General features: G+C 36.5%; 1 protein-coding gene across 2 annotated transcripts; it reads left to right on the top strand.

The window, feature by feature from the left end:
- Positions 1–3,576: 3,576 nt before the first annotated feature.
- SMC2 (structural maintenance of chromosomes 2) lies at positions 3,577–55,353 on the top strand. 2 transcript variants are annotated; one of them, XM_022600128.2, is made up of 25 exons: positions 3,579–3,773; positions 4,640–4,868; positions 5,481–5,630; positions 7,870–7,992; positions 8,610–8,648; positions 11,246–11,356; positions 11,563–11,607; positions 12,878–13,111; positions 13,349–13,498; positions 16,478–16,711; positions 18,172–18,331; positions 18,842–18,959; positions 19,707–19,845; positions 20,228–20,347; positions 27,635–27,839; positions 29,784–29,919; positions 33,134–33,258; positions 37,485–37,678; positions 38,714–38,857; positions 42,064–42,258; positions 44,157–44,357; positions 46,692–46,808; positions 49,938–50,098; positions 53,181–53,328; positions 54,222–55,353. In XM_022600128.2, the coding sequence occupies exons 2-25, from the start codon at positions 4,701–4,703 to the stop codon at positions 54,378–54,380; spliced, it is 3,576 nt and encodes a 1,191-aa protein (XP_022455836.1). In that variant the 5' UTR covers positions 3,579–3,773; positions 4,640–4,700; the 3' UTR covers positions 54,381–55,353. The 2 variants fall into 2 exon arrangements, with proteins under 2 accessions (XP_089769602.1, XP_022455836.1); XM_089913476.1 differs by lacking the exon at positions 20,228–20,347 and having other exon boundaries at positions 3,577–3,773.
- Positions 55,354–72,089: the final 16,736 nt, after the last annotated feature.

Raw genomic sequence — 72,089 nt, forward strand, 5'->3', positions numbered from 1 at the left:
ATGAAAATATTTTCTTAAGCGCTAGTACCAGACATCTTTCTCTGTGTTTTAGGAAAAGCTAATTTGAATGTGGAATGTGAGAATCTGAAAGCAAGGTTCAGCAGGAGCAAAACAAAGATCCCTGATGTGCTTCATAAAAGGTTAATGGGAAGACCTCCTCTAGCCTGGCTGACTAAAATTCCCTTTATAAACTCATAGGAATACTGGGTAAAACATAACAATTGGCATGTAAACCATATATCAAGCACGGTAACAAAAAACAAAAAACACTTAGAAAATCCTAAGTGCCAGAGACAATTTGAAGAGCAGGCACTGACAGGCAGCCCTCCAACATTTATTTTACACTTCGCTATAGGGCTCAGAAGCCAGTGGCTGGGCTCTAATGCACAAGCACTGGCCCTTGAGCTTCACTGAGTCAGAGGAGCTGGAACTAGGCCCTTAGGTAAAACCTGGAGCCTTAAAGATCTGCCAGTCATTGGGATTGGAAAAACTCCACCTACTAGCTTGGGTAAGAGGCAAGGAAATTTGTTCTTTGCCTGGAGCTTTGGATAGGGGAATAAAACAAAAGATGACTCCTGAGCAATCAAAACCCCAGACCTGCAACAGATATAAATTTACAATATCTGCATTATTCAGGAACCACAAACTGAGAAACAATCATTTACAAATGTACCCAGATCTTTAAGAGTCAAAGAACCCTGGCAGAAACAAATGTGTAACTGGTCTGAAAGGACGCTTTCACAACTCAGGGCATAAGAGACTCCCATAAACAAAACAACCCCATCCCAGAACAGCACCACAGGAGGAAATAAATCACTATGAGTAAGAGCCACTGCTGTAAACAGTAAGAGTTAGGAACTCAAAAGCTGGAAATAGTAGAAGTACCTGAAAGAGAAGATAAAGATATTTAACTTGACTAAGGAAGCAAAATAATAGAAATCATAATGAAAGTACAGGCAGATTTCACAAGGCACCAAACAGAACATGGAGTATTGAAAAGAATATTGTCATTGAAATGAAAATGAATGTGTCCAAGCAGATCCCACAAGTGAATGAATATAATCACCTCCTTTTCTAGTCCTCATTTTAAATTATGCTCAGCTGTATTTCTTTCCAAGTTTGTCAGACAGGTTATACTTGGTGTATTCAAAATGTGCTGCTACTCAATACAATTTTGCAATGTGAACTTCAGTTCATCCCCTTGAACCAAAAATTAATCTCTCAACAAAATGAATCAACCTTTCCTTATTTCTGCAATGAAGGTAAAGTTCTTTCAGTTTTTTCCTTCTGTCCTAAATTCCAGGGAAAGAGGATTCACCCAGGTCCACAGAAGAACTACTGTAGGACTCCAAAATTAGAAAAGTGCACCCAGGGAAAGACGGTCCCTGCCAATGCCCTGGAAGAGTAGAAGACCAAGTCTTTTTCCTAGGTCTTGTTTTATGGCTTTTATCAGTGTCCTTGTTGGGCTGCTGCCTTCTACGTAAGGACGAAGACTACACTAGCCAGCCAGTGTTAAAGCTTTCAAAAGCTTTTGATACACGGTGATGAAACAAGAACAGTGCTCTATTTATACTATATCCACCCTACAGTCTATCTTTACTTCCAGCCCTAACCTCTCCACATTAGAGTGGTTTTAGCGGCTTTGTGCCTTGGTGTTCTCCACTTCTCTGTGGTGATCTCAGGGGCCAGTTGTAAGTCAGCCATTAGTGATTTCCTCAAGTCCACCTGTACTAACGGAAATTCCTTCGTGCTTCTGACGTGTTCTAAGACTAAAATTGCTCTAGATCTCTCCTTTTATAAGGAATTTTCATTTTAACAATTACTTTTAGTAGTAGTTAGATGTGTTTATTTTTATAACTACCCAGAAGTTCTTATCCAGCAAGTGTATTTGCATATATTTTTTATCCATTTGACTTAAATAATATCAGCTAGTTATTAACTAATTAAAATAGTGCAAAGGCTAATAATGTCTGTCTTAACACTTACACTTTCACCCCAAAGAACTGCTTATCTCACAACTTGGTAAAATCCGCATTAGGGTTTGTTGGCAAATTAAAATTCTTTATTCACAGTGATGAAGACGACAGAGTTGAAAAGAAATGTATATTAAGACTGAATAGAATCAGTACAAGTGAAGAGCTGTGGAGTGTAGATGAAGGAATCACAGTACACAAAGATAACTGCTTGACTAAATGATGTTAGGCCTGTAATGATTGACTTATATAAGTGGGTGGGATGAGAGTAAACAAATGAATTCTTTCTTATACAAACAAAAAACTTCATAAAACTTATTCTCTTAAGTAGAGAAAGAACTTCAAAACACTGGCTCATTCTTGGTAATTCTTGGTAGTTCGACTGGTATTAAATATTGCAAAGCCAACCCGGGGCGAAGAAAACAACTTTAAATATACAACCTAAAACAGCATACTGACTGAACCATCTTTTTATACATCACCTAGGAATAGACAGCACCATAGCGCACTATGAAGCCAAGCCCTTCCTAACTCATTAGTATCAATATCCTTAACTGTGAGTAAACTGGCCTTTTTCTTTTTTTTTTAAAGAAAAGTACACACTGATAACAGGATCTGTTATTACTAGTACTGGAGTCTATACACGAAGAGAAGTAAATATACTATTTAAGAGTACGTGCTCTGGAGCAAGACTGCGTGGGAACAAATCTCCGCTGCTCCGCTTACTACTTGGAATAAGTTGCTTAACCTGTGCCTCAGTTTGCTCATTTGTAAAATGAGAGCAATATCACGGATTTCACAGGGTTGCTACGAGGATTTTTAAAAGCCCTTGGAACGCAGCCTGGCACACGAAACGCAATAAATATCAGCTGTTACAAGGTGTTCCCCCTAAAATTCTCTTAAATGTTAGTTCTGCCATTGCTTATCATTCTACAGCTTTTCAGTGAAAGGAGGGGAACTCCTATTCGTCCAGCACCTACTATCGGCCCCACTCAATTTCTCCCCTGAGCGCTGCACAGCTTTGGCTGCGAGCCTATCGTCCCTTCCGGACGCTAAACCCGAGATGTAGCCGGCGAGGGGTGGAGCCAGACCGCGACCCACAGTCCTCACAAGTTCGGTCGGCGCTGCCCCCGTCCCAACAAGGGGCAGCTTCCATTTTTGATGAATCTGCGCCAGCATGGGGAGATTCCGGGGCTTCTGAAGCAGAGCGAGGAGACCGGTAGGAAGCCACCCTGCCCCCCTTGCTCACAGACCACACAACAGCCGGCACCTGCGAGTCCCCCCCCACCCCCAAGGCCCGCGGGAAGGCAGGGTTTCCCGAACGCAGCGGCCGCAAAACCAGGCCTGAGGCGGGGCGGGGCCGGCGAGCGCGAGGCCCCGAGGCGGAGGTGCGGGGCTGTCCGAGGTGTGCCGGACGCCGAGGTCAACGTATGCCACCAGCTACTTTAGTCCTCAGGCCCAAGCCGTCGCTTTCCCGGAGCCGCCACCGTCGCGACCTTCTTTTCTATCTCCCTGTCACTTTGGTTGTTTGATGGAAGAGAAAAATGGAAGTCAGGCATCTCTGAGGCACCAGCCAATGAAATAGGCAGAGGAGGTGGGGTCCTTTGCTCGCGCCTAAATTCAAAGGCATAAATAGTTCCTCTCCGCTGCTGAGCGCGGGCTGAGTGTTGTAGCCGCTATGGTGGGATTTGCTTCTTAGCGCCCGAAGCCGGGCAAGGCTGGCCCACTCTCCGCCCTAGTGACTAGGAAGAGCTTTGTGGGTGCCGCAAGCCCAGGCGGCCTGACGCAGCGGTGAGGCAGGTGCGTGCGCGCGGCCGGTTGGGCCTAGCCTGGCATTCCTGGCCGGAGATGGGCGTCGGGGGCTGGGGAGCCGAGGAGCAAGGGACCTCAGACTAAAGTTAGTTCTAAGGGGTTCCTGGCAGAATGGCTAGTTCTTGCCATTGAAGTAGGGCGGGGAAGTGTTGACAGAAAGGCCTGGTGAGGCGAGGAAAGAGCCTGAGTGAAAGCAAAAAGCTTCATCTCTTTATGTGGGGTTTATCTGTTTAATAAATATTTACGAACCCCCCCCTCGCCCCCATCCCGCGCCCTCGAGTCAGGGACTATTCCGGCATACTGCGGTGGACGTAGGCGAAGATGCTACGGAGATTACATTGTGATAGGTTGGATAGACGAGTAAATAAGTACTGTTTAGTGTCAGCTTTAAGTGCAATGAAGGAAAAAGGAAGCAGAGCGAGGGGGTGGGTAGAGGTGCTCTTTTATATAGGGAAGTCAGGAAGGACCCCGGTTAGGTGACGTTTGAGCAAAGACGTGAGTTTTGGAATGGAGAGTGAGCCATGCCAGTATCCGGGAGAAGGGCATTATGGGCAAAGGGGATGCGGTGTGAAATAATCAGCCTACGTTACCTAGAGTATGATAACGGTGGAAGATAAGCCTGGAGAAGTAAGTGGTTGGCTTCCAGGTTGAATTAATGGTTTAATTAAGTTCTAACTAGAGACTAACGCCTGTATATTTTTAAGTTAAAGAAAGATACCTTTGCATCAGAGGAAGTAGCTTGGCAAGTGGCTGTTTTATTTCTATAGAGCTGTCATTCTTATGTTTCAGTCTTCTACATTTATTATGGTTCCAGTTTTACATTCCACTTATGTGTTGTTATTTGTTTTGTACAGAACTGCTTTGTGGCTTGCTTGATTTCTAGCAGAGATTTGCCTGTCGGAGTCAGTAGTGAAAATGCACATTAAGTCAATCATTCTTGAGGGATTCAAGTCTTATGCTCAGAGGACTGAAGTCAATGGTTTTGACCCCCTCTTCAATGCTATCACTGGTTTAAATGGTAGTGGGAAATCCAACATATTGGACTCCATCTGCTTTTTGCTGGGCATCTCCAACCTGTCTCAGGTAAAGTGTAAACTTTCTCATTTATGTGAATTTAAGTTTGAGGAGCCTCGAGGGAAACCTCATTGCACTTAGAGACTATTGCCAGTATCCTCTTCATTTGCATTTTTATGTGAAATATCTTATACCTCACCACAGTCCTTTAAAGTCCATATTTTAGGTGAGAAAATAGAAACTTAGAGGAGTTGCCTAAGGTTCATCTTCTTAAGATGTTTGGAGCAACACTGAAACTCAGGCATTCTCATTCCAGAGTTGTACCCTCACCCCATCCCTGCCCCCGCCCCCCCATTATAATGTCTTTTCAGGACCTTCTAATGAGATTGGGTGAATAGTGAAATTCGTAGACACTGTCTTTCCTTAAATCTTTCAAATGAGCTTTTGTTAAGAAATGAGTAGAAAATAGTTCTCTTCAGGGTTGAAAAAGTCCTATGGAGAAAGGTGCCCATTTCAGGTTGTTACCCATTTTCTTTGCTCTTCTTGCTTATGAATGCCACTGCCTATCCTTGGCTGCTTAATGGATACTACATGGGTGATTTTCCGACAGCAAGAAGCACATTTTTAGTGCTATTTTGCGTAGTATGGGGTTTTGTAACTGAAACTTTTCCTTTATTTTAGGTTCGGGCTTCTAATCTACAAGATTTAGTTTACAAAAATGGGCAGGCTGGTATTACCAAAGCCTCCGTGTCAATCACCTTTGATAATTCTGACAAAAAGCAGAGTCCTTTAGGATTTGAGATTCATGATGAAATTACAGTAACAAGGCAGGTGAGTGGCTACTAAATATTTGGTTACCTAGAAACTTGCAGGTCTGATGTGCGTTTTGGCAATGTGACTACTGGAGAGAGAAAGTTTATGAGCAAAATTGATGGATCAAATACTGACTAGATTCCTTAAGAATATCTTCCTTATGTTAAATTTTGATCATGCAAATTCCGCCGTGTACCAAGAGGATTGAAAGGGATCTGAAATCCATCAGTCCAAGCACTCAACCATGCTTAAATCTTGAACCACACTTGAGTCTTCTCTCTCTGTGCTGGAACACGTGTAGCTCTTGGGATCTTTCTGTGTTCTCAGGTAACCCATTCTGTTGTTGCAAAGGTCTAATTAGAAAGTTATTCCTATATATTGAGCCAAAGTGCTGTCTTCAAGTTTTACACATTAATCCTCATTTTCTTGAGAGCATCAAGAGCAAATCTAATTTATTCCGTATTTCAATATTTAAGTGTTCTGTAAGTCTGTTTCCTAAGCTAACTCTCTATCTAGGTCTTTCAATTGATATTTAGTTGTTTATAGGTCTTTCAGTTGAATTGAATACAAATTTGCTCCAGGTTTTTATATCTTTTTTTTTTTTAATGCTTGGCACCTCAAATTACATATACCAGAATTGGTCTAGCTACGACAGGATTAAGCAGAATTGTTGCTTCTTTCATTTTTAAGTACTCTACTTCTATTTTTCTCAATATGATGTTGGAGACTTCATGATACATTGTGAATTCATATCTGAGTTACTAAAAATCCCTGTAAATTGTTTATGTGTTATTACTTAGCCACATACTGCCAGTTCTGTATCTAAGCAGGTTTTTGAAACCAAGGAAGGACCTTACATCTGTCCCTTAAAATCTTTTTTTATTATAGTCAGACAATGTTTTCAGTTTGTCAAAATTTTATTTGAAAAAATTATGTTAATTCGCATTTACTCTCCAACTTAGCATTATGTAACTTAGATTTCCCTCTCTATTTTACTTTTTTTTTTTTTTTTTTTTATGCGGTACGCAGTCCTCTCACTGTGGCCTCTCCCGTTGCGGAGCACAGGCTCCAGACGCGCAGGCTCAGCGGCCATGGCCCACGGGCCCAGCCGCTCCGTGGCATGTGGGATCTTCCCGGAACGGGGCACGAACCCGTGTCCCCTGCATCGGCAGGCGGACTCTCAACCACTGCGCCACCAGGGAAGCCCTCCCTCTCTATTTTAATGAAAGCCTCTGGTTGGAAAAAAAAAAGGGCGGGGGATTGACTAGATTGGGACAGAATCCTGTTCTCTGTCATTAAGCATCTATCAAATAATAACCCTTTAAGGATTTTAAGTAAGTCTGCTACTAATCTACCCCAAATTCCTGTCCTCATGCAATCCATATGCCTGTATCTTCACCATAATTTTGTTATAAAGACTGTCTCAAATTACTTATGGGTAAATTAGGACTGTTGTTCAAATATATTAATAAATGATCTACCACCCTCATAATCCTGTCAGGGAAAAGGAGTGAATTAATATTTATTTAATATTTATTAAGTGCTTAATGTGTGCTGGGCATTGTTGAATGCACTGGGAAATACAGATAGAAAGAATGAGAAACATACCTTGTCTTTAAGGACCTCAAAATATGGGTGAGACAATCATACCCCAAAAATGATAATGCAAGTGCTGTAGTAGAGTGTGAACAAGCTGGTATCTAGTATAAGTTGTTCCTATTAAACCCATGCCGAAGTTCCATGGTTACTCTTTTTCTTTCAAGTATTTACCAGTCATGTCTTTTACTAATCCCTTTTAGCATCTTGACAGGGATTGATATTAAACTATTTGCCTTTCATTTTCAGTATCTGACTTCTTTTCCTTTGGAAATCAAAAGGGAGGAAGAGGGGTTAACCTCTGAGTATGGAAAATTGTAGAAAGAGGGTGATCAGGGATAGAAACTACAATCTACACATACTTGGAAACATGAAGCTAGAAGGGCCCTTAGAGACCTAATCCACTGCAGGGGAGGTTAGGAGGCTTGTGCTTGGTTACGTAACTAGTTAGTAAAAGTCCCTGGATTAGAAGCCAATTATCCTGACTCAGTCTCATATTCTTTTTGACCATGTCACACTTTCTTTATTATTTACCCTATATTGATTTTGTTTACCGTTAGTTGGACAGAACAAACATGAAAAATAATGTATTTGGGAATTTATCATCATAGCACAAGATGTGTGTGTTCATTTATATCTTTTAAAATTCTTTCCCTTTTAGGTGGTTATTGGTGGCAGAAATAAATATTTAATCAATGGAGTAAATGCAAACAATACCAGAGTACAGGATCTCTTTTGTTCTGTTGGCCTTAATGTTAACAACCCTCACTTTCTCATCATGCAGGTATTTCGTTTGTGGTCTTATATCTCTTTCATAATAGTTTTGACATCTTTTATTTTTTAACTTATAAGAGAAGTGCTTCTGTTTGGATTTTTCATTTTTTATTTTACTATTAGCCTGCTGTTTGGGCACCTGTTAAGAAATGTGAGTTAGTTTTTTGTACTTACGTGTTCTAGTATATTGTATAAATTTGAATTTTGAAGAATGTCTGGAAGTAATTTTCTTTGACTTATCTTGGAGGGCCATTGTTCCAAAAAATCAAGAAATGTTCAATAATTATGCTAACATTAATTTATATACTTACCTGTCTTAGAATTGGAGACTTCTACATCATTAATATTAACTGTTTCGGAAATATGGTCGAGTTAACTTTGTATCATTTAATAACATGTAATTTGTATCACTTGTGAGAAAGTGGGTAACAAAATTCTAGAGTTATAAGCTACCTTTGGTCTCAAATATAATAAAAGAAACATCTTTTCATGTAGGTGGAAGAAATAACTCCCAAAAGATTGGTGTATTAGGATACAACAGCTTCAGTGCAGATAAACATGTATGTCTTAGGTTATTCTTTCTGTATTTTGTTATTATCATAGTAAGTTTGCCAATTTTATTTTCAGGGCCGAATTACAAAAGTGTTGAATATGAAACCTCCAGAGGTAAGAGTACTCTTTAAGGACAGTAAAAATAGTAATTATAGATATTGTCTTAATCTTCTAGGTAATCAATTTTTTTAACATAATTTTTTCCATTATTAAAACTCTTGGAAACATTTAAGAATGATAAGTAGAGGAAATAGTTTTGTTTTTTAATATTTAACACTGTGCCCTGTTTTTTTTTTAAGTTATGTAACAAACCTTCAGAGCCTTACTTTCCTCATCCATAAATTGGAGCCAATAATCCTTACCTCAGGGTCTGTTCTGAGGATTAAATGAGAATCCTTAAAAGAAGTAAAAGAAAAGTCTTAGGACCTTATTAAGCAAAATTTTTAAAAAATTATTTTTTTTTAATTGAGATATAATTCATAAAGTAGTTTCAGGTGTACAACATAATGATTCTATATATATATACATATATTTAATATATGTATATATCACAAAATGATCACAGTAAGTCTACTCAACATTTGTCACCACACAGGTAAAATTTTTTTTTAAGATGAGAACTGTTAGGATTTATTCTGTCAGCACTTTTCAAATATGCAGTACAGTATTACTAACTGTAGTCACCATGCCATACATTACATCCTCAGGACTTAGAGTTTGTACCTTTTGACTACCTGTACTCATTTTGCCCACCACCCTTTCCCCACCTCTGGCAACCGCCAATCTGTTCTCTGTATCTATGAGTTCACTTTTTTTTTTTAAGAGTTTACATAGAAGTGAGATTATACTGTTTTTGTCTTTCTGTGTCTGACTTAATTTACTTAGCATAATGCCCTCGAGGCCCTACCCATGCTGTCACAAATGGCAGGATTTCCTTTTTGTATGGCTAAATAATACTCTATTTAATTTATTTATATATATAAATATCACATATTCTTTATCCATTCATCCATCAGTGGACACTTAGGTTGTTTCCATGTCTTGACTATTGCAAATAATGTAGCAGTGAACATGGGAGTGCAGATGTCTTTGGTTCCTTGAGATAAATGTCCAGAAGTGGAATTGTTGGATATGGTAGTTCTAATTTTTTGAGGAGACTTCATGCTGTTTCTCATAGTGGCTGCACCAATTTACAGTCCCGCAAACAGTGCACAAGAGTTCCCTTTTCTCCACGTCCTCACCAGCACTTGTTATTTCTTGTCGTTTTGATAATAGCCATTCTGACAGGTGATATCTCATTGTGGTTTGGATTTACATTTGCCTGATGATTAGTGATGTTGACCATCTTTTCATGTACTTGCTGCCCATTTGTATGTCTTCTGTGGAAAGATATCTTCATACCCTCTGCACATTTTTTCATTTGATTTTTTTCTATTGAGTTGTATGAGTTCTTTGTGTATTTGGTTATTAACCGCTTATATATATGATTTACAAATATTTTCTCCCATTCAGTAGGTTGCCTTTTCATTTTGTTGATGATTTCCTCTGCTGTGCAGAAGCTTTTTAGTTTGATGTAGTCCCGCTTGTTCACTTTTGGTTTGGGTGCCTTTGCTTTTGGTGTCAAATCCAAAAAAAAATCATTGTCAAGACTGATGTCTAGGAATTTTATGTGCCCGATACAGTATTAAAAGAAATTTTGCCTCTATAAAGTAGCCTTTCTCAACTGGTGTTCCATGTCAGCCTATAGAAAAAGATTTGAGTGAAATTAATTCATTACATACAATGGATTGCTTAGGACATTAAGACTTAATTTTCTCTTAGAGCCCCCTTGAGAAGAGTTGGTACGAAGGAATGAACGTTTTGTATAAGAGCAAAAACTCTTTTGGTATTTTTTTTCTATGGAGAAGAACTAAGAAGATGACTGATAATTGATAATACTTGTCTGGTTTGACCATAGGTCATGCTTATTTTCTTTAGATAACATCTTAAGGGAAAACTTCTAATTCAAAACCTGTCAAATACATAGAAATCAAAATGGTTTTCAGAGAAATCCTCTTGAGATAGGGATTGATGGTGACTAGAAGCTTCTGAAAAAGGAGTGCTAGCAAAATTGTCCTACTTACAAAATTGTAATTAATATTTGCCTTTTTCAGAGTACTTCTCATGAATTATTTTACTTCATGTTTACTTCTCAGCAATGTTGTGAGATATTATCAGTACTCTGCAGAAGAAGAAACAGAGGCACAGAAAAAATTAAGTTACTTTCCCAAGTTCTTAAAGCATGTGCCACAGTTGGAATGCAGACGTTAGGCCATGCTTCATTCTTGTAGGAACAAAATGGCTGAAGTCTCACTTGGAACAATTTTAAGTAGAAATTTCTAAAATGAAAACTGAATGTTGTTAGCCTTTATTTTTTCTAAGACTCATATTTGAAGGAAAAGAGGAGGAAGGAATTACTGGCTTCAGTTTTAAAGGAAATGCACTCTGGAACCTCAGCATGGCATAAAGTTTGATTTTAGAATTGGAGTGAAGGCCAGAAATGTTTCTTGAATGTTAGGGTTATTAGCTAATATGCACAATTTTATGTACTTTTATGATCCATAATTTTGTTAAGATACTTAGGTTAAGGCATTAAATAATATCCTTAATGTAAATTCCAATGAGACTCATTGTCTTGGATTCTTAAAACATTAATACAATCGTCTTTCCAGATTTTGTCCATGATAGAAGAAGCAGCTGGAACCAGGATGTATGAATACAAAAAGATAGCTGCCCAGAAGACTATAGAAAAAAAGGAGGCTAAGCTGAAAGAAATTAAGATGGTAATTAAATTTATATAAAATATTTTGAGAGAAGAGAGTACTTTTGCATTTAGAGTTTCTCTGCTGTAAAAAGGGAAATTCTACCACACCCCCGCTCCGCCCAGCCTTAGTTCAGTTTTCCTTAGTCTTACATCCTACTTCTCCCTTTTAAATTTCTTTAATGGTACTTCACATACTGAAAAATATGATCTTCCTTTATTTTCCAGATACTTGAAGAAGAAATTACTCCAACCATTCAGAAATTAAAAGAGGTATGTACTATATATGTGAGGACAGCCAGCTAGAATGTTTCTCAGAATTGGTGATGTATCCACGATCATACACATGGGGATGAAATGTGTACCACTTCTCAGGAATTATTCTGGCGGATGAGATAAGGCGTTAGAGTTGGTAGTCCATACTTAGCCTTCTGCTTGTAGAGGACAGTGTACTTCATATCTGTTAAGTCATAATGGCTTTGTAAATAGATTGCCTGTCTTAATCTCAGAAAATATGCCAGATTTTAATTCTTTGTTGAAGAGAGTCTAAATTTTCCTGTACATTTAGAATTGAATGGAATAATATTTCATAAAGATATGGCCCTCTCAGTGACTTTTCTTGGTAGAGTGAATAACTCCTCGGATAAAACGGGGCTGTCATTATAATTGCTGCTGTCAAGGCAATTGGTAAACGAAAGGTATTGAAACAGATGACTTGTTTTCTCTATAATCTTTGCAGCTTCTGACATTGTAATTAGTGTTTCAGTGAAAGAATGTGTTTATAGCACATTGGTGTTAAATTATGTATTTAGGAATTTATTAAATGTTCATTAAAGTTTGATATTTCTCAAGCTCTCTTCTGAATCCATATAGTAGCATAGACATTATTGGAAAAACTGAAAAATTGTGATCTTGAAGGTTCTGCCTTTTGTATGTATGATTTAGTAGAAAACACTAGATCACGAGTTTAAACCTAGATATCATGTTTGATTTTGACAAGTTCTTTCTAAATCTGAAAATATGGAGTGGTCATTTAATCACCCTGAATTTGTTTCTTCAAGTTAGGAACTTTTTGTTATTTTGTTACTTTGTCCCAGTAGGTCCTAACGGGAATCCAGTTTAGTAATGTGTGAGCAAATACTTATAAATAGTTACATGAATGAATGTTGGGTGGGCATCTTGGTAATACTACTACAAAGTACATCTAATAGTGCATCATTCATGGTTGTGTAGGTTGTATTTATATAGACTTCTTATTACTGCCAGTCTGTGAATCTTATGTCTGCATTTCTTTGTTAATCCCAACTGCATGATTATATTTGAGAAGAAATAACCACATTCACTAGAGATGGTATTATGCTATCTAACCATAGTTCTAATGTTATTTAAAGCTTTCTAAAATTTATAATCCATGATCACTCAGTTTAAGACAAAATCCATTATATCATGTAGTGGGAAATTTTATACATGTTGCTGTATTTTGATTCTTTCCAAATTTGTTTAAAAATATGAATTTTGAGTTTACTGGTGATTTCTCTTTCAGGAAAGATCTTCCTACTTGGAGTACCAAAAGCTAATGAGAGAAATAGAACATTTGAGTCGTTTATATATTGCTTATCAGTTTTTGCTGGCTGAAGATACCAAAGAACGCTCAGCTGAGGAGTTAAAAGAAATGCAGGATAAAATTGTGAAGCTTCAAGAAGAATTGTCTGAAAATGATAAAAAAATAAAAGCACTTAGTCATGAAATAGAAGAGCTGGAAAAAAGAAAAGATAAGGTCAGGCATATATGTAAGAATAGAATATACACTCTGAAAAAGATATTAAATTATATATTGTACAATAACTATTTAGGATTTACTGGGCATTGTCTTCTGTATCGATTTCTTAATCTTAAAGTATAATAATGAAATAGCTTATAAAAAGTCAATAATTTATGTAGAAATTATACAAGAAAAGGGCACCATGAACAAATTTTTAAGTACATTGATTGAACTGGGTGCATTTGATTATAGGAAATTGGAGGTATACTCCGATCTTTAGAAGATGCTCTTGCAGAAGCTCAGCGAGTTAATACTAAATCTCAGAGTGCCTTTGATTTCAAGAAGAAAAATCTGGCAAGTGAAGAGAACAAACGCAAAGAGCTGGAAAAAAATATGCTAGAGGTAAGCAAACGAGAAGTGTAATTTAATTCTAGTAGTATACATTTATCCATTCTGTTAATATTTATTGAGTGTCTGCTATGGATCAAGGGTAATTGTTTGGGGTAGGATGTAGCAATGGACAAAACACCTTGTGGGTCTTTGTTCCAGTGAGGGAAATGATGATAAAGATGATAAATAAGTGAAAAATATCATATGTTATATAGTGATAACTGATGTGGAGAGAAAATAAAGCAGTGGAGAGGGTTGTAGTATAGGGGATGGGGGTGTAGTTTGGGATTTTAAATTGGGTAGCCATCGAAGGTCTCATTGGGAGGGCTGTATTTCATTAAAGACCTGTAGGAGGTCAGAGAACAATGTAGATAAATTGGGAGGCTGTGGGGAAAGATGTTCCAGGCAAAAGAACAGCAATTGCCCCAAGTGCCTAAGGTACCGCAAAAGTAAAGAGATAAGTGTAGCTGATTATCACTAAGTAGTAGAAATGCAGAAAGGTAATGGGGTGTAGGATCACATGTGATTTTGCAAAACATGTGAAGGACTTTGACCTTTATTCCGAGTGGCATGGGAAGCTGCTGGAGTTGGCTGAGCAGAAGCATGACGTTTTAATATTTTAACAGGACTATTGCTGTTTTGAGGATAAACTAAAGATAAATGGAAGAAGCAGGGAATCCAGGTAGTAGGTGTCCAGGTGATAGCCCTTGGATAAATGCAATAGAAGTTGGGATATTAGAGAAGTTGTGGGAATTTATGTGTATTTTAAGGATAGGTCCAGCAGACAGACCCAGTAGATTATTTTTTTTAATTGAAGTATAGTTGATTTACAGTGTTGTGTTAATTTCTGCTATACAGCAAAGTGACTCAGTTATATGTATATACTTTTTCATATTCTTTCCCATTATGGTTTATCACAGGACATTGAATATATAGTTCCTTGTGCCATACGGTAGGACCTTGTTGTTTATCCATCCTATATATAATAGTTTTCATCTGCTAGTCCCAAACTGCCAACCCATCCCTTCCCCACCCACCTCCCCCTTGGCAATGACAAGTCTGTTCTTTATGTCTGTGAGTCTTCCTGTTTCGTAGATATGTTCATTTGTGTCATGTTTCAGATTCCACGTATAAATGGTATCATATGGTATTTGTCTTTCTCTTTCTGACTTACTTTGCTCAGTATGATAATCTCTAGGTCCATCCATGTTGCTGCAAATGGCATTATTTCGTTCTTTTTAATGGCTGAGTAATATTGCATTGTGTGTGGGTGTGTGTGTGTGGGTGTGTACATACACACTACATCTTTATCCATTCCTCTGTCCATGGACATTTAAGTTGTTTTCATGTCTTGGCTGTTGTAAGTAGTGCCAGCAGATTGGTTTTTGACTGTGAAAAAGGACTGAAGGATAACTCCAGAGATTTGTCTTTGACAGTGTGAAATATGGTTACCATTTGTTGAGTGGAGGATAATAGGCTTGAGGAGCCAGTTAGACATCTAAGTAGAGATGTTGGTTTGATAGTTGAATATATGAACCTTGAATCCAGGTTGAAAATACAAATCAAAATACATATGCTGGCATGCCCCAGGGCTAGTGCTCAGACTTCTTTTATATACACTCATTTCTTAGGTGATCCCATACAGCCCTATAGCCCTAAATACCGTCTATATATTGATGCCTTTCAAATCAATAATTAGCCTTGACTCCTTCTTTGAAGGACTCATTTGTCAAGCTATTTAATTGACATTTTTATATGGATGACTTTAGAAGTCTAAAACTTAACATAACCAAAATAGAACTCTTAAATTTTCCCTACCTACCCAAACCTGCCTGAGTTACTGAATTTTTCTCATGTAAGTAAATGATACCACTATTAACCTAGCTGTTCACTCCAGAACCTGGAGTCCTCCTGAATTTTCCCTTTTCTCTCAAACTCTATGGTATCTAGTTCATCAACAAATTCTGTTGACTCTAAAAGTATATCCAGAATACAGCCACTTTTCACACCTCCTTCACTGCTAACCTGGTTGAACCCATCACCTCCCAGGAGGGATACTCAGTAGTGTCCTTAATAGTTACCTTGCTTTCACTTGCTCACTGTGCTCCAACCACAGTTCCTCTAACACCCAAGCATATTCCTCAGAGCTTGCCAAGTATGCTGTCCCCCTAGTATTAGCATGATCACTCCTTTTGTTTCATTTAGGTTTCTGCTCAAAATATCATCACAAAAGGGCTTCCGTCATCATTCTTAAAACAGTAGTCCCATCATTTCTTGTCCCTTTACCTTGCTTTAGTTATTTGTTTACTATGTCTTCCACCTTAGAAATGTAGGCTCCCTGAGGACCCTATGTCTTTAATGTCTAGAATAATGCCTGGTACATATCTAATAAATATCCAATGAATCATGAATTAAGTGAGCCAAAATTTCTGGTCACTTTCATGTAACTATGACTAGATATTTTTTTTCTTTTTTTTTTCTTTCAGTGCTGGTATCTTACATAGCATTAGATACCTGGTTACTAGAACTTAAAAGGTGTTAAGTGTTAGTAATGCTGTTCCCATAATTATTTAACACTTAAATTTATGGCCTTTAATAGCTTATATTTTCCTATTCATGCTCTTAATCCTAAAATCTCTACTTTGAAGCTTTGGGTAGGGTGGTTATTATTTCAATTTTATAGGTTTAGAACTTGATTTTTAGTTTTTTCAAGTGGTTTGTTTAAATTTGCAATGATGTTTTAGTTCACTGTCTCCCAGATTTGACTATAACATACGGAATGAAAGTATTACTAGGATAAGAGGTACATTTATCCTAAAAACTGAGAAAGGCTGAATTTCAAAATGGGAATAAAGTATAAAGTTATGATGGTTAAATTACCATGTTCACTTCAAATTGCTGTGAAATTTGATGACATAAAGGTATATGTGTTTAAGAAAATGGATGGTTTTCTAAAATATAATACTTTCCAATCTGAAACTCTTCCTAAAGGATTCTAAAACTTTAGCAGCAAAGGAAAAAGAGGTTAAAAAGATGACAGATGGGCTGAGTGCCCTTCAAGAAGCAAGTAATAAAGATGCTGAAGCTTTGGCTGCTGCACAGCAGCACTTCAATGCTGTTTCCGCTGGCCTGTCCAGTAATGAAGATGGAGCAGAAGCAACTCTTGCTGGTCAAATGATGGCCTGTAAAAATGACATAAGTAAAGTTCAGACAGAAGCCAAACAGGTAAACATAGACAGTAAGCACTATGTGATTGCAGTTTTTTTTTATTTTTTTATTTTCATTTTTTTTTGAGAAGCTCCTTCACATTATGCTTTGGCAGTTGTTATAAAATGTTGAAAATAATCAGATCAATATCAAGGAACTTTTTATTGTTTACTATATTTTGTCACTCTTTAGCACCTAAAACAATGAAATTCAAATATGTTGATTGCTAACTGTTGACAATGTTAGTTTATAAATGTTAGTTTGTAATGTTAGTTTAAGATGTTATAAAACGTAAAATACCTTTATAGATTAATTGAAATTATAAGTGCCATAAATGCTCTGTTCTGCTTTCAGCATTGTATGGAATATTTGAGGTTAGTTTGTTTTCATCTTTTTGCTATTTTATTGACATAAAATTGAAGTTTTCAGCTTTAACAGGAAAACAAAAATGTCTTCATTTCTATGTCCACCACACTTAGTTCTTTAAAACTTTGTTTCTGAAACTTTGTAGTATCCTCCTTGGAAGTATCTCTACCTCTCATTTACCCCCATTCCAGTCTTTGGTTTCCCTACTCTGATTTCATAATCTTCAATGGCTTTTCGATCTATAAAATGGTTTTCATATTTGTTTAGATAGTTGTGCAGCTTAGAAGTCCTATGAACGCAGGAGTTTTGATGGCAGAAAGAAAAAATGTATATATACACATGCACATTCTTTTGTTTTTTAATGGAGGACTCATCTTTAAAAATATACACAGATGTGTGTGTATTAATCCCATTCAAGGTTTTCTATTATATATTTGCAACTTTTTCATTCGAAGCTTATGGTCACAAAAAAGGTGGTGGTCAGTTTTTTTTTGTTAACTTATTTTATATTGGGAAAAGTCCACCATTCAGTTTTAAAGGAAGTATACAGTCATTTAGATCTTAGAATACTAGTTCATGGTTTTAAGGAATAGTGCTCAATTATATAAACTAGCATTTAAATATCAGACTTATAGTTTTTAAATTTTTCTGTCAGTTTAGCTTCCTTTTCCTGTATAATTTTATTTCTCATTGTTCAATACAGTTGTACAGTTAATTATACAACACAAATATACATAAATACAAACATGCATATCTAAGTGGAAAAGGAGGGAAGAAAGTGATAGAAATAGCTTTCTATTTTGTTTTTAATTTAACCAGCTAATGATAGTTATTCTTTGATATAATTTTTAAGCTCATTGATATCAGTTTTATAAATATTAAAAATATGGACTTAAATTGCAAATTATTTAATGATTGGAGCTTTTATTCATTTATATTCTGAGTAGTGTTTTGAGGTGAAAACATTGGGAAATGATCTATTGAGATATTGATCCAAGTGACCAAACAGTTACATTTTTAAGGCTGATGTCTCTTAAAGCAATCTGAATCTGTGGCCATTTTATCACTAGCACTGTCTGCCTCATATAGCCTGTTACATTTTTCTGTTATAGGCTCAGATGAAGTTGAAACATGCCCAACAAGAATTAAAGACTAAACAAACAGAAATTAAGAAGATGGATGGTGGCTATAGGAAGGATCAAGAAGCTTTAGAAGCTGTGAAGAAACTTAGAGAAAAACTTGAAGCCGAAATGAAAAAGCTAAATTATGAAGGTTGGTCTTTAAAGATGTTAAATCATTAGAAAGTAGTGATTATTGATAGAAACTTCCTTAAATAAAGGAAATAGCAAGTAGGAAATATTTTATCCCATTAATATTAATGGATATTAGTATAGGAATTATTTATAAATATAGTCACAAAAAATAAGTATAAATCAACCCTTTGAATTTTTGAAAGCTCAATACTGAGAATTTCCTGCTTTAGTCACTCTGAAGTGCCACTTGAAAACTCAAAAATGTTATTTATATATTTCTACATTAGTAGGTATCCAATTCATATGTTGTTTCTTGGCATGAAAATGGTGTTATGTGTTGGAAATATGTCTACTTGACACTTGATAGAAATTTGAATGTCAAGCATGCTTTTATTTAATACTTACCAGAAGTTTGTATTTTGCTTTTAGAAATGCTTTGGAAATAGAGGTTACTAATATTTTCCTTAAAGCAGTAGAATATTTGAATTTTTAAAACTTGGTTTCAATTTACTTATGACTTATTGTTCAGAAAACAAGGAGGAATGCCTTCTGGAAAGGCACAGGCAGCTATCTCGTGATATCAGTAGATTGAAAGAAACATATGAAGCTCTCTTGGCCAGATTTCCCAATCTTCGATTTGCCTACAGGTAAGAAAGCTAAACATTGAATTCTAACATCATGGTAATAACCAGGATATATTTTTGTATGAAAGTTATTGTAAGCTGCTTTTCCTTAATTGATATATTTTCCTTAAATGTTTATTGAATGTTTCAGATTTGTAGGCAGGGGAAATTCTTGTGAAATTTAAGGCTACTAATGCCACTAATCTTAAAACCAAAATGAGGGGAATTTAATCTCAGTTGGAAAGTTCCTTTAAAGTTATTATATCATTAATACCAAATAACTGTAAACATTAACATTTTACAGTTTGTTTTACTATATGGTTCTTTTTTCATGGAATACTTAATATATGTATTACAAAGATTAGAACATCAAAGTTATTTTTGTTACATTGAAAACATATATACTGAAAGATCTTTCAATTGATTTTAAAACAATAGTCAAGTGTATAGTAGCATACTGTGTAAAGAAACCAATGTACATACCTTAATTAAAAAAGGCTTTATTACTAAAAAATACTATCAGCTGACAGTGCAGGGTTGCCATAAACCTTCAATTTGTAAAAAGCAAAACAAAACAAAAAACAGCAGTATTTGTGAAACACAATAAAAGGTATGCCTGTAGCTGGCTAGTCATTTGAAAATTTTTGTTCCATTAAAACTATATGATTCTTGTGCTATTACTTTATTGTCAGAAAGAGCTCTTGACTACTAAAGTACAACTTTTTCTATTTTCTTATCTAAGATTAATTTTTGTCCACTTTTCTGTTTTAGGGATCCAGAGAAGAACTGGAATAGAAATTGTGTGAAAGGACTTGTAGCTTCACTGTTTAGTGTGAAAGATACTTCTGCAACCACAGCTTTAGAATTGGTGGCTGGGGACCGACTCTACAATGTTGTAGTAGACACAGAGGTAAATTGATTTTCATGAAAGAAAAGCTATAATTGCTGTTTACTTGAAAAATCATGTGTTCCTAGTAGAACTGGGTACTTTCTTGATGTTTTAAGCTTCTCCTAAGGCTGGATGCTTATCTTTACAGGGTAAAACTATAGAGTTAATGATTTTTTAATTATGTTATTGATTATATTTGATTAACTGTATTCCGTTCTTTATTATGGCTGAGTAATGCTAACTCAGGAGCCCAGAATGCATATTATCGATCTTAGAATTTTGATTGTTCAGGATAGTAGGCATTCAGCATTTATTTGATTATGGATTCCTAAACTTGCACTCATTCCACTTAAATGTTCTCTGTCATTAATATTTTTTTCATTTCTAATGCACAACGTTTTAGGTTACTGGAAAAAAGCTACTAGAAAAGGGGGAATTGAAGCGTAGATACACTATAATTCCACTCAATAAAATTTCAGCCAGATGTATTGCTCCAGAAACTCTGAGGGTTGCTCAGAATCTTGTAAGTCTTTTTTATATGCTTTATCTGCATCTTACTTTTTTTTTTTTTTAATTACAGGACATTAGCTTTGTCCTTTGAAGTAAATTGGGATCTAAATCATATATCAAAGCACAAAATTTTATTGTGATACCATGCCTAAAAAAGTTAAGATACCAAAGAAAATAAGTTGGCTTTTGTGAAATTAGATGGAGAGAGAATAGAAATGTTGGAAGACTAAAATACCCTTTGATATTTTAAAGTTGTAGTATTAAATGTCCTTATTTTATTTTTTAAATTTTTATTGGAGTATAGTTGATTTACAATGTTGTGTTAGTTTTAGGTGTACATCTACGTGATTCAGTTATATATATATATATATATCTCCATTATTTTTCAGATTATTTTCCCATATAGGTTATTATGGAATATTGAATAGAGTTCCCTGTGCTATACAGTAGATCCTTGTTAGTTATCTGTTTTATTTATAGTAGTGTGTATATGTTAATTCCAATCTCCTAATTTATCACTTTCCCTCACGTTTCCCCTTTGGTAACCATAAGTTTGATTTTGAAATCTATGAGTGTTTCTGTTGCTGGTCTCTTAACTTCAAATGCATTTCCCATTTCTTGGCATTTGTACTCTTCTCTTCTCACAGTTGCTGGTTTTGATATCGTATTTGTGTCTGGATGATTTCCAACTTTTACTTTATGTTTATCTTTCTTGCTGAGCTTTCCCATTTGTGATTTTCTTGCTTCTAGTTGTGGACTCCTTTTTGGTTTTTTTTCCTGCCTAGAGAAGTTCCTTTTGAATTTGTTGTAAAGCTGGTTTGGTGCTGTTAAATTCTCTTAGCTTTTGCTTGTCTGTAAAGCTTTTTTTTTTTTACATCTTTATTGGAGTATAATTGCTTTACAATGGTGTGTTAGTTTCTGCTTTATAACAAAGTGAATCAGTTATACATATACATATGTTCCCATATCTCTTCCCTCTTACGTCTCCCTCCCTCCCACCCTCCCTATCCCACCCCTCTAGGTGGTCACAAAGCACCGAGCTGATCTCCCTGTGCTATGTGGTTGCTTCCCACTAGCTATCTATTCTACGTTTGGTAGTGTATATATGTCCATGCCACTCTCTCACTTTGTCACAGCTTACCCTTCCCCCTCCCCATATCCTCAAGTCCATTCTCTAGTAGGTCTGTGTCTTTATTCCTGTCTTACCCTTAGGTTCTTCACGACATTTTTTTTTTCTTAGATTCCATATATATGTGTTAGCATATGGTATTTGTCTTTCTCTTTCTGACTTACTTCACTCTGTATGACAAACTCTAGGTCCATCCACCTCACTACAAATAACTCAATTTTGTTTCTTTTTATGGCTGAGTAATATTCCATTGTATATATGTGCCTCATCTTCTTTATCCATTCATCCGATGATGGACACTTAGTTTGCTTCCATCTCCTGGCTATTGTAAATAGAGCTGCAATGAACATTTTGGTACATGACTCTTTTTAAATTATGGTTTTCTCAGGGTATATGCCCAGTAGTGGGATTCCTGGGTCATATGGTAGCTCTATTTGTAGTTTTTTAAGGAACCTCCATACTGTTCTCCATAGTGGCTGTACCAATTCACATTCCCACCAGCAGTGCAAGAGCATTCCCTTTTCTCCACACCCTCTCCAGCATTTATTGTTTATAGATTTTTTGATGATGGCCATTCTGACTGGTGTGAGATGATATCTCATTATAGTTTTGATTTGCATTTCTCTAATGATTAATGATGTTGAGCATTCTTTCATGTGTTTGTTGGCAATCTGTATATCTTCTTTGGAGAAATGACTATTTAGGTCTTCTGCCCATTTTTGGATTGGGTTGTTTGTTTTTTTGTTATTGAGCTGTATGAGCTGCTTGTAAATTTTGGAGATTAATCCTTTGTCAGTTCTTCATTTGCAAATATTTTCTCCCATTCTGAGGGTTGTCTTTTGGTTTTGTTTATGGTTTCCTTTTTTTTTTTTTTTTTTTTTTTTTGCCGTACGCGGGCCTCTCACTGTTGTGGCCTCTCCTGTTGTGGAGCACAGGCCCCGGGCACGCAGGCTCAGCAGCCATGGCTCATGGGCCCACCAGCTCCACGGCATGTGGGATCTTCCCAGACCGGGGCATGAACCCGTATCTCCTGCATTGGCAGGCGGACTCTCAACCACTGCGCCACCAGGGAAGCCCTATGGTTTCCTTTGCTGTGCAAAAGCTTTTAAGTTTCATTAGGTCCCATTTGTTTATTTTTGTTTTTATTTCCATTTCTCTAGGAGGTGGGTCAAAAAGGATCTTGCTGTGATTTATGTCATAGAGTGTTCTACCTATGTTTTCCTCTAAGAGTTTGATAGTTTCTGGCCTTACATTTAGGGCTTTAATCCATTTTGAGCTTAGTTTTGTTTATGGTGTTAGGGAGTGTTCTAATCTCATACTTTTACTTGTACCTGTCCAGTTTTCCCAGCACCATTTATTGAAGAGGCTTTTCTTTCTCCACTGTACATTCCTGCCTCCTTTATCAAAGATAAGGTGACCATATGTGCATGGGTTTATCTCTGGGCTTTCTATCCTGTTCCATTGATCTACATTTCTGTTTTTGTGCCAGTACCGTACTGTCTTGATTACTGTAGCTTTGTAGTATAGTCTGAAGTCAGGGAGCCTGATTCCTCCAGCTCCTTTTTTCGTTCTCAAGATTGCTTTGGCTATTCGGGGTCTTTTGTATTTCCATACAAATTGTGAAATTTTTTGTTCTAGTTCTGTGAAAAATGCCATTGGTAGTTTGATAGGGATTGCGTTGAATCTGTAGATTGCTTTGGGTAGTAGAGTCATTTTCACAATGTTGATTCTTCCAATCCAAGAACATGGTATATCTCTCCATCTATTTGTATCATCTTTAATTTCTTTCATCAGTGTCTTATAATTTTCTGCGTATAGGTCTTTTGTCTCCTTAGGTAGGTTTACTCCTAGATATTTTATTCTTTTTGTTGCAGTGGTAAATGGGAGTGTTTTCTTAATTTCACTTTCAGATTTTTCATCATTAGTGTATAGGAATGCCAGAGATTTCTGTGCATTAACTTTGTATCCTGCTACTTTACCAAATTCATTGATTAGCTCTAGTACTTTTCTGGTAGCATCTTTAGGATTCTCTATGTATAGTATCATGTCATCTGCAAACAGTGACAGCTTTACTTCTTCTTTTCTGATTTGGATTCCTTTTATTTCCTTTTCTTCTCTGATTGCTGTGGCTAAAACTTCCAAAACTATGTTGAATAATAGTGGTGAGAGTGGGCAACCTTGTCTTGTTCCTGATCTTATTGGAATGGTTTCAGTTTTTCACCATTGAGGATGATGTTGGCTGTGGGTTTGTCATATATGGCCTTTATTATGTTGAGGAAAGTTCCCTGTATGCCTACGAGGCCACTATCACCCTGATACCAAAACCAGACAAGGATGTCACAAAGAAAGGAAACTACAGGCTAATATCAATGATGAACATAGATGCAAAAATCCTCAACAAAATACTAACAGACAGAATCCAACAGCACATTAAAAGGATCATACACCATAATCAAGTAGGTTTTATTCCAGGAATGCAAGGATTCTTCAATATACGCAAATCAATCAACGTGATACACCATATTAACAAATTGAGGGAGAAAAACCATATGATCATCTCAATAGATGCAGAGAAAACTTTGACACAATTCAACACCCATTTATGATAAAAACCCTGCAGAAAGTCTATAAAGCTTTTGATCTCTGTTGAATCTGAATGAGAGCCCTGCTGGGTAGAGTATTCTTGGTTGTAGGTTTTTCCCTCTCATCACTTTGAATATATCATGCCACTCCCTCTGGCCTGCAGAATTTCTGCGAAAATTCAGCTGATAACCTTATGGGGGTTCCCTTCTATGTTATTTGTTGCTTTTCCCTTTTTACTTTTAATGTTTTTCTTTGTATTTAATTTTTGTCAGTTTGGTTAACATGTGTCTTGGTGTCTTTGGTTCATCCTGTATTTGATTCTCCTTGCTTCCTGTAGTTGAGTGAGTGTTTCCTTTCTCCTTTTAGCGAAGTTTTCGGCTACATCTCTTTAAATGTTTTCTCAGACCCTTTCTCTCTTTTCTCCTTCTGGGACCCCTATAATGTGAATGCTGTTGCATTTAATGTTGTCCCAGAGGTCTCTGAGACTGTCCTCATTTTTTCTCATTCTTTTTTCTTCATTCGGTGGCAGTGGCCAGTGTTGTGGTGACCAGAGCCTGCACTGGATATTGAGCAGGGCCTCCACTTTCCTCTGTGGTTGTCAGTGCCGTCAGGGGCAGGGTCTGCTTCCTAGCTGTTGGAGTAGAAGCCCCCAGATCCGTTTCTGAGCTGTGTTTCTGACCTGCGGTGTGAGGTAGGCAGGATTTCTCTCCCACTGGGAGAGAAACCACTGAGTATTCCTCCTCTGGAGTTGTTCATCTGTGATTGTGCTCTATTGTGTCACCTTCCACCCATTGTGCTGGCTCACAAAGTACACTGTTGTTGGCCCTGCTCTCGTCCCCTCTTAACTGTGGGTATGCTGGCAGTTGGCCCCGGTGTCTCTAAAGCATTGTTTTCACCAGGCCACCAATGCACATCTACTGAAGTCAGGTGCCAGGACTGCAGCAGTCATGCACATGGAGTTGCTGTGGGACCTATGGAGGCAGCTCAGACCCTGGCCTGGTTCAACTCGCACAAAACCCACAGCTGCTAAAGGCAGACCTGTCTCAGCTGCAGGAGCACTCGTTGTCTGTTTGGATATTCTGTAGGTGGTAAATTTACAAAGCCGGCAGCAGAGGTGTAAATCCATGGTTGACAAAGCTGCAAGGAGAGACGTCAGCTCTTCTTCCTTAGTCACACGGCCCCTGGGGCTCAGATCTACCAGCCTCTGCTCCTGAGGCTGCCCTGAGCACATGAGCCTGCCCAGGCAGGAGGGGGCCAGAGTGGTGACTGGTGCTTGTGAGGCTACTCAGGCAAGAGGGGGCCAGGGTGGCGGTCAAGGTGCTCGGGCCCGCCCAGGTGGGAGGGGGCCAGGGCAGTGGTCAGGATGTGTGGGCTGCCCAGGCGGGAGCCCCTCGTAGTGCCTGCAGCGGCAGGTGCCAGTGCGTGGGGAAAGAGGCTGCAGTGGCGGCTGTGTCCTTCGCACACCGCTCAACAACAGTGCTTTGCTTCTGTGGTAGCTGGGGCTTCTTCCACGAACATTCCTGGTTGCTCCTATCCCTTCAGGCTGACTCCATGCAGACAAAAGTGGTCCTCTCCCCAGGTCAGCTCTCCAAACCCCACATTCCAGCGCCTAGCCCCTGTCCGTACCACCACACGTGTCTCAGGCTGGGGCGCGCACGACTGTGGCACAGACCGTCCGTGTAGATCTCACTCTGTCCTGCCTGTCACAGACTGGTTGCTGTACTTCCCTCTGAGCCCTCGAAGCTCCCCTCCTGTCCCATCTGATCTCCCCACTGGTGAGGATATCTCCCCAGGTGTGGGAACCTCTCCTCTCCTTCAGCTCCCCTCCAAGGGGTACATGTCCCATCCCACTTCCTCTTTTCTTTTTTATTTCTTTCATCCTACCTGGTTACATGGGGATCTTTCTTGTCCTTTCAGGTGTCTGAGGTCCTCTGCTAGTATTCAGAAGGTGCTCTGTGAGAATTGTTCCATTTGTAGATGTATTCTTGATCTATTTGTGGGGAGGTGTGTTCCACGTCACCCTACTCTGCCATCTTCTAGAATGTCTTTAAACCTAAGTCACATGACTATCAGGTGGCATTAAATGTTAAAGTTTTGATTTCCAAATAGAATTATAGAGCTTATAGATAAATACAAGAATTCTTCAGGTTTTTTCATGCCAGGCACACTTAAACTGACTACAGTGACAACTGTTATGGAAGGTATCCATCCGTCTTGCAGAGATGCTTCTCTTAGAGCTTTTCTAGATTGCTTACCAACCTATGAACATACAAAGCAGGTAACCAGTATATGCAGTCAGCTGCTGAGATAGATCTGAAGTGGTGTGGTTACTAGTAAACAGATGAGTACAAGGAAATACATTTAAAAGGCTGTTGTGGTTGCATAATATTTGGTACAAACATGAAGCCAATCATAACATTCAGCAGCGATATCAGTTATTGAGCAGGCATTCCAAGTGCATGAGTTGAAAAGAAAATTCTATGAAACCTGAAAATGCATGTATAATTAAGATACTAAATGGATAGTATATTTCTTGAAATTGAGACGCCTTCAATGAAAACTGTTTACTATCAGAAGAAAGATGAGTACAGAGTAATTGAAAGGTGGTATTTTTGGTTAGTATTTACATCCTTTACTTAGAAAAATCACCTTAGAGTCTAGAAGGTTTTGGAAGTTATTTTAGTCCTATGTCAAGTTCCAGTGTTAGAAGTCAATTGGGGTTTTAAGTAACAACAAAAGCACTTCTACCCAGATCCCTCAGCCAGACCCATTTAATGGTAACTGCTATGTCAGAGGACACTGCTGAACATATGTTACATAGAGCTGCCTTCATTATGATTTCTGCTACTACTAAGCTCCATAAAGTATGCTAAGTTGTTCTAAAAATGTGAGCAGAGGTAGACATTATAAACAAAGGTTGAAAAGACAGTTGGATCAAAATAAAAGATTGAAGGATTTTAAAAAGATTTTTTTTACTCCATTGTTTTTATTTCTGTAACTGGCAGGTGGTTGCCTTAGCATGTTTTATTTGAATGAAAAAGTATTCACTTTGGAACAACCAAGTTAATAATTGAAGCAAAACATTTTATGTAATTGTGTTGATCCAGAAATTGATGTACTTTAATTAAGAAAGGATGTTCAATGGAGGGGTGGGATAGGGAGGGTGGGAGGGAGGGAGACACAAGAGGGAAGAGATATGGGGACATATGTATATGTATAACTGATTCACTTTGTTATAAAGCAGAAACTAACACCATTGTAAAGCAATTATACTCCAATAAAGATGTTAAAAAAAAAGTGTGTTCAAATAATCCACTTTGAATTTAGAAACTTGGTAGTGGCTTCTGCTTGATCGAAACTCTCATAATGACTGGTATTCTAGCTAAATGTTTTACTTAGATTTTTCAGTGTTTAAACTTGGAATTGTTTTTTTCTAAAAGTGTTTTCTATAGCATTTTAGAAAGTTCAAAAGGAGTTGTAGTGCTGGATAGGTATTCAGTTTCTGTTGTGGCAGTTCTTACTATTTTATAAAATAATATTTGAAAGGAAAGGAGTAATATGTATCCCGACATAACTGTTTTCCCCCAGGTTGGCCCTAATAATGTTCATGTGGCTCTTTCCCTGGTTGAATACAAACCAGAACTTCAGAAAGCAATGGAATTTGTCTTTGGAACAACATTTGTTTGTGACAATATGGATAATGCAAAAAAGGTAGCTTTCGATAAAAGGATAATGACTAGAACCGTAACTCTAGGAGGTGATGTATTTGATCCTCACGGGACGTTGAGTGGAGGTAGGTTTTATATCATTTTGTCCTCACAATTCTGCGTGGTAGATAGGATGGGGGCTTTTTTTTTTTAAACAGGAAATATTGGGCTTGGAATGAGTTAATCCAGTGTTTTATTCCTAATCAAAAGATTGAGTTTTCTTTTGAATACCTACTTTGTGACAGGTGCTTAATATTAATTGAGAAATTATACACTGTCATTGTCCTGAAGGAACTCATAGGCTAGTAATCAGTCCTATAGCTTTTCTTATTCATCTTATGTCTATTCCCATTTATTTTCTCTTGCTTTTTGTCTTATTAAGATATTCTTGTCACTAGGATATGAAGTATTTTTAGTCAGTACATTTGTAGCTTAACTAACCCACTTCTCCTTTAGGAAACATGTTAACTTCTAATTTGTGTATATGTTACTGCTCCTGTCAAAAGTAAAACAAAAAATTAAATCTGCCTGAATGCCTTAAGTAAGGAATTCTGAGATAATGACCATATATTTCTTGTTCTAATATTTGCAATACTGAGTTTCCAGATCCATGTCAAGTGACCGTGTAATAAATAACAAACACTAAATAGTACTTATTGTGTACTGGGCAGTGTTGTAAGACTGTACTGTCCAATACAGTAGCTACTAGCCACATGTGGCTCTTTACACCAAAATAAGATAATTAAAATTAAATAAAATTAAAATAATTTCCTTAATTGCACTAGTCATATTTCAAGGGCTCAGTAACCACAAGTGGTTAGTGGGTAATTGGACAGTGCAAATATAGAACATTTCTATCATTCTATAAAGCCCTATTCTAAGGACTTTAAATGATTAGCTTATTTAATCCTTATAGCAACCGTAAGGTAGACATTACTATCATCTCCATTATAGAGTTGTAGAAACTAAGGTATAGAGTGATTAAGTAACTTGCTGGTAAGTGGCAGAGCTCAGAATTTGAACTCAGGTGGTCTGATTACAGAGTTTGTGCTTTTAACCAAACCAAGAGACTTGGATGCCTCTTGAGATATCAAGTGTCTTAATTTCTTTCTAGGCCAAGAAAACAGCCAATATAATGAATTCCATGATATAGTAGCAAGTTCCCCAGTGTACAAGATGACTAGCATCTGCAATTGGAAGATAGAGACCAAATATTTTTAAATATCTAAAATAGAAGGAACATTTTAGATTTCATTGAATTAGAGGTTCTTAAAATTCCTGCTTAAGAGATGGCAAATATGTAACCCCATATCATATAAACAAAGTGCTCACAATAGCATTGCTAATTGACCTTTGCATCCTCCCATCAAACCTGGAGTCTTCTTGCCAACCTAACACCTCAGCCTGTTACTGCCAGACAGTTATAGTGCACGTAAGGTGAAACCAGTTTACGCTGCTACATCGAGTTTAGACCACATTATGATGTGGTAATAAACAGCTCCCAAATCTCAGTAGCTTACAAGTTTATTCCATAATTATGCTACATTAACTGTGGGTCACTTGCCTCTGCTCCATGTTATTCTCATTATGGGACCCAGGCTGACCGAGAAGTAAGTCCCTTTTGTGAACATACTTTTCTCATGGGAAGGGAAGGGGAAAACATGGTAAATTATGTGCTGCCTCTTAAAGCTTCCTTTCAGAAGAGGTACATTTCCCTTGTTGGCTAGAGCAAAGCACATGGCTAAGCCTGATGACAGTAGAGAGGGAAATGGACCTGGGAGGGATGGGCCCAGTAGGCAAGGGCAATGATTATTTTGAATAAATAATCCACCACATCTACTTAGAAGTATTTGTTATCAAGTATGTGTGCCCTAAGATTCAAATGATGAAGTGAATTCTGTAGCTTCATAAACTTACTAAAGAATGGCTGTTGAATTATTTCAAGTATAATTCTCTCAGAAAAGTTTTTATTGCTTACTAAATACGTGGTAACTTGGTGTCAAAGGCCTGTTTCAATTTGCCTCTGTCAGGTGCTCGATCCCAGGCAGCTTCTATTTTAACCAAGTTTCAAGAACTCAAAGATGTTCAAGATGAGCTGAGAATCAAGGAGAATGAGCTACGGGCTCTAGAAGAGGAATTAGCAGGTCTTAAAAACACTGCTGAAAAGTAAGACTTTGATTGGATTAAGCTGTATTTAAAAATTTTCTTGGTCAAAGATTTGCATGGTAGAAGATGAAAGAAAATTTTATTTAAAGAAATACTTCTGGGCTTCCCTGGTGGCGCAGTGGTTGAGAGTCCGCCTGCTGATGCAGGGGACACGGGTTCATGCCCCGGTCCGGGAAGATCCCACTTGCCGCGGAGTGGCTAGGCCCGTGAGCCATGGCTGCTGAGCCTGCGCCTCTGGAGCCTGTGCTCCGCAACAGGAGAGGCCACAACAGTGAGAGGCCCACGTACCGCAAAAACAAAACCAAAACAAAACATAAAAGAAATACTTCTGACTTTTTTAATAATAACCTTGGTATTATTGAATAAGTTGTGAGTTGTTAACTTATCAGTTTATTTTAACATAAATAGTGTCTTTGTTTTAAGAAATTGGGGAAAGCTAATTAAAAGAAGGAAAGAAAAATCAGCCAAATATTCCCCTTTTTCTGCTGAGATACGCTCTGTTAACATTCTGCTGGGATTAGTGAGGAAATCCATAGATACTCTAGAGGTTGATGCCAGAGGATACTTGAGTCCTTGATTTGAAATAATGTAATATTATAGCATCGATCGGGTGTCTGCACTAAGTTTTGCAGCATTATGGCTGTCCTGTAGATGTTGAAGATCGCTAAGTTTCCTATGGAGAAGTTAAACAAGTTCATGTCAAAAGTCACTGCTAGAATTAAAGTGCTTACTTACAGTGTATTTTCTGTGTGGGTGTGGATATAGGTATGTATGTGTACTTTTCAGCATTACTTCTGCTTGTGTATGATACATATTTTGTGTATGACACAATATGTGTATGCCATTTTTTTTTTTCAAAATTGGTACTATGCTATTTAATGCAACCTTTTTTTGACACTTAACGTTATTTACTGTTGTGTGCCTCATGCCAAGTACTCTTCGAGGAGCTGGGAATATAGCAGGGAGTCAAACATATAAACCTCTTCATCTTGTTTTGATATGTGTAGCTGGGCAACAGACAATATAATATAAAAAGGTAAACTGGTAAAATGTATGTTAGATAATGCTAAGTTCTAAGAAGAAAAAAGTAAAATAGTAAAGGAGATATGAACTTTCCAGGGCAAAGAAAGAGGTGTTGAAATTTTATATGGGGTGGGCAGGGAAAGCCTTACTGAGAAGACTTGAATAAATACCGGAATGATGTGAGTGAACTCGCCGTGTGGTTATCCAGGAGAACAGTCCTTACTTGCTGTAAAAGCTTCAGGAGTATAAATGCCACAAACTTACTAAGTACAGTATTTGAGAGCTTAATTGTAATTTTTTTCTAGTCACTCTGAAGATGGCAAATGGGAACTGAGATAAAATCAGGGCTTCCCTGGTGGTGCAGTGGTTGAGAGTCTGCCTGCCGATGCAGGGGACACAGGTTCGTGCCCCGGTCTGGGAAGATCCCACATGCCGCAGAGCAGCTGGGCCCGTGAGCCATGGCCTCTGAGCCTGCACGTCTGGAGCCTGTGCTCTGCAACAGGAGAGGCCACAACAGTGAGAGGCCTGCGTACCGCAAAAAAAAAAAAAAAGAAACATTTTATTTAGAATTCACAATACTGAATAAAGCTTTAAAAAAGAGAGAGAGAGATAAAAACCTTGAAATGAGAGACTTTCCTGGTTCGAGCCCTGGTCTGGGAAGATCCCGCATGCCGCAGAGCAACTAAGCCAGTGCGCCACAACTACTGAGCCTGTGCTTTAGAGCCCCGGAGCCACAACTACTGAAGCCTACGCACCTAGAGCCCATGCTCCGTGACAAGAGAAGCCACCGCAATGAGAAGCCCATGTACTGCAATGAAGAGTAGCCCCCGCTCGTCTCAACTAGAGAAAACCCATGTGCAGCAATGAAGACCCAACACAGCCAAAAATAAATAATTTTAAAACACTTGAAGTGATTTTTTTTTTTTTTTTTTGGTAAACTTTTGGCATTCATCTTCTGAAATCATCAAAACTTAGAATGGTACCAAGACTTCTTTGGGACACAGTATTATATGGAAAAGATTGCTACAGTAAGTCAAAAGTGACCATTCGAAGATGTAAATTGTATCAAAATGCCCACTTTCAAACATTATATACATGTAAAGCCTGCCTTTTACCTTCATTAACATACATTAACCATAAAGTGAATGAACTTTTTCTGTGAGAAAGATACAAAAAGATTTCTCTGATATATGGAAGCTCTGTCAAGGCAATGAGTATGTGGTCACATTTGGCTTGGAACTGTTAACTTTGTTGAGCAATACTGGATCATTATTCTGCAGAGTTGTGTTGTAGACTAATTGTGGCCCAGAGGTTAAGGAAGAGAAGTAGATTTTGAAAAATGAGAGTGGAAGGGTCAACTAAAGCCATTCTTTCATAGATCATATCAGGAAAATAGCTTATATCTTTTTTGCACATTTCTACACTTTACATTTTTAAATGAGTTGGAAAATGACTCAAGTTAAAATTATGCTGTCAAGCAGTCTCAGACAAGAATACTCAAGGGAGTATTTATGTTTTATAAGTTGCTTCCTTACTTTTTCCTCAAACCTCATGAATTTCTAGTGACAAGCAACCTTTGAATTTACTGTAATTTAAAATTTCACTGCAGCTGAATTAGCAAAATACCTTCCAAAGAAATAACTTGAAGCATCCAGAACTGGGGGAGAATTACAGGGTTTGCAAAAAAAGTGCTTTGCAAATGTTTAAGTTCAGTACTGTGCCATTTTAAACTACCAGTCTCCTTACAAAATGTAGGGAACATTTTTTTAACATTTGAAACTAGGGATTAATAGATAAAATTTTTGAAATTTTATATAATTGTTATATATTCTATTTTTGTGATGGGGAGCTGTTATGGAGTTTTTCTTTTTGATAAGGATCAGTGGGAGGAGTTATTTTTAAGGAAACCTATTTATTCAAAGATTATTAGTATTTTCTAAAATTAAGAATATTTCCCTGGATAGTTACTATTGGTCTTGGTCATTTAGGGTTGTTTACCTTCAGTAACCAAGTCAAACTTGAGTTTAATTGATGCCTCAGAAATGCGGAAGTTATCAAAACGAGTCTTCTAACCAGTGGCATCTTATATTATGTTGTATGAGTTTGTTTTGGGTAAGAGCCTGTTATTTAAAAGCATGTCTCTAACATCAGAAAAACTGTTGTCATTTATTATAAACTTCTCTTTCTTAAGGTATCGCCAACTAAAACAGCAGTGGGAGATGAAAACTGAGGAGGCAGATTTACTACAAACCAAGCTTCAGCAAAGCTCATATCACAAGCAACAGGAAGAATTAGATGCTCTTAAAAAAATCATTGGTAAGACAAAAACATTCTGTTCTAATCTGTTTCTACTGATAACCTTACTTTAGGTATTTAGCAGCTTTTGTGTTTATTATATATTTATCTGCATTAATTACTTTAAATATTTTAATTTTAGAAAATATTTTTCAATTTAAATATTTTAATAATTTTCTATTAATTTGCCCTTTTTTTTTTTTTTTGCGGTACGTGGGCCTCGCACTGTTGTGGCCTCTCCTGTTGCGGAGCGCAGGCTCCGGGCGCGCAGGCTCAGCAGCCATGGCTCATGGGCCCAGCCGCTCCGTGGCATGTGGGATCTTCCCGGACCGGGGCACGAACCCGTGTTCCCTGCATCGGCAGGCGGACTCTCAACCACTGCGCCACCAGGGAAACCCTTCTTGTCTTTTTGATAATAGCCATTCTAATGGTCAAAGTGATATCTCACTGTGGTTTTGATTAGCATTTCCCTGGTGATTAGTGTTGAACATCTATCTTTTCATGTACCTGTTGGCCGTCTGTATGTCTTCTGTGGAAAATGTGTATTCAGGTCCTCTGCCTATTTTTGGATTTGGTTGTTTTTTCTATTGAGTTGTATGAGTTAATATATTTTAGATATTAACCCCTTATCAGATATATAATTTACAAATATTTTCTCCTATTCAGTAGTTTGCCTTTTAATTTTGTTGATGGTTTCCTTTGCTGTGCAGAAGCTTTTTAGTTTGATATGTAGTCCCACTTGTTCATTTTTGCTTTTGGTGTCAAATCCAAAAAATCATCAAAACCTATGTCAAAGAGCTTACCACCTGTGTTTTCTTTTAGGAGTTTCATGGTTTCAGGTCTTATGTTCAAGTCTTTAATCCATTTTGAGTTAATTTTTATGTATGGTCTTAGTGGTCCAGTTTCATTCTTTTGCAAGTCCAGTTTCCTTCCACCATTTATAAAAGAGACTGTCTTTTCCCCATTGTATATTCTTGACTCCTCTGTCATAAATTAATCGACCATGTATGTGTTGGTTTATTTTTGGGTTCTCTATTCAATAGTTCCATTGATCTGTCTGTTTTTAATATCAATACTATACTGTTTTGATTACTCTAGCTTTGTAATAAAGTTTGAAAACAGGGAGTATGATTCCTCCAGCTTTGTTGTTCTTTTTCAAGATTGCTTTGGCTGTTTAGGGTCTTTTGTGGTTCCATACAAATTTTAGGATTGTTTATTCTATTTCTGTGGAAAATGCCATTGAAATTTTGACTGAAATTGACTTGAATCTGTAGATTGCTTTGGGTAGTATGGACATTTTAACAATATTCTTCCAATCCACGAGCACAGAATATCTTTCCATTTATTTCTGTCTTCTTCAATTTCTTTCATCAGTGTTTCCTAGTTTTCAGTGTACATGTCCTTCACCTCCTTAAATTTATTTTTAGGTATTTTCTTTTTGATGTAAATGGGATTGTATAGAAACACAACAGATTTTTTTATATATTGATTTGCTTATTATTTCTAACAGTTTTTTGATGGAGTCTTTAGGGTTTTCTATTTATAATATGTCATCTGCAAATAGTGACAGTTTTACTTCTTCCTTTCCAGTTTAGATGCATTTTTTTTCTTTCCCAATTGCTATAGGACTTCCAACACTATGTCAAATGAAAGTGGAGAGTAGGCAAGGATCCTTATCTTCTTCCTGATCTTAGAGGAAAAGCCTTCAGCTTTTTACCATTGAGTGTGATGTTAGCTGTGAGCTTGTCATGTATAGCCTTTATCATGTTAAGGTATGTTCTCTCTGTACTCACTTTATTGTGAGTTTTTATCATAAACAGATGTTGAATTTTCTCAGATGCTTTTTCTGCTATTCAGGTGACCATGACTTTATCCTTCATTTGTTAGTATTATGTGTCACATTGACTGATTTGCAGATGTTGAACCGTACTTGTATCCCTGGAATAAATCCTACTTGGTCATGGTGTATGATCCTTTTAATGTATTGTTGAATTCAGTTTGCTAAAAGTTTGTTGAGAATTTTTGCATTTGTGTTCATCAGGAATAATAGCCTGTAATTTTCTTTTCTTGTGGCGTCCTTGTCTTGTTTTTTTTTTTTTTTTTTTTTTTTTGCGGTATGCGGGCCTCTCACTGTTGCGGCCTCTCCCATTGCGGAGCACAGGCTCCAGACGCACAGGCTCAGTGGCCATGGCTCACAGGCCCAGCCGCTCCGCGGCATGTGGGATCTTTCTGGACCGGGGCACAAACCCGTGTCCCCTGCATTGGCAGGTGGACTCTCAACCACTGTGCCACCAGGGAAGCCCCCTTGTCTGGTTTTGATATCAGGATGATGCTGGCCTCACAAAATGAGTTTGGAATAATTTCTTCCTTGTCTTCTTTTTGCAAGAATTTGAGAAGGAAGGATTGGTATTAATTCTTCTTTGAATGTTTGTTAGAATTCACCAGTAAAGCTGTCTAGTGCTGGACTTTTGTTTGTTGGGAGGTTTTTGATTACTTACTAAATCTCCTAATAATCTCTTTTCAGATTTTGTTTCATCATGATTCTTGATAGGTTGTCTTTTCTAGTAATTTATTTTTTCTAGGTTGTCTGGCTTGTTGGTGTAAAATTGTTCATAGTAACCTTTTATGATTCTTTATATTTCTGTGGTATCAGTTGTAACATCTCATCTTTTATTTCTGACTTTTGAGTCTCTTTTTTTCCTTAGGTCTAGCTAAAAGTTTGGCAGTTTTGAAGAACCAGCTCTTAGTTTCATTATTTTTTCTATTTCTTTTTAGTCTCAATTTCATTTATTTCCACACTGATCTTTGTTATTTTCTTCCTTCTACTAACTTTGGGCTTTGTTTGTTCTTCTTTTTGATGCAGCTGTAAATGGGATTATTTAGTGTATAGAAACACAACAGATTTTTGGTGTAAAGCTGTTTGAGATTTTTCTTGTTTCTTGAGGTAGGCATTTATTGCTATGAACTTTGCTATGAACTTCACTCATAGCTAGAACTGATTTTGCTACATGTGATGTAAGTTTTGGTATGTTGTATTTCCATTTTCATTTGTGACAAAGTATTTTTTTATTTCTCTTTTGATTTCTTGGAATGACATCTCTACAGTGAAAAGTAGTATAGGAAATTGTCTATTCATGGCTTCTAGGGTTATATTTGTACCTAGGTCCTAATGCTTAACAGTGTATGTCAGTTGTGACCATCACATGCTCATTCTATCTTACTTTTTTATTTTTAAATTTATAAATTTAGAGGTAATATGTTTCCTATGCTTCATCCTAGATATGTTCTCACAGTGCTTCTCTACTTTAATAAAAGATTCCTTTAATTAAAATAAAGGAGGAAGGAACACTAAGTAAGCTTGCTTATGAAGTAAATTGTAAGCTTTCTTATAACTAAAATAAAAAGAAAATACCATAGTTACACACTCAGTTCTGATGTTAGGAAGCATACAATCATATAAAAAGATGGTCTGTGATATATATATATATTTTTTTAGATGTTGGGGGTAGGAGTTTATTTTATTTATTTTTGCTGTGTTGGGTCTTCATTTCTGTGCAAGGGCTTTCTCTACTTGTGGCAAGCGGGGGCCATTCTTCATCACGGTGCGCAGGCCTCTCAGTATCGCGGCCTCTCTTGTTGCGGAGCACAGGCTCCAGACGCGCAGGCTCAGTAGTTGTGTCTCACAGGCCCAGTTGCTCCGCGGCATGTGGGATCTTCCCAGACCAGGGCTCGAACCCGTGTCCCCTGCATTAGCAGGCAGATTCCCAACCACTGCGCCACCAGGGAAGCCCAAAAAAGATGGTCTGTGATCTTTTTATAAGTTAAGTTGTAGGTAAAGTTTATGTTACTCAAGGGATCTTCCCAGACCAGGGCTCGAACCCGTGTCCCCTGCATTAGCAGGCAGATTCCCAACCACTGCGCCACCAGGGAAGCCCAAAAAAGATGGTCTGTGATCTTTTTATAAGTTAAGTTGTAGGTAAAGTTTATGTTACTCAATTTCATGTGATTGGAAATAATTTCTTTACAGATCATTAGATAATTCAAGTGTGGCTCTTAGGCATGATCTGTGTTTCAATATACCATTTCTAGAATAAGGTTAGAACAGTTGATTTTTTTTAAACTCTTGGCTCCAACTTTCCATACCTTTTCTTCTATTAAAAGTTGAATTTGTAAGCCATTAATATCTATACCTGTTAATAGTTGTTGGAAGACCTCACATAGGCATATTTACCTGCTTTATGATGCAGAGGAAAGTGAGGAGACCTTAAAAAACACCAAAGAAATTCAAAAAAAAGCAGAAGAAAAATATGAAGTATTGGAGAATAAAATGAAAAACGCAGAAGCTGAAAGAGAGAGAGAACTGAAGGATGCACAGAAAAAACTAGATTGTGCCAAAACTAAAGCAGATGCTTCTACCAAGAAAATGAAAGAAAAACAACAGGTAATAACTTTGTTTTGAAATGGAACTAATCTTTGAACATCAGAATAGAACTGAAGGTGGTAGAGCACCGTTGGTTGGCCTTGGCCTTATTCATCAGTATTTATCACAAAATCCAAAAGTGAGATGTACTTCTTTAGGAGACACATTACACATCTTATGAGCCAAATTAAAATATGCGTTACTCTGAAACCCTGGAATTAACTGTTATGTAATTTTGAGTAGGGGTTGCATTGGCTTGCTAATTTTGGAGAAAGAGCAAAGTTGCCTTTTGGTAAATGTTTCATTCAAGAGTGGACCAAAGCTCATATCATGTACGCAGAGCTGTGTCGTATCAGAGATTCACTGTTGACATTTCTGTTTGATCATCTTTGTGAACATACATACACTGTGAAAGAATGATATAAGACCAGGCATGTTATATTTACAACGTGCTATTCGATCATAGACTGGTGATATCTGATTATATCTTTTGGATAGTGCCAAGGCTGGAATTTGACCTGCGTTTTTCTGTCTACAGAGGCTGTGCTCAATCACTGTTCTGTACAGTTTCACTTAAGTCTGACTTTTGTTCATAGTTTTTGTTTGTTTTTTTTAACCCACCTTATGATTCTTTCATAGCTTGCACAGTATTTTCTAAAGAACTAAAGGCTATAATGGGAAAGAAGAAAATTAAGAAACTAATATTTTTGTCACTGAATAATTGTTTTAAAAAGGCTTTACCTCTGTTAATTTATCTGCTATGTAGAACTGTATATTGTTTATCCCTATAGGAATAAAAGGATAAAGGATATAGTTTATACAAAGTTCCTTGAACCCTTAAAAATTGTATGTACATTTGTCTTTTTTTTTTTAATATAGAAAAATAAATTTCCTTTCCCCTTTCTTCTTTAGAAGTAGCTTACATGTTTTGGTAGTTTTTTAACTAAGCTATGGGTCTTACTTGCTTGAGAATCTTACTAATTTTGTTGACATGCATGTATTTATTTTTCAGTAGTTAATAACCTGTTGAATGCCCAGATGCTGTGTTTCTTATAGGAAGTTGAAGCTATCACCCTGGAGCTAGAAGAGCTCAAGAGAGAGCATGCATCCAATGAACAACAGCTTGAAGCTGTAAATGAAGCTATCAAATCCTATGAAGGTCAGATTGCAGTAATGGCAGCTGAGGTGGCTAAAAATAGGGTAAGATTTACTAACCATATTAGAGAGATTACAAATGTTAATCTAATTCTGAAATGGTGGCTTGAAGATGTTTGACTTTAGAGGTCTTTAGAGACTTTATGGTCTCTTCAGTCCTGTCATGATGAGTTAAAATTATGAGTACCAATCCAGAAAGAGACCTGAAATAATATTACTAATTGTTTTGGTCCAGGTCTATTCAGAAGACAAAAACTACACAGTAATTTGACCAGGCAAAGTTTAAATAAAAATTGTTAACTATAACAGGAGTTTGGAATGATGCAGCATTAATTGCTAAGAGATAAAGAAAACTCTAAAGACTATACGGACAGCAGATACAGGGAACAGCGTTACCCATAAGGCTGAGGCAGTGCACCCTTGGAAGGAGCAAATCTGGAAAGGAGCCCCATTTTACCTGCAGGGCTGAGAACCACATCTACTTGTAGAAGATAACTGTGGCCCACTGGTGGTGGAGTTTGGTGGAGTACTAGGGGAAATCATGCATAGGAAAGTGCTACACAGGGGCACTTGCTGGGAAATAGCTTTCCAGGGTGCCATGGGGAGGTGCCCAGCCTGCGGACATGCTGGGATGCCAGGGGAAGCCATGAAAGCTGCTAGCCCCTGCACATGACAAGCTTGCCTTTGAGAAAAGCACATTGGACCAAGAAGTAAAGCCCCTTCCTTCTACAGTGACCCTATAGCATCCTTTACTGATGAGGCTTCATACTGTTGCACCTGGCAAGGGAGCAATGTCCCCATTTCAGAAGCAGGAAGTAAAGGGTGGATTTGGGACTGAGGGGCTTTCAAATGTTATGAAGACATTTCTATTATCTACAAATATTAGAAATTGTCCCTCATGAATACTGGATACCCTCTTAACCCTTTTTTTAAATTCTGAACTTGAATTCTGTTTTATTTCATATTATTTCTACTCCTACTTTTTAAAACTGAGATATAATTAGCATAACATTTATATTAGTTTCCTGTGTACAACGTAATGATTCAATATTTGCATACATTGTGAAACTATCACCACAATAAGTCTAGTAACCATACATAATTACAGAATTTTTTTTCTTGTGACGAGAACTTCAAGATGTACTCTTAGCAACTTTCAAATATACAGTAGTGTTATTAAATATTGTCACTATGCTGTACAAAGTGTACCCACTTTTGTTTTTTCAATATAACTTTCATTTTTAAGTTTTCTGCTGTGTGGCTATATAGATACTGTTTTTGTAAGTAATATATCATTGATCTTCATGTTAACTAAAATATAACAGCTTTTAACAGGGGAGTTCCATCCATTTTACCTACATTATAGTAAAGTGTGTTTTTGCCTTTTGTCATCAGCTTTTACATTTTCTGTGGTTTTTCCCTTGAAATGATTGTTTTAATTGTAGCGTGCAGTGTTTTAGAAAGTAGTTCCTTCCTCTTCATTCTGTTTGTGGTTAAATTCAGGTTTTTTTTTTTTAACACATTATTTATCAAACCAATAGCAGAATAACAGTTCTTTACTCTTTTTGAAGATAAGGGATAGAAATGTGTAGAAATGCTTTTCAGCTTTGTGTTTTGTGTTGCTGATTACATTTTCTACAGTTTCTTTTCTGCCTTCTGACTTGTCTTTTAATCTCATTTTTCATCTCATTCCTCCATATTTTCTACCATCTTTCATGGACATCATGTGGAATTTTAAAAAATTAGATGTCATGTTTCTAAAGAGAAATGTGGAAGTATAATAAGCCACTTCTTCCTTAATCTAAATAAAGATAAAATCCAAACATGTACATATTTCTGTAAAGAGGGCATCCATTTCTCTTTATGGAAAACTATAAAGTGGATCACTTAGTTTGTAAAGGTTGTTTTTTCAGGCTTTACATTCTAAATTGTTTCCATTTGCTGATAATAGTAACTAAGGACACTCTCAGGGAGCTAAGAAGAGAAATTGCCTACTAACTAATTAGGTTCAAACAAAAGTAAAATTTTATTTTTGCTCAATCTTAAGTGATAGATTTCCTTGTTTTTTTCTTACCATTGTAAAGATTGAAACAGTCATACCTGCGATGCAATCTTCAACCTCTAGGCATGAGGGAATCTTCTTCATAAACACGATTTTGTCATGGGTTTTTGTTTTGGGTTTTTTAGCTGAATGCTGTGATTTATCTTCCTCCTGCAAAGGACCTTAAGTGAGACAAATTAAACATTATAAAACATTATAAGGAAATTAAAGCATTTATGGCACATTCATAACCTAACCATAATGTCAAATATTGTTTACTGCTCAAAATGATCTTGTTTTCTAATGAGCATGCCTAAAAAATTCCTAAATTTTTACTGGTGCTTTTCATCACTTACAGAGATCTATTCTTCCTCAGTCTTTTAGCAGGTTGTTCTACTTATCTGTTTTCCCTCTACCTAAATCTGAGTTGAGCTAGGTTTTTTTGTTTTCAGACATTTGTGTGAGTCTGTGACCATATCGTTTTACCAGAAGGACTTTTAAGATCTAGCAAAGAGGTTTGAGGGGGAGGAGGTGAGAGTTGATAGACTAAATCCCAGCTGTAATTATCACTTTGGAGGTTGAATAACTTCAACCTCAGGAGGTAGGGGATAGTAAAAGTCAAAGCAAGAAGTTTTTCTTTGTGCCACAGATCCATTTCTTCAAAAAAGTTTCTCTTCCTCTTCCATATCTCCGTTTTGATCCCTCTGCTAGAACCAAACACTGACTTTCTACTGCCACTGGTAAAGTCCCTATGGCTTACTTCTATAGAAGGGAAAGGAACAAATGCCAGCTTACCTGCTTCCACCCCTGTTCTTTGCCCCTCCTAATAAATGTCATTTGGGAGTCTGTCATATTATCTTGTAAACTCCCCAAAATGCCACTTTTTTGAGAGACCTCACAGGTCAGATTCCAGTAGTCCCTCCTCCCCAAGGTGATCCCAGTTACACTGTCTCTTGCAGAAACATTGTTGCTTTCAGCATGAACAGTACATCCCATCCTTTTTTTTTTTTTCTAATGGTAATACAAGTTTTCACTTATCCGTAAATTCATTAGTCATTTTAATGGGGATATAAAATGTAGAGGGTTAGATGACTACCTGTCTGTAATCACATTGCCATCTTGCCCAGAAGTCTGTTAGATGATCTTTCAGTAAACTAAAAATGTCTCCACCTTACCTTGCTATATGTTGTCTTCTAATGATCTGTTTCAGGAGTTAGTAAATAAAGCTCAAGAAGAGGTGACCAAGCAAAAAGAAGTGATAACAGCCCAAGACAGCATAGTTAAAGCTAAATATGCAGAAGTAGCAAAACATAAGGAGCAAAACAATGAATCTCAGCTTAAAATTAAGGAACTGGACCACAACATCAGCAAACATAAACGGGAAGCTGAAGATGCTGCTGCAAAGGCACGTTTGTGTTGTTCGTTTTTACCCTTGATCAAATTTTTGCCTCTGTGTTGAAATATTCTGGTAAACTGCTCAATGAAGACCTTACTATAAATGGCAGAACTACTGTGTAACATAACTTTGAGGCTTACAACTATGTTAACTGCTCCTCAGTAATCACCAAGAGGCAAAAATGTTTTATTTTTAAATTTAATTTCAGGAGTTTATTCCATCTCCAAGATGTTTTTAACCAAATATTGAGTGGTCTCCTATGGAAATGACTGGTTTTTATCCCCAGTTGCTCATAGAACTAGTTATTAATGTGTTAGTAGTAATAATATGTATTCTTTACCTTATTGCAAGTTGAATTTAGGGAGCTCACAGAGAAACATACACAGGCAACTTCTAAAATAACGTCTTAAATGGTTTCTGGATGTCCTTATGAGGATCGGTTATAGTCAGTTTTAGCAGCCTCATTTGAAATCTGATGTTTGGCCAAGCAGTTATCTTTTTGAAGTTATCCCACAGTTTTTTGGTTACTCTTGAAGTTTCTTTCTTTCATGTGTCACAGTGCCTTAAGTACTTTAGAGAAAACACATGGTTTTGTAGAAATTCGTTGTTTGGTTAAGAGATTGCATTTATATGGTCTTAGTAATTCACTCAGCATGTTTTCTTACTGGTGTGTAACAGTTTGGTGCCTTTTAAATCTTTTTAACATCATAAAAATACAAGAGATTTAACATAAAAAACAGTTTTCCACCCTCTCTGAAAGAGCCATGAGTCTCTGTTCAGGTTCATTACTTGGTTTAAAAAACATTTTTTTATGGCCACGTCATAATATCCTAGTATTTTATTAGTATTGCTTTCCTAGTACCCTCCTATTAGTGGATTCACTGAATTATTACCAATGCTAATATTACTGTTAATGGTTTTTTTATAATTGAAAATGCTAGTATTGGTGATTGCTAGGGGATTTTATTTACAGTTAGGGAAGGGGGTAGAAAGAAGGACTTGTAAGTGGAACTGCTAAAAAGTCAAGGATTCTTTGAAATACATAGTTTGTCAAATATTTATTGCATACTATGCCAGGCACTAAAGATATAAGAATGAACACAGAATGTGTTCATAGAGCTTACAGATCAGCAGGAAAGAAATGATTATTTTACTTTGGATTCTAGTGGTGAGACTGTACCTATGGAACTAATAAGGATGATTGAAGAGGATTAGATTCTACCAGTCAGAACCAACCTTGAACAATTCTAGTAGAAAAAAGTCTTCCTTAAGCACTATAATTAAAAAACTTTAATTGGTTATATTATATGAAGAAGTATTTTACTGTGCCTTGTCAAAAGAGGGTGGCAAGGGGATAGAGTCAATATTTAGGACAGTTTTTTACTTAGATTATAATTTCTAGAAGAATTATTAGATATCACTCAGGATTAGGCTTCCATGATTTTACCAAATCTGTGACTTAAGTATTCTTATAAGACTTTTAACTTTCACAAGTTGTTTTTTTGAAGCAATAGATTGAATTTGGTAAAATCTGGAGCCTCATCTGACTTATATTTCATTATAATGGAGATGTTCTATATATGTGTGTGCATACACACACACACACACACACACACACACACACTTTGTAACTATTTCTCTTGAGTTGGCTCTTACTCTCATGCTTGAGTAATAGGAAAATCTTTTTCTATATAGTCTCAAGTTTCTTACCTATCCTCCAGGTAAAAATATTCATACTTATTATAGGTCCACTGCCAACAGTGAATCTCATTTTTTCCAAATGTGTCATTGTGGGATTTTTTTCCAAAATGTTTGGTTTAAAATTAGTAAATATTTAAGAAACTAACTTTTAAATAAAGGTTTGTAGGCAATGATATCATTCTATTATCATTATCACATGTGGCTAGGTGTCCAAAATGTTGAAAGATTATGACTGGATTAATGCAGAGAAACACCTCTTTGGGCAACCCAATAGCACCTATGATTTCAAAACTAACAACCCAAAAGAAGCTGGTCAGAGACTTCAGAAGTTGCAAGAAATGAAGGAGAAACTAGGAAGAAATGTCAATATGAGAGCTATGAATGTACTGACAGAAGCTGAAGAGCGGGTAAGTCACTTTGCTATGACTATTTGGCCACTTCAGAATATGAGTAGCATTGATGGCTTCATATGACCCCTGAGGCGATTATTAGAGTCAATCTTTTACTTGATGCTTTTGATAACTTGTTTTCTTTGCATTTTCCCTTTCTCCCTTTCCAGTTATTTCTTTTCTTATTTCATTCTTTTTGCATCATCAGTTATATATTCTGTTTTACCTTGAATGACTTTTCCAACTCCTTTCTTATTTTTGGTGTAAATAAAAACAACATTTTTGATCATGTTAGCTCTTCACATTTCTATCATTTCTTTCACTTGCCTTTTTGAAAGATTTTGAAAAATAGAGTACAGGTTTCCCCCACTGTCCAAAAGTAGCACCAGTCCTGTGAAACTATTCCTGTGAAATGATATAAAGCAAAGAAGCAATTACCTTAGGGCACATCTTGCTAACAGATGCATAAAATAAACTGAGATTAAAGCACAGATGCTCATCGACACAGTTCAAAGCTCTGGCGGCTTAATGCTGAGATGCTTAGTGTTGTTCCCTGTGAGGAGCTTGATGGTGCCACTCTCCCTGCTTGGGGTGTGTGCTGCTTCTCTAAGGGCTCACTGCAAAACACATGCTGAACACTATTTGTGCTTTTTACCTTTTCTTGTAAAAGTAGTGGTGTAAAGCAAACTTCTGAAAAGTGGGGGACACCTGTGTCCTGTCTGCCTCCTCACGGTCAGCCACTCCATAAGTCCTGTCTTCCTTTGACTCCAGTATATGCTGGAGCCATCACATAAGTAAATGGCTAAGATTGTTATATACATAAACACTGTTTTACTAATCTGTAAATGCAGCAGTGTCTTCTCTGTTTTAATGCTCTCAGTTACTTGATAATGTTATCCATCTCCCCTACCTTTTATAGTCTGCATGTCCCTAGAAAAACCCAAAGGAGAAAGCAGTTCCTATTCTTGATGGCTCCATAGGAAATAGCAATCTGAGTAATTTTATATTATACCTTCTTTAATTCTGTAAAATTCTGATTGAATTTGTATAGCAGAGTTAATGAGAGCTCTTTAAAAATGGAAATACTTACGAGCTCAATGACTTTTAACAAATTTTTTGGTAACAGGTTTTTGTAAACTGTTATTGACATTAGTGTCTACAGAGAATCTATGTTAGATGCTGAACAGTCTAATAATGCACCTGCTGTGATCTCTATAAAATGATCCTGCTGGTTTACATTTCTCCATTAAACCTTTGCAATATATGGCATCTTTTTGGAAAGGAAATATTTTGTCTGAATTTGAGCTGCTTAACATCATGAAACTTGTTTACTTTTACTTGTTTGCTTCATTAGATAATGATAACTGGGGCTAATATTTTTTTAAAAAGAATTTACCAACTCCCATCTCCTTACCAGAGAGGAAGGCTCTATTGTTGATCAGCAGCTGGCCTTTTGTTGTTATATTTTGTGTCACCACATATAAGAAACTATATGGAATTAGCAAGGAATAGGATAAAAATATGGCCAAGCTCCTAAAACCTCCTCTCCACAAAGGAGAGGGATGGCAAGGAAACTAGCAAGACTGGCTGGAGTTTTTCAGGGAGAATTTGAAGCTCCTTGAAATGTGAGGCTTTGAGGAGAAATAAGTTAAAAGGGTTTTTAGAAAGTTCTGCTGCTGCTCATGGTTTATTCTTCCTCTGTTGCCTCCCTCAGAATTTTTTTCAGTAAATTTCTACATTAACTAGGGAAGGCTACTTTGAAGATGTGATGTTTGAGTGGAAACTTGAGGCACCTGTTATGTCAGAAATAGAGGAAGAACAATGCAGGGTCCATAAGGCTACAGTGAGCTTATTATGTTCACGAAACTGAAAAAAAGTGACCATATGGCTGGAGCCTGGGGAGGAGTGTGATGCCAGAAATTCAGAGATAAATAAGATCCAATTTATGTAGGACTTTATACACCATGGTGAAGAATTAAAATTTTATTTGTGTCACTGCTAAGACTGACCTTGCTTCTTAAGCATGCAGGGCTACTTTTGAGTTTACATATGACAAATTTTCCCTTTTGCCTTGGCTGCTAGGAAGATAAGGGAATACTAGTGGAGTCAAAATATTTCAACAGCTCGTCCTATAAATTCTGTTATAGTAATTGAATTTTACATATAGATGATATATTTACTTTCCTTAATTTGGCTTACATTATAATTCAATGTAGTATATCTTTTTGGTAAATAGGAGTTGTATATATTGCATATAAGAAAATTGAAATCTCTTTATTCTTGACTGAATTCTAGAATATAAAGAAAATTTTGTGTTTTCCCAATTAAGTATGCCTTTTATTATCTTACTAGTATAATGACTTGATGAAGAAGAAGAGAATTGTAGAAAATGACAAATCCAAAATCCTTGCAACTATAGAAGACCTTGACCAGAAGAAAAACCAAGCCCTAAATATTGCTTGGCAAAAGGTATTTGAACCAAAAATTGTATAATTTATTCTGTATGAGGAAAGGATGAAAGATAAAGTTAATAGGGTTGTACTCTAAGATGAATTTGAAATAGCTAATTTTTGTTTGAGGCACAGCTCAGACCTTAATTAAAATCTTGTAGGCTTTTTAAAGCATTTTGTCCTTTTGGACTTTACTACTGATTTGCAAAGACAAGTTGTGTCATTCCATCATGCTCTCATAGTCTACTTCTCTGGTTCCTAAGCTATATTAAATTTCTAATTTTCTAGATTTCTACATGTTTCCTTCTTACATCGTTTGCCGGGTCTGGGTTACTGTTTACCTCTTTCCTTCTTATGAGATCGTAGGTTCTAATGTTGGACAGTATCTAAGGTTTCTTCCAAATATCTGCTATAGTCCCACGCATCCTCTGCTTAAAACTGTAAGCATTATCTGTTTCACATTGGGGAAGCTCTCTCTAACTGTTGGAAAACCTCTCCAAAGGACTCCTTCAGTTCTTAGCTCTTCAGTTTCTCTTGCCCAGACTCATAGAGATCAAATATTAGTTCTAAGAATGTTTCTATAGCAAGATTGTGTATTCCTTACCACTTATAAATTAATTGCATTTCAGAATTCATAAGTATTAGGCATTCTTAGATTTTTAGCAAAGGATTTTTATACATGTTAGATTAATAATTACATAATTATAAAGTAATATTAATTTTATATAATTATAGTTAAGAGCAGTTCTGTCATTTTACATGAATTATCTTAATTCCATAACTTTGATAATTATTATCTCTATTTTACAAATGAGGAAACAAGCTTAGAAAGGTGAAATAGCCTAATATAACAATCAAAAGGTAGAAAAAATGGAATTCTCTTTTCCTAATTAGAACTAAAGTTAAAATTGCCTTTTGTTGCTTTTTAAGAAGTAGAACTGGGTAATAAACAAGGAAGTTCAGTATTCATTTCCAGGATTCATATGCAACAGAATCCCAATTACCATTTTTGTTTCGTTTTATGACAACTTTGGCAGATTTCAAGGTTCTTTACTATTATTTCTACTTCCCTGGCTGCATAGATTTATCTCCTTTAGGATAATTCCCTAGCCTCTTCTGTGAAGTTTTCCTATACCTACCATAGAAAAAGACTCCTCCTCAAAAGATTCCATAGTTACTATGCTGTTTGGTACTTTAACAGGCCTGGGCCTCGGGGATTTAACTGGCCCCTTACCTCTTTTTCTCTTTTTAATTCTTCAGGAACTTTATTTTTGGTAATGGCAGAACAATTGTGTCTTTCAATTGCGTTGTTTTTCCTGCTCTACAACTTATTTTCAGTGTTCAGTCTCCCTGTAGTATTTGTCTTTTTAAAAATGCTTGCAGAAAGTTGGCCCCATTATTCTTGCACAATATGTGGATTTAACACTAGATCTGAGAGATTCTGTCTTTTGTTTTCCCCACGGTTCCTGGATTTAGTGTGAGTACAAATTTATCTTTTAAACTGATTTTTCCCCAGTCTCTAAAGTTCTCCCAAAGCAAGTAAATTTATTGAGTGCTTATGATATATGTCAGGCACTATTCTCCTATTAATTTTCCCACTTAATTCTCAAAGTAACCTAATGAAGTAGGTACTATTATTATCAGCATTACATTATTTCCTTATGGCTTCAAGTATAGTTGATTGACAAAGCCAGAGTATTTTAGGCACTGGTTGTGTTTTTTGCTTTTTTGTTTCCTTCTTAGCCTTATTGGAATTTCAAAATTCAGTTTATTTCCTATCTGTATTCTTCTCTACCCACTAACTGAAAGTTTGTCTTTTCCCTTTTGGAGGAATTTCCACATGGGATCCAGGATCCATGGTCATCTTTGGGATTTAGTAGCATTTAGTAGTCTTAGTTTTGAGCTGCCTCTCTCCTGCCTGGTCAAAAAAATTTTAAAAAGAAAAGGGTGTTTATAAGTACAATGCTATCTTCTGTCATTCTCCTAGAAAAGACAGCAGTCCTCTCCTCATTGTGATGAACCTTGCCTAGCTCTGGAAATCTATCCCAGATAAAACTAGAATCTACTTTCTCTGTGTAGGATATTAGCATGTGTACAGTTGTTCTTAAGATATGTGTTCCTTAGTAAATTTATATTTAGGAGACTGTTTATGTCTAGGAGATTTCCTTGTTACTACAAATATTCATAAAAAGTGTATTTGCACTTGAATTTTATACTTGAAGGTGGAGATTTCCCTAGAGAACATGGACGTCAAATCCTCGTGTGTGTGTACATGTGTGCATGCATGTATACATTCTCAATTTTGTCTGCTGAACTCTCTAAGATTATTAGTCATGTCTTTGAAGACAGATGGCTGGATTCTCAAGGCATTGATCAAGTGTGTATGCACAAAAATTACTCAGTTACAGTCTAGAATATTGGTCCTAAATCTCTGTGTAATCTTCTGCTCAGCCTTTATGGGAATAGGCCAAATAGCTTCTTTAGCCTTTTTCTTTTGGGGCTCAATCCTGTTCCTGTCCCTTGATACCTTAACTTCTTTGGCTTTGAGAAGAAGCATAGAAAAGAACCACTGAACACCTTTAACAGATCTGGTTTGATTTCATGCCTCTTTTTCTCCTAGACTTCACCCTGATCTTAGGCTTCTTAAAGTTAGCTGATAACCACAGGCCTTACCATACCAGTCAACAGAAAACAAATTTTTTAAGAGAACACTTTATGCCAAAAAGAGTTTTTGTTTTTCTTCTCCAGCTGAAAGTTCAATCTCCTATATTACCCAATTGTGTGTCTCTGAGGATTCCGGCAACCATGGCCTTTTGTTGTATCAAAACTTCATGGTAGAGTTAGAGGTATAGCCTCTAGTTTCCCCTGGAAGTTAGAGCAAAGCTCAGTAAACTCTTTCTGTAAAGGGACAGATAAGTATTTCAGAGCCATGTAGTCTGTGTTGCAACCACTAGACTATATTGCTGGTAGCCATAGACAATACATAAATGAACGGGCATGGCCAGATTTGTCACATGGACCATAACTTGCCAACCTCAGAGCTAGGGTAACAGACAACAAAATGCTTCTGCTGGTTTGCATATATACACATCATTTGATTCTTCTTGGAAAACCTTCTCTGATATTTTAATATCATTTTTTTATCCAGGTGAACAAGGATTTTGGATCTATTTTTTCCACTCTTTTACCCGGTGCTAATGCTATGCTTGCACCACCAGAAGGGCAAAATGTATTGGATGGTCTGGAGTTTAAGGTTGCCTTAGGAAATACTTGGAAAGAAAACCTTACTGAACTTAGTGGTGGTCAGAGGTGAGTGAGTAATCCCTTTGCAATAATCCTCTTACTTTATTATAGTCCAACATCTCATTGCCTCCCAATTTTATTTCAGATTTGCTTTGCTATCTTTGCATGTAGAATTTAAGGAGCCTAATATGTGAGACTACAAAGTTTAGTTAGGACATTTGATTAACATAGTAGGCAACAAAGTAGAAATAAGGATTAGCAACTAGAAAACTAGACAAAATACATGAGGAACAATTACTTTCAGACATTGGAAAATGGATAACCCAGGAGATACCTGAGAGAAATGAAACAAAAATGCTGTAGTCCACTGTTTACCCTAGCTTTCTCCCTAGGAGCAATTTTTTGACTGCAGATGCAGGGAGGGAAACCCACACAAAGCCCAGTAGTCTTACTAAATGAAGGAAACAGATTAGAATTTGGGGAAGCCCCAGAGAGCTACTACACATTAGCATTACATTTGCACTACCCCTTAAGTGAAGGCTATTTTAGACACCCCTTAGCAAAGGTTCATTGCAGGCCCAACATGCTTTAAAGACAGACAACAACGTTGAGACTGTAAACAACATAATCACAGTGTTCAGCATCTAATAAAAATTACTAGACAGAAATTGAGAAAATATTCTAGACAGAAATTGAGAAAATATGATTCATGACCTAGAGGAAAAACAGACCCAGAAATGACAGGTGATGAAACTAGCAGACAAGGAGGTTAAAGAGTTACATTAACTATTTACAAGAAAAGAAGAATGTGATGAGAGACATGGAAGCTATCAACGAAGAATCCAGTGGAACTGCTAGAGATAAAAAATATACCTGAAAGGAAAAGTTTACTGCATAAGATTAACAACGGATTCGACAGAATAAAAGAAAGATGACTCAATTTGAAGACATATCAATAGAATCTATTCAAGTCAAGCTTAGAAACACGAAACTGTAAAAACAAAAAGAGCTTCAGTGACGCGTGGGACAATATTGAGAGATCTAACATACATGTAATTGGAGTTTCAAAGGGAGAGGAAGAGGTAAAACAGAAAAAAACAAAAAAAATAATGGACCCAGGTTTTCCAGATTTGATGACTTCTATAAACCCACATACTTGATTTCTGTGAACCCCAGGTAAGATAAACGCATACACTCGCTTCCTGCACATACAGTAACATAGCAAGGCATGTCATATAAAGTTGCTGAAAACCAGTGATTAGGAGAAAAATCTTAAAAGCAGTCAGAGGTAAAAAGGCATATTAAGTGCCAAGGAACAAAGAAGAATGACTTTAGACTTCTTGTTAAAAACTATGCAAGCCATTATAAAGCAGAAACTAACACACCATTGTAGAGCAGTTATACTCCAATAAAGATGTTAAAAAAAACAAAACAAAAACTATGCAAGCCAGAAGTCTGGAACAACATCTATAAAGTGCTAAAAGAAAAATGTGTCAACCTAGAATTCTGTATCTAGTAGAAATATTCTTCATATTGAAGGCAATATATTTTTTCAGAAAAACAAAAGGTGGAAGAATTTGATTCCAGCAGAACTGTACAAGTTAAAGGAAGTTCTCTGGTGAAAGGAAAATGATACCAAATGGAAACTTGGATCTACATAAATGAAAGAAGAGTACTGGAAATTGCATGTTCTGGGCTTCAGGGAAGTTTCTCCCAGCCTTGTGTTACACAGTGATTCAGACAATCAGTATATCGAGAGAAACTTAGAAGGTCATTTAGGCCTAACTTCTTAACTGCAGAGAGCCAAATAATTAAAACCTCCTGAGAGAAAATTGTGAATATCAATATAATTGAAGATGTTTATTAATTTTGTATTTTTTCCCCTACAGGATGTACAGTCCACAGTTCTTGAATTGTTCTCATGTGCTCTATGCCATCTTGTAACTCTTCTCTTATGGATGTAGAAAATACTAAGACCTGTTAATTTCTTTTATGAAATCTTTTGTCATTTTTATGAATAGAAGTCCACTCTTTATTTTTCATTATTGATAAAATTCCAAAATATTTTAAGTCAAAAAAGACAGCTTCTGCTGCCTGTCAATCAAAGTTGAATTCCACAGTTTAGATCACAGCATCTTTAATTGTTTTTGCCAAAGTTCTAGAAAATTTTTTGAGGAAAATAGAGAATGTATGCTTATTTTCTTACTGGAACCTAAAAATTATTTCCATAATTAAGATGATATAAACTTAATTTTCAGATATACCATAATCCAGCATAGTAGTTTAAGTGTTGATGAGTTGTTTTTAAGCTCAGTGCCTTAAATATTTGGTACAGAGACACTGAAAAGTAATTTTAGGTTTCTTGAGTGACCTCAGCTACCCTCGCTACCCTCTATAGCAGTAAAGATCAATTTGTTTGGTTTTTATTGTACTGTTTCATTCATTTCCTTTGCTAGAAATTTTGGTTTCACCTTCCTAGACCCCCCTCTACTTACACACACAATTTTTTTTCCCCACTTACATGTTTCTTAATAAATACCCTATTGGAATACAGTAAGCATTAGACTATTTACTCCAGTGCTGCATGTCAGGAGATATTTGAAGTTACAGAATTAAGTGTGCTACAGATGTTACTGTAATTTTAATACTATTTTTAAATAATTCTAAACATTTGTATTACAATAAACAAGGCTTTTTAATGAAATATTTAAGAAAAATATAAGAATTGTTATATTTCTTCATTCCAGACTAGAACAAAAACAGCTGTAGTTAAAGGGGATATAGAAAAGAACTGAAAAAGAGTTTTAGGGAGAGAAAGAGAAAACTATTAACACTAATATGATCTTTTCTTAAGGTTAGGTGCCAAATATAACATCCTAATTATCTGACAGGAAAGAAGAACATATACCTGATTTATTCAGAATAAAACTTGTTGAAGAGAGGGAAAAATGGAAAGCTAAAGTAAAAAACATTTTAATGAAACAAAAGTTTTCAAGTTTGAAACTTAAGATTCTTTTTTCTATAACTATCTTTCAGCTAAACTGGCAGTATTCATAATAGTAACAGGACAGCAGATTTGCTTCAGTGCTTTGGTAAAAAGTGGTAAAATCAAGTTCTGACAGCTTTTCTTTCGGCCTTCTTTTCTTAGGTCTTTAGTGGCTTTGTCATTAATACTGTCCATGCTCCTCTTCAAACCTGCCCCAATTTACATCCTGGATGAGGTAGATGCAGCCTTGGATCTTTCTCATACTCAGAATATTGGACAGATGCTACGTACTCATTTCACACATTCTCAGGTAAGAACCAAAAAAAGTCTCAGAATAGTTCTAGTTTGTTTTCTAAAACTACTTTTTAGTAATGGTCAGTATAAATAAGATATTCAGGATTGAGGAATACTAAGGTGTTATGTATCTCTTTAAATATATTTCTATTCAAATGGGTATAGAAGGAAAGAGGGTTTTGTCTCTTATTAAAGAAAAGAGCCTGGAATTATAAATTATAGGTTGTAACATGAGGGAGAATCTAATTTTTTTGTAATTTGGAATTTTTTAGGGTAATTATTTTCTCTAGCTAGCTGCCAGAAGATACACAATCAAAACAAGACTGTTTCAAGGATACACCTGAAAAATATATCATAAAATCATGTGGCACTTGATGGGGTACTCTTCATTCCTCCTAGAAAGTGATTTAAAAAACCCTTGAAGCTAAAAACAGTTTGTTTTTATTGAACTGTTGCTACAGGAACTAAGGCTACTAAATATGATTGTATAGATAATGCATTGAACAATTCTGGGGGGCTTCACTTACCATAGTTATCATAGACTGTGTATTTATTGTGGCAGTTTTTTTAGCAGCTAACAGTGGCATTTAGAGCTAGCAACAAGACAGTGATACTAACTGGAGAAGATAGCAACAAGCAGCCAACCAGCAGAAGATAGTAACTTGGGTAATGAAGTACTCAAAGTAAAATTAAGAGACTCCTAAAACTGCGTATGGAAAGAATTCATTGAGGTGCCTAATAATAACTATTTGTTACTTGCATTTGAGGATGTGCATATGCATGGAGCCAAGCATTTAAAGCAATAACAAAGTATCTCCAAATGATTCTTAACCTCAGTATAAAAAGAGTGAACTTCTTCAAGGATACTGCAAAAAGTACTTTTTATGCTGTTTTTCTTTCTCCCTTAAGTTCATTGTGGTGTCCCTAAAGGAAGGTATGTTCAACAATGCAAACGTCCTTTTCAAAACCAAGTTTGTGGATGGTGTTTCTACAGTAGCCAGATTTACTCAGTGTCAAAATGGAAAAGTTCCAAAGGAAACCAAATCCAAGGCAAAAGGACCCAAATGATCACATACGGAAGTTAAAAGTACAAATTTATTCTTTCACCTTGACTTATTTTTTAAACATGAACTTTTTAAGAACTTGGGATTCATGTAATTTTTTCATATAAAAAATTTAATCATTTTGTTACCTAACCCATTTTCTCTTCCTTTATATAATCACTTATAAATGAGCATAAATTCCTCTGTTCTGAATTAGTGTAAACTGTGGTCCAATTACTGTGATTGTGATTTTATGTATGTCATCAAATATTTTTTCTTACACAAGTCTTTTATATATTAGGGAGCCAGAGATACATATTTTGTATGTAAAAGCAAAACTACAAAGAAACAGATGAAATTAAATTATAGGATAAATATAGCTGATAATCAGCTTTTAATAATTAGCTAATTCCTACGGTAATATTTGTGTGTTTTCTATTGCTAATTATGTCATTCAGGTAAGGAAGAATTATAAAGCAAGTAGCTGGACCAACAAAGGGAACACAAAGAAAGCTATTAGGCATGCACTGAGTTATTTGTGGTTAGTTCCTTGAGGACAATGCCAGATCCTTGATTTAGACTCAGATGGGAAGCAGATCTTAAAAGATTTCTGTCATTCTAATGATGTTTGAATATCATGTTTCTGTATGCTTAGTAATTGGTCTGTGCAGTCTTGTCTTTTTAAAAACCTTTATGAGTATTTTAATAAAAGCTTGGGAGAGAGGTATGTTGCATGCTGCTCTCGGTTGCAAGTTTATCTGAAGTCTCCTAATATTTTCAAAGATTTTTGTCAGCCTTTTCATAATCCAATAAATAACAATCTTGGTGAGTGAGAATATAGGAGCCAATATATATAAATAAATAGATCCATCTGTTCTACCAAAAGGACTCAAAATTTGATGATTATTATATTTCTTAGTGTCCTCTGCTTTCCAGCTTAAAACCATGAATTTCCTTTAAGATTTCAAAAGATGGCGCTAATAAACACTGTAAAAATACTATATATGGTTCTTAGTCTCTCTTAATATGTCCCTAGAACCATGTGTTCCGAACTCCAAATCTTGAAAGTTCTGACACGATCTAATCTGACCTTGGGTACGTTATTTTGGCCCCACATTTCTTAATACTTGAGTCTCAGTTCCTTTGTGGTATCCTTTTCCTAATGTATGCTCATACTTCCTGGCCTGGGTTTAATACTTCTCATCCTTCATCCTCATATCATATCTGAGCATGTCAGATAACACCCAGGTAACTGATACTGGGGGGCACATTGGAAAGACTGAATATGGAATTAGTTCTGTCCACTGTGGGAGGAGAAGGAGACAAAGCTGAAAATGCTGAGTTACAGGAAGTCCAGTGTCACATGCAATAGACGTAAGTATATTTCTTTTCAAATGTTTTGCAAATCATTTGCCAAAAAGAATTACATCAGTTCACACTGTCACCAATACAGTATGCCTGTTGACTAAAACCTAGTCAGACCTGGCTGTTAATTTTAATATTTCTAATTTACTAGTTATAAAATGATATTTAATTGCTATTTGAATTATCATTTTATAAGTAACTTGTGGGATTGAATATTTTGCATATGTACTAATTTTGTTTCCTCTGCTAACAAATTTTCTATTTGTTTGTTTGCTTTCTAATGGAAATCCCCAAACATTAAATTTTTGTAATGTCATTATTCTTTGATTAGAGGGAACACATTAAGGGGAATGGGAACATTTGTTTCAAACATCTGCAATAATATGAGTAACTAATATTTATTGAGCTTTTTCTATACATCAGACACTATTTTCATTTGCACACCTTTTCACACTTAATCCTAGTAATCCTAGTAATAATCCAGTGAGGTAAGTAACTGTTGTCATCAGCACTATATAACTGACGAAATTGAATTGAGCAGAGAAGTTAAGAAACTTGCCCACAGTGTTCATACAGATCGTGAATAGCAGAGCCAAGATACAAATCTTAGTAGTTGGTCTCCAGAACCTATTATACACTACCTCTCTGACAGCTCAAACATCTGCATTTATTGTACATAGTAAATTTAAAAGAGGTCTGGATGACTAGTATGCACAACATGTGAAAATTATCTTTAGGAAGAACCACCAACATTTGAAGAAAGGATTCCTTGTATTTTTGTTTTGGTATTTCACGTATGCTAACAGCAAATGCAAAAGCAAAGACTTGAGAATCCCTCTTCCATATGTTGGAGTAATCTAACAGGCCAGTACTCCCACAGTCATGTCATTTGCAAATAAGAGTGATGAGAGCTGGCATATTTGCCTTTTCCCCCAAATTAGGAGCATTCACTCTTTCACCACTGGATATAATGTTAGCTCTAGGCCTTTGGTAGATACTCTTTATCAAGTTAAGGAAGTTCCCTTCTATTCCAAGTTTGATCATAATTTTGTCATGGATGGGTGTTGAATTTTCTCAAATGCTTTTTCTGCATTGATATGACCAGATGACTTCTTCTTTACACCTGTTAATGTTATAAATTTACATTGCTTAATTTTTGAATATTAAACAAGCCTTGTATCCTTGGAAAAAACCCCACTAGGTCATGATGTATATTTCTTTTTAGCTGTTGCTGGATTCTGTTTGCTAATAGTTTGATCATGATTTTTGTGAATATTCATGAGGGGCATTGTTCTGTAGGGTTTTTTGGTTTTTTTCTTCTACTTTTTGGTTTCAGGGTAATACTAGCTTTATAAAATGAATTTGGAAATGTTTCCTCTTCTGTTTTCTGGAGGGTTGTATAGAATTGGTGTGAATTCTTTATTTTGTAGAATTTTCCTGTGAAACCATCTGGGCCTAGAGATTGGGGAGGGGGGTGGTAAAATGAGTAGTTTCTTTAATAGTTATTGGGCTATTTAAATTATCTATTTCATATTGGGTGACTTGTATTTTTTTAGGAATTGTTTCATCTAAACTATCAAATTAGTGTATAGAGGTTATGGCATTTCCTCATTATCCTTCTGATGTCTACAAGTTCTAAATTGATATCCCTTGTTTTATTCCTGATAATGGTAATTTGTGTCTTTTCTCTTTTTATCTTTGTCAGTCTTGCTGGAGATTTGTCAATGATATTGTCTTCAAAGATTTTCTAATTTACATTTTGACTATTGAATTTTTTTTGGAGTGTTTTTCTTAATATCCAAATACTTGGAGATTTTCCAGGGAGCTTTATTTTACTGATTTCTAGTTTAATTTTGTTATGGTCAGGGATCATACTTTGTATCATTTCAATTTTAAAAAAAAATTGTTAGAAAATGATAGATTTAAGAACTTCTATTAGAAGATTTAAAAAGATACAAATTCAGTGGTCTAAAGTTCTCTTAATCTTTTTTCTAGATAAGAATAAACCCAAATTAAATAAATAGAAATAATAAAGTGTAAAAATCAACAATGTATAAGACAGAAGAACAATGGAGAAAATCAATGAAACCAACATCTGTTTCTCAAAAGAGCAACAAAATCAGTAGATCTCTAATTAGACCATTCAAGTAAACCAGAGAAATTACAAATCACAAATATCAGGAATGAAGGAAGAGTTGACACTGTGGATCTTACCTTACTTAAAAGGATGCAAAATTATGACCATTTTTATGCCAGTAAATTTGACAACATAAGACAAGATAGAACAATTAGGAAAATAAAACTCACCAAAACTGACACAAGAAGAGAACAAAACCTGAATAGCCTCACATCTATGAATACAACTGAAATTATTATGAAATATCTTCCCACAAAGAAAACTCCAATCCCATATAGTTCCTCTTATAAATTTTTCCATTCAACGAAGAAATAACACCAAGCATAATTATACAAAGTTTTTCAGAAAGTAGAGGGGGAGGGAATACTTCCAACTTATTTTATGAGGCCAGTGTTGTCTGATACTAGAACTTGACAAAGACATTACAAAACAAGAAAATAACAGGACAGTGGTCCTCATGAACATAGGAACAAAAATCCTGAAAATATTAGCAAGCCAAATCTAACAACATCTATAAAAGTTAAGCCATTTTCAAGTTTTTCAAAAGATGGTACTGACATATTTATTTGGAAAAAGAAGCATACAGGAAGAGTAACTAAAAATGAGTCATAGACCCAAAAGTAGTTAAAACATTTCTAGAAGACCATTTTGGTGACCTTAGATTAGGCAAAGATTTCCTAGGACAAAAAACAAACCATAAAAAAAAAAAAAAGACAAATGGAACATTAAAATTGAATTGAAAATCTCTTCAAAAGATAACAAAAAGACCACAGACTAGAAAAGATTATTTTCAGTGTACGGAGTTGACAGAATTGAGTACAAGATGTATAAAGAACTTATAACTAACATTGGATATTTGCATGAATGGTGCAGAAGCAATGGTAGGTAAAACTGCTGTCACTTGGCATAAATCAAGGCAGTGCCACACACTGTACAAGTAGTGCTGATTGCATTCTTCACTGCCATTTATTTGAATTTTTAAAAAATGGCAGTTTCACTTGAGTATAATGAAGCTGTAAAAGTTATATCTCAACATCTTGAGTACACGTCTTCAATAACGTGAGTGATAAAATGAGAATTATGTATAAAGCACATATCAAAACATGATGGTTTTTTTCAGAAATGCAGTTATTTCAGTTGGGAGCTGAAGTAACCCTTTTCATGGAATTCCATTTGTACTTGAACAGATAGACTAAGACAAACTATAGTTATTAAGTCTATGGTATTTGGTAGACATTTGTCAAAAATGAACAAAGAGAGCCTGTCATAAGAACCTGACATTTTTGTTGCAAATAATAAAATTGTAGCTCTCAAATGAAAATTAGAATTTTGGCAACCTTGTATTCCTCATTGTGGACTTGACATCTTCTCAATACTAAAGACTTTTCTGATAACACTGGTAGTAATATTAACACATGGGATTTTTTTTAGATATTATGAAATGTGTTAACATTTTGAAGATCTGCATAACTCAGTGAATGGTATTTTCCAGTGACCAATGTGTGATGTTACAAAATCATGGATGGGTAAAATAGCCATTCTAATTACAGGAAAGACCAGTGATTCTAGTGTTAGAAGGTAGGAGAACTTTTTTTTTTTTTTTTTGCACCACGCGGGCCTCTCACTGTTGTGGCCTCTCCCGTTGCGGAGCACAGGATCCAGATGCGCAGGCTCAGCAGCCGTGGCTCACGGGCCTAGCCGCTCTGCGGCATGTGGGATCTTCCCGGACCGGGGCACGAACCCGTGTCCCCTGCATCAGCAGGCAGACTCTCAACCACTGCGCCACCAGGGAAGCCTGGTAGGACAACTTTTGATACGGTTTCAGATTCCACATAGCAACTGGCTTAAGAAGCTGTCACTTGTTGCATTTTGTTGTTAGCATCAAGAAAGAATATCTACATTATCTAATACTCCTCCCCTTCCCAACTATGTATTTATTCTCAACTCTAGACAGGAAACTTGAATAAGTTGTATAAGTAGAAAGGGGTGGAGGCAGGATTTAAACTCGGACTGTCTAGCTGAAGAGCCATACTCCTAGCCATTATGATATAACAAACTGTAAGTTAGGTATACTCCTTGCTTTGTACCTGGAGCTGAGAGAACATTCACATTATTTTGCATAGGTGAGATTCTTATGTCACATGTCATGCATGGGTGGGAGCAAGGAGTGATATATTTAAATCCATTGTAGAGAACAAAGATTGCAGGTTAGTCCTAAGGGTTTAGTGAGATAGTATGGCTACTAATCCCTAAAGATGTGACAGAATGGTAGGCATAAACGGTCCCTTTTCTTGCCACCAGTTAAGGACCAGAGTTTTCTTCAATGGCCTGAGGCTTCACATATTATCCTTTACCACTTACCCGGTTATAGGATGAGCTCTGTTACCTGATGGTCATTAAGCATCTAAAGTTCTTTTAAATCTCAAGGCTCACTCTTGCTCCATTCTGCATATTGGTCCTAGTGCACACTGCTGCCCTATTTAGACATTTTGGCATTCTAAGCCCTCTAATCACAGCCTATCTTAAACTGTCTTTATGAAGGAGCCCTACCCCACCCAATCTGCAACAGCTGCCCCTCCTGAACACAGCTTTCTTCTCTATCTCTACGTTTCTGCGCATGCTCTTCTCTCCACGTGGAAGTTACTCTGTACCATCCTACCGACAGTGTACCCACAAGATTCTGCTCAAAAGTCGCCACTTCTATGGATACTTCTCTATTCCCATCCCCTTCAAATGGCATCAAAAAATAGTCCAAAGTTGTAGTAACTGAACACGTCTTAGTTCTTTTAGTAGATTATAAACGGCTGAGTGCATCTCTTTAGAGCTCGTAACCTAGTAGTGCCTTGATCTCAAAGATTATTTGCTTAGTAAATGAGTATAAGGAATCATAAAAGTTAAAGATGGAATAGACCATTACCACACTGTATGGATTATCAAACTAACTAGAATGAGATAGATGAACCCGTATTCACTCTGAAAAGTTACTAGTAGGATTTTGTCACGTAACCATGCTTGTTAATGAAGTGTCGCAGTAAAATTTTATAAGCCAGGATTTCATGCTAGAGATTTTTTCCTCCAAAGAATTAAAAGAATTGATGGTATCAGCCCTTTTATATGTTATTATCTGTTATTTCCTATTCTACTGATATTTTTGTAGGTGTGAAAAGTATATAAATTGTCTAAACTATTGTATTCCAAAGTTGAAAGGTTTTTATTTCACGTCAACTTTAATCAAAGACATAATTTTAAATCCCTTAGTAACTTAAGTATAGAAGTTTGCTTCATTGTTAATTACTTAGGATTAAAAATCCACAGCAGATGTTAATTTGAAGAAAAGAAAAAGAAAAATCTAAAAAATACTTTTATCCTGAGAGTGCTTCCAGCTCAGCATGAGGCGGCAGGTGTTAAACATACCCTGACTACCCCTGCTTCTGGGGACCAGAAAGAGCATGAATAATTTACTTTTATAAATAACTCCAATACATGAGCTTTATCTTCCACTCCCTCTCTCAAGTAATTTCCACCAGGGCTACATGAACCAAAACTGCACTGCGCTGCCAATCCACGGCCTACGCTCTTCCCTGGTGGGTTGCTACTGAAAACGTGAGAAGGCAAAATGTAGATTCAGGATAAAGAGAGAAAAGAAAGGAAGAAAACAAGCATACATTGCGTGTAGTTTCACCTGTTACCTGACTTTAACAACAAAGTTGCTGTGATCATTCTCATAGATGAGAAAACAGAGGCTAAGAGAAGTTAATTTACCTCCTCAGTTAAGGTGCAGCAAAATCAGAATTTGAATATGTCTGACGCCAAGCTTCATGATCTTTCAACTACACAACTGCTTCTAAAATATTATTTTAAAATGTAAAAACTATTTAAAGGAAAAAAAACTTTACACACAAGATTTACTTAAATATGTATAACTTTGAAATGAACTCCTTTTGCCTTCCATTCTCATAAAACTGTAAAATAACAAAAAATACAAAATAAGTACAAACCACCACAAAAACAAAGTTTAGCTCAATAACGTCTAATTATGCAGGTAAAGGTGAAACAGTTAATGCTTAGAGCGAGACTCTGAAGAGCAGCATGTTAATGTGAATCTTGTAATGAATCATTTTCCCACCACTTTCCTCACCTTTCACTATAAAACCTTGTACGGCACGCTATAATGTCATTTTCTCATCACCTGCTGGGTGTACAGATTAAGAACACCTCGGTTCTTTTATTTCATAGCCTATTAAAATACCTCTACTTCATGCTAAAGAGATTGTTTATAGAAGTATAAATGAAATCACCATGCAATGCTTAATATGCAAGCTGTTGAGATGAGCCCCAAATATGTATGTATTTTTAAACTTACCAAAATAAAAGCACAAAAATTTAACTGAAGGCATTACAGACCTGAAAATGTATCCTGAGATTGCTCCCCAGAGATCCTCAAATTGCAGTTTGAAAAAGATTGCACTATAGTATATCAAAGATATACTTACCTAATTTGTATAGAGGATCATTATTCTCTAACAAAGGCAAGGTTCTTTTCACAGCATTTTTACTAGTATTTCACATCTCTGTTCCACTATACTTTATGTAGGATAAAGCTTCTCCACCTTCCTGAAAGGTGACAGTTTCAGAACACCCTTCCTGCCTGTTATTTTGGGACTAAGGAAAGCTAGCTGGAATAGCTCTCCCATTTTGGGTCTAATTTTTAATTTCACAAAGTCCTGTAAAAATGTCAAATGTAATGCAACCTATTTATTATGCCTCTTTCATAATGTGAAATTGATAATATCAAACTGATAGGATGATAGAAAAATTAAATTAGACAATGGTACATGTTTGTCCTTTCTTGAAACATATAAGGTACAGAAAACATGTTAAACGCTATTCCCACTAGCATATGGAGACAAGGTATGGAAACAACCTAAGTGTCCATTGATGGATGAATGGATAAAGAAAATGTGATACACACACACACACTCACACACACACTGGAATATTATTCCGCCATGAAAAAGAAGGACATCTTGCCATTTGCAACAACATGGATGGACTCTGAGGACATTATACTAAGTGAAATGTGAGAAAGACAAATACCATATGATCTCACTTACATGTGGAATCTAAAACAAATCAAAAAAACCCTAAACTCACAGAGAACAGATTGGTGGTTCCCAGGGGTGGGGGATGGGCGAAGTGGGTGAAGAGGGTCGAAAGGTAAAAACTTTCAGTTATAAAATAAATAACGGGGATGTAATGTACAGCGTGGTGATTATAGTTAATACTATATTGTAATTTGAAATTTGATAAGAGATCTTAAAAGTTCTCATAAAAAATTTTTATAACTAAGTATGGCAATGGATGTTAACTAGGCTTACTGTGGTGATCATTTTGCAATATATACAAATATTGACATTGTATACCTGAAACTAATATAATGTTATATGTCAGTTTCACCTCAATTTTTAAAAAAGCTGGAAAGGTAGTCTAGGACTGGATTGAGAAAAGTCTATTCAAATTAATTTGAATGGAAAATTGATGCTAGAAAATCTAATCAGATATCAGGAGAATAAAACTGAAACTCCCTCCTAAAATATAAAAGGAAAACGGACAAAAATTATTCAAATGTGGCTGTAGCCCCATTTAGAAATTAGAAAATTTAGCACAATTCTAACAAGAGCAATAACCAGAGACATAATTAAAATGTTCCTGAATGGGAAAAAAATACTACAAAGGCGGGTAAAAGATGTTCCTGCATTTTAGGCAATATTGTTGGAAAAGGAACCACACCTAGAGTTATCTAGGCCTTCTGATTTTCTTTTTATTACAAAGGCACCGTCTCTAACTAAAGTGGAAGTCTGATAAATTCAAACTTGAATTCATGGTGTGAAAATTGTCAATTCACTAACTTTTTAACTCCAGGCACACTAAATAGACTACACTTTTTGGTGCCTCCTACTCTGTCTAAACTACAGACAATGACAACAAACCTAACTCAGTAACCCGGGATGGAAATAAGGTTCCACTTAGGTTCTTAAGCCTTAGAGAGAGTCTGAGTAACAGAGCATCAGAATCAACAAGTCACTTTCAGGAGCCTCTCATCCTTTCACACCTGCCTCAGGCAACTCCTTTTCTTACCTCCTGAACCTATCTGCTCAAGTCTTGCTAACAAACCTGATTCTCCCACTTTTGCCTGGCCTTTTGATGTTTAATGGCATGCTCTTGTAGGTAGATCCTTTGCCAGTATTTCTACAGGACAATTTTTCCCCAATACTATCTTTTTTTTCCCCAAAGACCTGTTCCTACCTCACTTCCAGGTCCAGCCTGTCTCTAGAACTACAGCCCAGGCTAAGCCTTGCGTCCTCTGCTTCTCTGGGAAGGAAATTTGGACCTTTAGAATATTTTTAAGTAAAAATATTTTTAAGTAAAAATATTCTAATGAGGAATTCGACTCATAAATGCTTTCTTTCTCTAAAAGAACATCCAAACTTTGGGAGAATAATGCCAACTAATCTAGTTATTGCAGAATCTCTTAAAGCAATGATGTTCTCCAACATGTCACAGGGAACATTATCAAATAATCCAGATAAAAAGGCTTGTCGCACATTAAGTTTATAAACGTAGCAGCTACCACAATGGAGGAACTTCTTAGCACTGAATCTTTCAGGTGACCACAACAAATTAACGTGCTGGTGCAAAGACCTGTTTTATCTTTGTGCAGGTTGTGACAGATTCCACTGAAATTGCAATTAGCAGTCTTCATGTTTTTACTTTTTTTTTTCCTGTGAACACATGCTCAGAGATATTTCAATTCTAGTTTTTAGCTTCTCACCCAAATTATCATTCTTAATACAAATTCCTGTTTGCAGCTGAAAGCACTCCATTTCAACTGGTGTTTTCTTACAGCATGTATACATTATTTAATATTAAAATGTTTCCAAGTGAGCTTATTAAAACCCGCACCATCTTTTTGGTTGATGTGACTCAGGAAATACAGTGAGGGGCTTCCCTGGTGGTGCAGTGGTTGAGAGTCCGTCTGCCGAAGCAGGGGACACGGGTTCGTGCCCCGGTCCGCGAGCGTCCCACATGCCGCAGAGCCGCTGAGCCTGTGCGCCCCGAGCCTGTGCGCCCCGGAGCCTGTGCTCCGCAACGGGAGAGGCCCACGTACCGCAAAAAAAAAAAAAAAAGAAAATACAGTGAGAAGGCAGCAATTATTTGGAGAGGGAGAGGCATCAGTTCGTAGATCACTTTTCTTAGAAAACATGGTGGGGGAAGTTATATGTTGGACACTTCTGCTATTTGCCATTTCCCAAGAAAGCAAAAAATGCCCCAGACCACATACAGCCTTTCCATTCTACACGCATATGAAACAAAATTAGAAAGTACTAACAGTAGTGCAGGACTTTTAGAATTACACTTGGATATTCTCTCATTTTCAAACTTTAAATTACATCATTAAACTTATTTTAACTATTCTTTATGTGTTTTTTGAATTTTATTTATTTTTATACAGCAGGTTATTAGTTATCTATTTTATACATATTAGTGTATATATGTCAATCCCAATCTCCCAATTCATCCCACCACCACCTCCCCACCCCCAGCTTTCCCCTCTTGGTGTCCATACGTTTGTCCTCTACATCTGTGTCTCTATTTCTGCCTTTCAAACTGGTTCATCTGTACCATTTTTCTAGATTCCACATATATGCCTTAATGTATGATATTTGTTTTTCTCTTTCTGATTTACTTCACTCTGTATGACAGTCTCTAGGTCCATCCACATATCTACAAATGACCCAATTTCATTCCTTTTTATGGCTGAGTAATATTCTATTGTATATATGTACCACACCTTCTTTATCCATTTGTCTGCCAATGGATATTTAGGTTGCTTCCATGTAACCTATTGTAAATAGTGCTGCAGTGAACATTGGACTGCATGTGTCTTTATGAATTATGGTTTTCTCAGGGAATATGCCCAGTAATGGGATTGCTGGGTCATATGGTAGTTCTATTTTTAGTGTTTTAAGGAACCTCCATACTGTTCTCCATAGTGGCTGTATCAATTTACATTCCCACCAACAGTGCAAGAGGGTTCCCTTTTCTCCACACCCTCTCCAGCATTTGTTGTTTGTAGATTTTCAGATGTTTAACCGATGGGAGGTGATACCTCATTGTGGTTTTGATTTGCATTTCTCTAATTAGTGATTTTGAGCATCTTTTCACATGCCTCTTGGCCATCTGTATGTCTTCTTTGGAGAAATGTCTATTTAGGTCTTCTACCCACTTTTTGATTGGGTTGTTTGTTCTTTTAGTATTGAGTTGAAGGAGCTGTTTATATATTTTGGAGATTAATCCTTTGTCCATTGATTCATTTGCAAATACTTTCTCCCATTCTGAGGGTTGTCTTTTCCTCTTGTTTATACTTTCCTTTGCTGCGCAGAAGCTTTTAAGTTTCATTAGGTCCCATTTGTTCACTTTCGTTTTTATTTCCATTACTCTAGGAGGTGAGTCAAAAAAGATCTTGCTGTGATTTATGACAAAGAGTGTTCTTCCTATCTTTTCCTCTAAGAGTTTTATAGTGTCTGGTCTTACATGTAGGTCTTTAATCCATTTTGAGTTTATTTTTCTGTGTGGTGTTAGGGAGTGTTCTAATTTCACTCTTTTACATGTAGCTGTCCAGTTTTCCCAGCACCACTACTGAAGAGACTGTCTTTTCTCCATCGTATATTCTTGCCTCCTTTGTCATAGATTAGTTGACCATAAGTGTGTGGGTTTATCTCTGGGCTTTCTATCCTGTTCCATTGATCTATATTTCTGTTTCTGTGCCAATACCATATTGTCTTGATTACTGTAGCTTTGTAGTATAGTCTGAAGTAGGGAGCCTGATTCGTCCAGCTCCGTTTTTTCCCCTCAAGAGTTCTTTGCCTATTTGGGGTCTTTCGTGTCTCCATACAAATTTTAAGATTTTTTGTTCTAGTTCTGTAAAAAATGCCATTGGTAATTTGATAGGATTGCATTGAATCTGTAGATTGCTTTGGTAGTATAGTCATTTTCACAATGTTGATTCTTCCAATCCAAGAACATGGTATATCTCTCCATCTGTTTGTGTCATCTTTTATTTCTTTCATGAGTATATTACAGTTTTCTGAGTACAGGTCCTTTGCTTCCTTAGGTAGGTTTATTCCTCGGTATTTTATTCTTTTTGTTGCAGTTGTGAATGGGATTGTTTCCTTAATTTCTCTTTCTGATCTTCTGTTGTTAATGTATAGGTATGCAAGAGAAATCTTGCATTAATTTTGTATCATGCAAATTTACCAAATTCATTGATTAGCTCTAGTAGTTTTCTGGTGGTGTATTTAGGATTATCTATGTATAGTATCATGTCATCTGCAAACAGTGACAGTTTTACTTCTTCCTTTCCAATTTGGATTCCTTTTATTTCTTTCTCTTCTCTGATTGCTGTGGCTAGGACTTCCAAAACTATGATGAATAACAGTGGCAAGAGTGGACATCCTTGTTTTTTTCCTGATCTTAGAGGAAATGCTTTCAGTTTTTCACCATTGAGAATGATGTTTGTTGTGAGTTTCTCGTATATGGCCTTTGAGGTAGGTTCCCTCTATGCCCACTTTCTGGAGAGTTTTTTATCATAAATGGATGTTGAATTTTGTCAAAAGCTTTTTCTGCATCTATTGAGATGATCATATAGTTTTTCTTCTTCAATTTGTTTATATGGTGTATCACATTGATTGATTTGCATATATTGAAGAATCCTTGCATCCCTGGGATAAATCCCACTTGATCATGGTGTATGATCCTTTTAATGTGTTGTTGGATTCTGTTTGCTAGTATTTTGTTGAGGATTTTTGCATCTATATTCATCAGTGATATTGGTCTGTAATTTTCTTTTTTTGTAGTATCTCTGTCTGGTACTGGTATCAGGGTGATGGTGGCCTTGTAGAATGAGTTTGGAAGTGTTCCTTCCTCTGCCATTTTTTGGAAGAGTTTGAGAAGGATGGGTGTTAGCTCTTCTCTAAATGTTTGATAGAATTCACCTGTGAAGCCATCTAGTCCTGGACTTTTGTTTGCTGGAAGATTTTTAATCACAGTTTCAATGTCATTACTTGTGATTGGTCTGTTCATATTTTCTATTTCTTCCTGGCTCAGTCTTGGAAGGTTATACCTCTCTAAGAATTTGTCCATTTCTTCCAGGTTGTACATTTTATTGACATAGAGTTGCTTGTAGTAGTCTCTTAGGATGCTTTGTATTTCTGCGGTGTCTGTTGTAACTTCTCCTTTTTCATTTCTAATTTTATTGATTTGAATCCTCTCCCTCTTTTTCTTGATGAGTCTGGCTAAAAGTTTATCAATTTTGTATATCTTCTCAAAGAACCAGCTTTTAGTTGTATTGATCTTTGCTATTGTTTTCTTTGTTTCTATTTCATTTATTTCTGCTCTGATCTTTATGATTTCTTTCCTTCTGTCAACTTTGGGTGTTGTTTGTTCTTCTTTCTCTAGTTCCTTTAGGTGTAAGGTTAGATTATTTATTTGAGATTTTTCTTGTTTCTTGAAGTAGGATTGTATAGCTGTAAACCTCCCTCTTAGAACTGCTTTTGCTGCATCCCATAGGTTTTGGATCATCGTGTTTTCATTGTCATTTGTCTCTAGGTATATTTTTATTTCCTCTTTGATTTCTTCAGTGATCTCTTGGTTATTTAGTCACGTACTGTTTAGCCTCCATGTGTTTGCATTTTTTTTACAGTTTCTTCCCTGTAATTTATTTCTAATCTCATAGTGTTGTAGTCAGAAAAGATGCTTGATATGATTTCAGTTTTCTTAAATCTACCAAGGCTTGATTTGTGACCCAAGATGTGATCTATCCTGGAGAATGTTCCATGTGCACTTGAGAAGAAAGTGAAATCTGCTTTGTTCAGATGGAATGTCCTATAAATATCAATTAAAACTATCTGGTCTATTGTGTCAATTAAAGCTTGCGTTTCCTTAATTTTCTGTCTGAATGATCTGTCCATTGGTGTAAGTGAGGTGTTAAAGTCCCCCACTATTATTGTGTTACTGTTGATTTCCTCTTTTATAGCTGTTAGCATTTGCCTTGTGTATTGAGGTGCTCCTATGTTGGGTGCATATATATTTATAACTGTTATATCTTCTTCTCATATTGATCCCTTGATCATTATGTAGTGTCCTTCCTTGTCTCTTGTAACATTCTTTAAAGTTATTTTATCTGATATGAGTATTGCTACTCCAGCTTTCTTTTGATTTCCATTTGCATGGAATATCTTTTTCCATCCCCTCACTTTCAGTCTGTATGTGTCCCTAGGTCTGAAATGAGTCTCTTGTAGACAGCATATATATGGCTCTTGTTTTTGTATCCATTCAGCGAGCCTTTGTCTTTTGGTTGGAGCATTTAATCCATTCACATTTAAGGTTATTATTGATATGTATGTTCCTATTACCACTTTCTTAATTGTTTTGGGTTTGTTTTTGTAGGTCCTTTTCTTCTCCTGTGTTCCACATTTAGAGAAATTCCTTTAGCATTTGTTGTAGAGCTGGTTTGGTTGTGCTGAATTCTCTTAGCTTTTGCTTGTCTGTAAAGCTTTTGATTTCTCTGTCAAATCTGAATGAGATCCTTACTGGGTAGAGTAATTTTGGTTGTAGATTCTTCCCTTTCATCACTTTAAGTATATCATGCCACTCCCTTCTGGCTTGTAGAGTTTCTGCTGAGAAATCAGCTGTTAACCTTATGGGAGTTCCCTTGTATGTTATTTGGTGTTTTTCCTTTGTTGCTTTTAATAATTTTTCTTTAATTTTTGTCAATTTGATTACTATGTGTCTCGGCGTGTTTGTCCTTGGGTTTTTCCTGCCTGGGACTCTCTGCACTTCCTAGACTTGGGTGGCTATTTCCTTTCCTATGTTAGGGAAGTTTTCAACTATAATCTCTTCAAATATTTTCTCAGGTCCTTTTTCTCTCTCTCTTCTCCTTCTGGGACTCCTAAAATGCGAATGTTGTTGCATTTCATGTTGTCCCAGAGGTCTCTTAGGCTGTCTTCATTTCTTTTCATTCTTTTTTCTTTATTCTGTTCTGCAGCAGTGAATTCCACCATTCTGTCTCCAGGTCACTTATCCATTCTTCTGCCTCAGTTATTCTGCTATTGATTCCTCCTAGTGTATTTTTCATTTCAATTATTGTATTGTTCATCTCTGAACAATTGTTTGTTCTTTAATTCTTCTAGGTGTTTGTTCTTTAAATCTTCTAGGTCTTTGTTAAACATTGCTTGCATCTTCTCGATCTTTGCCTCCATTCTTTTTTAGGTTTTTTTTTTTTTTTTGCGGTATGGTGGCCTCTCACTGTTGTGGCCTCTCCTGTTGTGAAGCACAGGCTCCGGACGTGCAGGCTCAGTGGCCATGGCTCATGGGCCCAGCCACTCCGCGGCATGTGGGATCTTCCCAGTCCGGGGCACGAACCTGCGTCCCCTGCATCGGCAGGCGGACTCTCAACCACTGCGCCACCAGGGAAGCCCTTGCCTCCATTCTTTTTCTGAGGTCTTGGATCATTTTCACTATCATTATTCTGAATTATTTTTCTAGAAGGTTGCCTATCTCCACTTCATTTAGTTGGTTTTCTGGAGTTTTATCTTGTTCCTTTATCTGGTACATGGTTCTCTGCCTTTTCATTTTGTCTATCTTTCTGTGTATGTAGTTTTTGTTCCACGGGCTCGTGCAGAATTGTAGTTCTTCTTGCTGCTGCTGTCTGCCCTCTGGTGGATGAGTCTATCTAAGAGGCTTGTGCAAGCTTCCTGATGAGAGGGACTGGTGGTGGGTAGAGTTGGATGTTGCTCTGGTGTGCAGAGCTCAGTAAAACTTTAATCAGCTTATCTGCTGCTGAGTGTAGCTGAGTTCCCTTCCTGTTGGTTGTTTGGCCTGAGGTGACCCAGCACTGGAGCCTGCAGCCTCTTTGGTGGGGCTAATGGTGGACACCGGGAGGGCTCACACCAAGGAGTACTTCCCAGAACTTCTGCTGCCAGTGTCCTTGTCCCTGTGGTGAGCCACAGATCCCCCTGCCTATGCAGGAGACCCTGCAACACTAGCAGGTAGGTCTGGTTCAGTCTCTTATGGGGTCACTGCTCTTTCCCCTGGGTCCTGATGTGCACACTACTTTGTGTGTGCCCTTCAAGAGTGGAGTCTCTGTTTCCCCCAGTCTCGTCGAAGTCCTGCAGTCAAGTCCCACTAGCCTTCAAAGTCTGATTCTCTGGGAATTCCTCCTCCCATTGCCAGACCCGCAGGTTGGGAAGCCTGACATGGGGCTCAGAACGTTCACTCCACTGGATGGACTTCTGTGGTATAAGTGTTCCCCAGTTTGTGAGTCACCCACCCAGCGGTTGTGGGATTTGATTTTTATTGTGATTGCGCCCCTCCTACCATCTCACTGTGGCTTCTCCTTTGTCTTTGGATGTGGGGTATCTTTCTTGGTGAGTTCCAGTGTCTTCCTGTAGATGACTGTTCAGCAGTTAGCTGTGATTCTGGTGTTCTTGCAAGAGCGAGTGAGTGCAAGTCCTTCTACTCTGCCATCTTGCAACTATTTTTTATTTACTCTAAATTATAAGAAAAATGGATGTGCAGAAGAAACTCAATTTATATTTTATATCTAAACATTGAAAAGAAAATTAGTCCTCCCCCCTCCCCGCCCACACTCCTATTTTTAGAATAATGCCTTTGGACCACTTCTGTTTCAGTCTTTCTTTTCTAAATAATATTAGCAATTCCCTTTCCATTGTGTCAGTATCATAAAGTTTCAAGGTTTTATTTCAGCACGTTTCTTTTTGATCTACAAGATATGGAAGTGACCTTTCTATTTAATTAGCTTAAGAAGAAATTCCATCATGCATTCTACTTATTTGCATCCTCAATTAAATATTGTAATCCACCTATCATTGTTGTATAGTAGACTTCTCACAAGCTAGACAAGGCAAATCAACTTTAGCCTATGACAAGACTCAATTGAATGATACAATACTGGTTCACACTTGTTGTTTTCTCATTGGTGATATTCTTTTATGTCACTCTTATTGTAAACATAGAACATTAGTTTGTCTCTGAGGCCATTCAATTATTTTTACAAAAGAATTCAAGGCAGTGTTTTATGCCAAGTTTTCTGCTGCTTTCCATACATCTAGTATTTAAGGTTCAACAATGAATAGCATAGCTTCTGTATAC

Source organism: Delphinapterus leucas, chromosome 6 (assembly GCF_059928025.1).
Source record: "Delphinapterus leucas isolate spDelLeu-1000000601 "Yukka" chromosome 6, BTC_Dleu_Yukka2, whole genome shotgun sequence".
In the NCBI taxonomy this organism is placed as follows: domain Eukaryota; kingdom Metazoa; phylum Chordata; class Mammalia; order Artiodactyla; family Monodontidae; genus Delphinapterus; species Delphinapterus leucas.

Coding starts and splice junctions, on each gene's coding strand:
- SMC2 (XM_022600128.2), top strand. CDS start 4,701: ATGCACATTAAGTCAATCATTCTTGAGGGATTCAAGTCTTATGCTCAG. Junction 7,993..8,609: donor CTCACTTTCTCATCATGCAG/GTATTTCGTTTG, acceptor TTTTATTTTCAG/GGCCGAATTACAAAAGTGTT. Junction 46,809..49,937: donor TAAATATTGCTTGGCAAAAG/GTATTTGAACCA, acceptor TTTTTTATCCAG/GTGAACAAGGATTTTGGATC.